The 71,775-nt window shown below is 33.2% G+C and overlaps 5 protein-coding genes and 2 pseudogenes across 8 annotated transcripts; 5 read left to right on the forward strand and 2 right to left on the reverse strand.

Moving 5' to 3' along the window:
* The first annotated feature begins 5,838 nt into the window (after window positions 1-5,838).
* Window positions 5,839-12,590, forward strand: LOC115979998 (sodium/hydrogen exchanger 1-like). 2 transcript variants are annotated; one of them, XM_031102161.1, is made up of 14 exons: window positions 5,842-6,138; window positions 6,241-6,359; window positions 6,855-6,952; window positions 7,134-7,193; window positions 7,285-7,331; window positions 7,416-7,610; window positions 7,971-8,017; window positions 8,701-8,767; window positions 9,423-9,523; window positions 10,398-10,499; window positions 11,047-11,185; window positions 11,266-11,328; window positions 11,421-11,504; window positions 12,036-12,590. In XM_031102161.1, the coding sequence occupies exons 1-14, from the start codon at window positions 5,959-5,961 to the stop codon at window positions 12,363-12,365; spliced, it is 1,632 nt and encodes a 543-aa protein (XP_030958021.1). In that variant the 5' UTR covers window positions 5,842-5,958; the 3' UTR covers window positions 12,366-12,590. The 2 variants fall into 2 exon arrangements, with proteins under 2 accessions (XP_030958022.1, XP_030958021.1); XM_031102162.1 differs by lacking the exon at window positions 12,036-12,590 and having other exon boundaries at window positions 5,839-6,138; window positions 11,285-11,328; window positions 11,421-11,469.
* A 12,244-nt stretch (window positions 12,591-24,834) lies between these two features.
* LOC115980142 (sodium/hydrogen exchanger 2-like) lies at window positions 24,835-30,482 on the forward strand. Its single transcript, XM_031102425.1, has 12 exons — window positions 24,835-24,955; window positions 25,137-25,196; window positions 25,288-25,334; window positions 25,419-25,613; window positions 25,974-26,020; window positions 26,771-26,837; window positions 27,471-27,571; window positions 28,443-28,544; window positions 29,100-29,238; window positions 29,319-29,381; window positions 29,466-29,540; window positions 30,125-30,482. Exons 1-12 carry the CDS (start codon window positions 24,835-24,837, stop codon window positions 30,443-30,445), a joined length of 1,338 nt encoding a protein of 445 aa, XP_030958285.1. The 3' UTR covers window positions 30,446-30,482.
* Window positions 30,483-32,237: 1,755 nt separating this feature from the next.
* Window positions 32,238-35,391, reverse strand: LOC115980143 (annotated as a pseudogene).
* A 3,240-nt stretch (window positions 35,392-38,631) lies between these two features.
* Window positions 38,632-45,652, reverse strand: LOC115979997. Of its 2 annotated transcripts, none has more exons than XM_031102160.1 (5): window positions 45,580-45,652; window positions 45,360-45,398; window positions 44,998-45,103; window positions 41,344-41,500; window positions 38,632-40,342 (listed from the first exon to the last, which is right to left on the reverse strand). In XM_031102160.1, exons 4-5 carry the CDS (start codon window positions 41,491-41,493, stop codon window positions 38,822-38,824), a joined length of 1,671 nt encoding a protein of 556 aa, XP_030958020.1. In that variant the 5' UTR covers window positions 41,494-41,500; window positions 44,998-45,103; window positions 45,360-45,398; window positions 45,580-45,652; the 3' UTR covers window positions 38,632-38,821. The 2 variants fall into 2 exon arrangements, with proteins under 2 accessions (XP_030958020.1, XP_030958019.1); XM_031102159.1 differs by having other exon boundaries at window positions 44,998-45,139.
* A 2,447-nt stretch (window positions 45,653-48,099) lies between these two features.
* Window positions 48,100-51,215, forward strand: LOC115980000. Its single transcript, XM_031102165.1, has 3 exons — window positions 48,100-48,512; window positions 49,587-49,691; window positions 50,644-51,215. Exons 1-3 carry the CDS (start codon window positions 48,298-48,300, stop codon window positions 50,666-50,668), a joined length of 345 nt encoding a protein of 114 aa, XP_030958025.1. The 5' UTR covers window positions 48,100-48,297; the 3' UTR covers window positions 50,669-51,215.
* Window positions 51,216-53,185: 1,970 nt separating this feature from the next.
* LOC115980001 lies at window positions 53,186-59,731 on the forward strand. Of its 2 annotated transcripts, XR_004089268.1 has the most exons (6): window positions 53,186-53,643; window positions 55,261-55,315; window positions 56,943-57,044; window positions 57,655-58,534; window positions 58,662-58,793; window positions 59,275-59,731. XR_004089268.1 is itself a non-coding variant. In XM_031102166.1 (4 exons), the coding sequence occupies exons 1-4, from the start codon at window positions 55,067-55,069 to the stop codon at window positions 57,728-57,730; spliced, it is 312 nt and encodes a 103-aa protein (XP_030958026.1). In that variant the 5' UTR covers window positions 53,938-55,066; the 3' UTR covers window positions 57,731-58,125. The 2 variants fall into 2 exon arrangements, 1 of the variants encoding a protein (XP_030958026.1); XM_031102166.1 differs by lacking the exons at window positions 53,186-53,643; window positions 58,662-58,793; window positions 59,275-59,731 and adding an exon at window positions 53,938-55,145 and having other exon boundaries at window positions 57,655-58,125.
* A 3,237-nt stretch (window positions 59,732-62,968) lies between these two features.
* Window positions 62,969-71,775, forward strand: part of LOC115980144 — a 21,167-nt pseudogene continuing 12,360 nt past the window's right edge.

The following is a 71,775-nucleotide window of genomic DNA, read 5'->3' on the forward strand; positions in this document are numbered from 1 at the left end:
TTTATTTTGCATTGACAAAATTAAGTGAATAACTTTGAGTCTCTATTTTGAAACACTATTATATGGTAATGTTAGTAGACTGATAATGTGCCCTAAATCATTATCTAAATATTTTATTATAAAAGGAAGTAGAGGATTTAAAGAATGTATGGTTCCTTAAAAATTCTACAGTATCTTTTTTTCTTTTTTCTTTTTGGAGAACGAAATTCTAAAATATCTCAATCGTTTTTGTTGTGTGGATGAGAATTAAAATACTAAGTTTTATCTAGTGTGGATTTAATTTAATTTAATTTATTTTATTTTTTACAAAATACTTTTTCACTATTCATTCTCCACACCCGGGCTTGCAGCCATGGTTTGTGATAGATCATAGATTGATAGACCCATGTTTCCTACTAAAGCGACCCGGTGCCATTCACATCACAGGTGATGACTTTTTTTCTTTTTCTTTTTTTTGGATCAATTGTTCACACCTCAGAGCACAGGTGAGAATCTAGTTAGGTGAAGTCAAGTTTGGTCATGGTGCTGTCCAATTCTCTCAAAACAATAAAAGTTTTGTCACGGAATGGTCATATGGGACAAAAAAATTTTTATAATTTCTCCTCAATTTTTAATGTAATAAGTTGTAATTAAAATTGTTAAAAAAAAAAGTTGTAATTAAAATAATATCATTTTTATATAAACTTAGTATTAATACTATTTTTATTAATATCAATCACAGTATGCTATTTATTATTGTAGTTGTTATTGTTAAAAAATGCATGATTTGGAATGATGTCAGTCGTTACGCTCCAAATAACAAAACAAATGAGATTATGACTCTCTGCATTAGTGATTTATCCCGTTATGGACCCATCTGTCGTGAATAGTGACTAGTCTTTAATTGAAAGATTTGAGAAAATATTGTGGAAAACCAAAAAAAAAAAGAAAAAATGTTTTCGCACGTACTTTTATTTTTACAATTTAGAAAGAAAAAAAAATCGTACTTTTATTGTCACTGAGGGCCATTATCTCAAACATGGTTGCACGTTAATTTATTTGATTTTATTATTATTCTATAATATTGCTTTAATAAATAAATAAATATCTTTCGTTACAAATGGATCAGAACATGGTCTTCTTGTATCGAGTTGGGTATCCTTCATTATTATTATTATTATTATTTTATTTTTTTTTTTTGTGGTGGGTGGGAAGCCAAATTAGACAGATAGATATCGTTATAAATTTTTTTAGAGGAATTGGTTTGACAATACAGTATACCCTAGCTAATTAGATATGTCCAATTCATCCTAAAGAATATAAAACATTTCAAAATCAACTACTTTACTTTTATAATATCCCACATATCTCTCGTGTCCATAACGGAGTTGACCCAAAGCCTTCTTAATTTTTTTTTTTTTTGCTAAACAGACCTTCTTCTTAAAAATATTAGTGAAAGAACATTATACTATAATATATAAAAATATTAGTGATTAGATTTAAGTAATTAATTACTAGATATCTAAGTTCGAATAGTTTATTATAAGTTTGAATAGTTTATTAAATGTTCTAGATAATTTAATTGATAAAGATTTTTATTCTCCTACAAAGAGTTTGAATTTGAATCCCACCAATACCAAAAAAATCAATTGATTTATTGATGATGTAATTATAATCTCTCTCTCTCTCTATATATATATATATATATATATATATCATTTGGATTTAAAACTTTTTGTTTTTGTTTTTTTTTTTTTTTTTTTTAGAAAAGGATTTAAAACTATTCAACTTATGTTGAAGACACTTTACTGATTGGACTAACTGAAAGTCTAAAACCCACCATAGTTTAGTGAAACCATTTAATAGTAAAATAGGGCTTTTTGTTATGGTGAAAATAGATTAAAACATAATTGGACACATTTAACTTTTTTACTATAATTTTGTGGTCGTAAGTAGTAACTTTTTAAAATAAAAAGCTTATACTTTATTGTATTCTTGTTTGATTTCTTATTTGGTTTGATTTTTTAAAAACTTATTTAGTTAATTTAACTATGTTCAAAACTGTACCTTTTTAAATTTATTATAGACAAATAAGAAGAAGAAGAAAAAAAGTGTAATGTTAATGACACAAAAATTTTCACTTTTTTTTTTATAACTAAATGATGTCCCGTGCGATACGCAGATTACATTACAATTTTATTTAAAATCATATTTATGTATATTTAGATCAACATATAATACTTATTTTGTTGTAAAATATTTATATTTGCCCACAATATTGTTAAATACTTTGAAACTTGATTTTCTTAATTCATATTTTATTGAAAAAATTTGTATAACACTATAAGACTATAACATATTAAAATATTTGTAGTTAAAGGTAGATTTTATTTTTTAAAGTAATTAAATGATTTTGAAATCTTTCAATAAAAATATAAAATACTTTTATATTCTAAAATTACATAAATTTAAGGAACCTCCCAAACACTTCCTCAACCACTCTATTCTCATAACTAAATATGGATCTCAATCACAAATACCTAATTCATTATATCATTGAAATTAAGGAAATCATTTAGAAGTATCAACATAAAGAGAATGTGATTAAACAAAGAGAAATTGACTAAAAACACATCCATTTATCAAAAAAAATAAAAATAAATAATTAGTCGGGCTTTTGTATCCTTTTAAAAAACGGAAAATACTTTGAAATCATCATTGATTTTTTGTTTTTATCACTATGGCTCATACCACACAAAATAGCAATAAAAAACCTACAAAGGAACCTATAAATTATGAGTTCTAACACACACAAAATAAAAATAAAAAGCTAACTTCATAAATGATCAATTAAAATGCTTTTTTTTTTTTTTTAAGTTCTAAAACAAAATACATTTATGACTTTCTCAAACCAAAATCTCAAACAAGCAAAGGCTCAAAGCGAAACACAACCTTTACAAAATCCACAATATCTGACTTCAACATCAAAACCATAAACTATCATCATTGAATAAAAAAATGCAAGCCCTCTTCCTTGGTCATTGAGTACTCATAAAAATCAGAATCAAATGGTACCATAATGTTGGAATTATGTAGGTTTCGTTGAAAGGCTAAAGGTAAATGACACTTTGAGTGTATTTGAGATGAGATGACATGAAGAGTTGTGGACATGTATATATAAATGAATAAAAGTGAAAAGGGTGAATAGAAATACAAAGAGTTACTTGTAAGTGAAAGAGAGGAAAAATCTTGAAAAAATGAACCAAATAAAACAAATAATAGTCTAAAACATTGAATAAAAAATTTAACAAAAAATTAGTCTTGAAATATAGAACTAAAGGAAATAAAGAGTCCATATTTTTAAATTTGTTATTATCTTCATAAAGTGCACCACATGATAGAGTTTCATACTTTTTCACATGAGATCTCTGTTTATATATATATATATATATATATAGATTGATTGATTATTAAGGTGGAAAGTTAGTTAAAAGCATCATTATTGTCACACAAGCCCACTGCCTCTTTTTTTTTTTTTTTAATTTTTTTAATAATAATTTCTGAATAAGCCCACTACACCTCTGATACTACTTTTTCAATCCCAATCACAATATAATATCACCACAATCATTATTAAAAAATATATTATTTATAAATAAACGGTTATGTTCTTAGATTTATTAATCAAAATATAAGTCATATATACCAAAGCAAGCATTTACCTTTTGGCGTGAGGATACTAGTTGGTAGCACAATCTACCAAGTTTGATACATTGTGCTAGAAACGTCTCCAACTCTGAGGGGCCCTCAAAATTTCCACACCTGAATGTGATTGCCCACCTAATCAATGTGCGATGCAGCATTAAATTATATATTAAATATGCCACGTGTATAGTTTTTTTTTTTTTTTTTTTCTGTCTATATTTGGGCATGAGAACCATATTTGTGAAGGTTTGGCAAGGACTTTTAGGGAAGACTAATAAGAAGAGATCATATGCAAGCAAATCATCATGTTGTCTCAAGATGATGATGCCACGAGCCCATGACTCACCTTACTAGGAAACAAACAGACAAAAGAAAATGATGCCAAGGTGTCTCTATATATAGATTTCTATAACATTATTAAAAAATGTGCACCGTCCCAACTAACAGCCCAACCTATTCAACTCATGTGATTCAAGTCCTACACAATTTGGTTGTTTCAACCAATGGAAGATCTTGAACACAGTGAGCTGAAGGGTGATTTTGTCAAGGTATCAAAGTAATGGAATATATTAGAATAGTGTTTGTTACCTTTATAAGATACCACAGAATTACTAATCTTTGCAACAATAATTGGATTGTGGACTTTGCATGAGGTTTCCCAAATATTACCTTTTGCAAATAATATTGATGTTGCACTTTATGACTTTGTGTCCTTTGTAAGTAGTACTAATTCATAAATAATGTTGACTCATGAATTAGTAGTTAGTAATTTAGTGATATAATAACTCCTAGCCATTGGGTCGCAGCTTTGAATTTTACTGCTTGGAACTATTTGTGTTTTAAATAGGATTGAATTTGAGGTCACTCATACCATGATTCAACTCACTTAAGCAGTGCTTGCCATTCCTTTATCATTTACCACTTTACACCTCTTAGAAACTGGTTTTTAATTTATAATTATTATTGCACATGCTGAGTTACACACTACCATAAACACTACAATTGAAATCATGTTTTCAAAACAATTGTGAAATGCTGAAATTTTTTCGTGTTTTTAAAACACAATTTCAATTATGTGTCTCTTACATATAATGTGTACCTATCATTACTCATTTTTTATACAAATAAATTATTATAGTCATGTTAAAATAGAGTTGTCAAAGTTAGGTGCTTATTGTCACCCTTTTCATTAAAAAGAACTGATGTATTCAAATGGTTTTTGTAAACTTTTTTAAAGTAACCTGGTGATATATGGCTTTAAATCCTGGGAAGATTGCATGTGCAAATATAAATGGTACATTTATACTTGCCATATGATGAATTGGGTTTAAGGTAGTTCAATCTTCCACGTACAGCCAAATGCAGGACAGCGCCAATCAGTCAAAGCTGGGCCTTGATAGCCTTTTTGTGGATTGAAGAAACACCCAGCCTGGATATCTAATTCCAAACGCAATAAATTATCTGAATTCTGAAATGACGTCTGAACAAAATTTTGACAATTCATGCAAGTGGGCTTTTATTCTATTAGAATTTCATCCCACAATAAATAAAATGACTTCTCATAAAATTTGGAGAATTATGTATTTTTTTTTTTTTTTTTGAAATGAATAAAGATAAGTTGGTCCTTGACTGACAATTTTATTTAAACATAATAATAGTAATGTCTACAGTTAATTACAGTTTAATTAATTAGTAAAATCTCTTATTATTAGGAAAATGACATAATCAAATCTCATTATAGTATTATAACATAAAAAAGAAGAAGAAAAAAAAATTGTCAGCACCTAGGTTTGTTAGTATAAGAGTAATTATCATTGGAATAGATCTCATAAATTCAATCTTATGGGGAAAAAAAAATTACACTGTTAAACAAATCAATGCTTGACACTAGGATAGACCCACAAGTAGGGGATGCAAGTGGGTTTTTAGTTTTTACTAGTTCCCACAATCCGGACAGCCCAAAATTACACACAATTTGAAAATAGAAACATTTCTGGTCCAAAAGTTGACTTGGAAGACTTTCATAGCGACACGTGTGTGGATTGCACCAAACTGCAACTCAATCTCAAAACACAGAATCCAACCTCACAACTACCATTCTTCCCTCCATTTTAAACGGTCTTCAAAAAAAAAAAAAAAAAAAACCTTAATATAAACACAGACATGGTTTCTTGGTCCAAAACTTAGAATAGCTTGATCTTTAGTCCAAGGTTATATCCAAACTCTCCAAAACCCCATATTGTGAATGCCAAATTCTTCAACAGAATCCCAGAAATGGCTGTGCTCGAAACCATTCCAGTTCTGCTCTCTTCTTCATCATCATCATCGTTTCTTGACACTAGCACTGTCATTGCACTCACTGTTTTCTTTGCACTCCTCTGTGCTTGCATCATTATTGGACACCTCCTGGAAGAGAACCGCTGGGCTAACGAGTCCATCACCGCGCTTCTTCTGGTACTTAATTAGAACTGTGATTATTTTTTGTGTGGAACAAAGTGGTGGTCAGTTTTTGGGGTGTTTAAACTTATTGGTTTGAATGTGTGTGGTTGGCTATAGGGGTTGTGCTGTGGAGTGGTGGTGTTGCTGATAACTAAATTCCATAGTTCACGCATACTAGTGTTTAGTGAGGACTTGTTCTTCCTCTATTTGCTTCCCCCAATCATTTTCAATGCCGGGTATGTTCTATCTCTCTCTCTCTGTGAATTGCAAGTAGTTGCTCAGAATTGGATTAGATTTGAATTGGGTTTCTAGTGGTGTGGAATTTGGAAAAAGGATTTCTATACTTTGTAAATATCATTTTGGATTGGATTTGGGGCCTGAAATTGGATTTTGCCTTTCCAATTTCTGTATAGGAGAGATCAAACAGTATCCAATGCTGAGTTGAATGTAAACCCTCCAATTCCTATTTAAATGTTGATTCCAAGCTAAAGTAATGCAGCAAGAGAGGTGTTATATGATGATGTGGGCATGAAAATAATTATGAACAGTTGATTGAATCTTATTGAATTTAGATTTATCAGTCTTGATACTTGTGAGATTCATTACCTGGTTAATTTTGATGCTTCTTATATGCTATGTTTATGAAAATTCCAAGCTAAAGTAATGTCCTCTAACTGAAGTATGTACTGAATTTTGCATCATACTGATATGGGTTCTTCCTTTGTTTCCAGTTTTCAGGTCAAGAAAAAGCAATTTTTCAAGAATTTCACCACAATATTGTTGTTTGGGGTAGTTGGTACTGTAATTTCATTTTGCCTTATATCATTAGGTAAGATCCACAATCACTCATCCACTTCTACCATTTTCTAGTTTCAAGCTTGATACTGGTATTTTCTGAAAATAATACAGTGATAATTACCTTATCTAATAGAACTAATGCACTCATTCCTGTGGATCTTACATTTCACCCAAACAAAGTCTAACTATTCCATTTGTGTTGTCTATACCAGGGGCCTATTTGTTATTTAAAAGAATTGGTGTGACAAGCCTGGATATTAAAGACTACCTAGGTGACTAACAACTATTGTTGAATCATTTTGTTCATAGAGTCATTGATAGTAATCCTTTAATACTGATCATTTGTGCATCCTTTTTGTGCAGCTGTTGGTGCCATATTGTCAGCAACTGATTCAGTTTGCACGCTGCAGGTACACGATTTTCATCCTTACATGAATGTTATACATGGAAATTGACATGCTCCATTAATGCATGATATTTTTCTCATGTTAAAGGTTCTCAATCAAGATGAAACGCCCTTACTTTACAGTATTGTATTCGGTGAGGGAGTGGTGAATGATGCCACCTCTATTGTGCTTTTCAATGCAGTCCAATCACTTGATGTCAGCAACATCGATCTGCTTACAGCATTAAAATTGTTGGGGACCTTCCTGTACCTCCTCTTCACCAGTACTGCTCTTGGTATAGCAGTAAGTTGTTTTAGTGGTCGTTTTTTTCTTCTTATTATTATTGTTTCTTTTCTTTCCCCATTTTATTGGGCATCTCTCTTCAATTTCGCTTGTTTTAGATACTGTATGTAAAGTACACAGTAAACCAGAAAACATGACAATCTTTTTGACATAATTGTTTTGCACTGGATTGTAAAGCATCAAGCTCAAAGGCTTGCTAGTTAGTGTTATATTTCTATGATCATATGTTGGACTTTCCATTTTCATTTCACATAAAAATTGTTTTTGAAAAATTTTTTAGTTGCTTGCTAAATTTTAATGCACTTTTTGTGGGGAATTTGGTAGACATCATTGTCTAACTTCCTACATGGTAACTCTCAGGCGGGTCTTATAAGTGCGTATATCATAAAGACACTTTACTTTGGAAGGTAAAATCAAATTCACTCTGTTTTTAGCCTGAATTTGTTTGCTCTATGCATCTGTTGCATTCACTTTTAGTACTGATGTCTTTCAGATGGTTCATTGGTGATAATGTTGCCCTTCTATAATCATACATGCTTATCCCCCCCTCACATATAGTTGTTGAATTTATAGCCATATGTTCAGAGTTTGATGCAATTGCATCACTTTGAAGTATGTATGTCATTCATGACCGGTATATCCTAGGAACTTATTTGCACCACTATCCTTGCATAGTTCTGAAGACTACATGATTGTGCACATTTGAAAGGTATTAAGAATCTGGAACTAAACAAAAGAAGAGAACTAAATGAGAAAAGAACAGATGGAATTCAAGTAATGAGAAAATTAGCGAAGGTGATACAAGGAAAAGATGAAGGGGGGAAAATGTTGCTTGAGTAGGTGGTAAATGAGAATATGGAAAAAGATTTAGCAGGATTCATGTCTCAAGATTGAGATAAATGTGAAGGAATCCCATAGCCAACACAATCTTGAAATCACCTAGTTGCAATTGTGGAAGAACATATTATTAATCAATGAGTCTTGTATGATCACATTTTTGATTTACCAGCTTTTGCATACCTAAATGATTAATTGTGACTTATATGTAAGTCTTGTTATATAACTTGACATTATCATTTTTCTACAACAGGCACTCCACAGACCGTGAAGTTGCACTCATGATGCTTATGGCCTATTTGTCATACATGTTGGCTGAGGTACCAAAGAAAATATTTTATATCATTTTAGAAAACTTTTTATATCATTTTTATTATTTATTTCTCTTGTCTTTCTTTGAGTTTTAATTTTTGTTTTATCACTTTTATTTAATTTGGAAAAATCATGATGCATTGAACCTCCAGAAAGTATGTTCAAAAGTATTAGTATTCATATAAAGTAAAATCCTATAGTTTGTCACATTGAAATATTGAAGGTTTATAGCAAGGAATGGAACAGGAAAAAGAAATTGAAGATGAATGCCTTATATTTCATCATTCTATCTCCTTTGGGTGCCTCTTCAGTGAATTACTTATATCTCGTAATACATGTACATTAGTTTAAGCAGGCATTTTGGACTTCCATTGGAATAGATTGCACCATACTTGTTTAATGTTTGAGTCATCTGCAGTTCAAAAACAGTATGACTAAAATGAATTGAGTTACCATCCAATAAAAAAGAAGAGATATAATCTCATTGCAGAAAACATTTGTCTACAAATACAAACAGAAGAATTTAGGGAAATGACATCAGTAGCTTAAACTAATTTTCCAAACAAATGACACCCTCTGACTGATACAAGATATGCAATGAATATGAAAATATTGCCCTGTCGTTTTTTCTAAAAAATTAATAAATTCCCATTTTTCCTGCAGCTTTTAAATCTAAGTGGGATTTTGACAATATTCTTTTGTGGCATTGTCATGTCTCACTACACTTGGCATAATGTTACAGAAAGCTCACGAGTTACAACCAAGTAAGAACATATCCTTTCCCTCTTAATGGTGATAATATTGAACAGCTCCAATTAGAACTAAACTTATTAATTTGTGTATATGAAGTATCATGATGCCTACAATTTGTTGATATTTCTTGTTGTTGGAGTGGAAACACAGTGTAATGTTCGCAAATCCATGCCAGCATACAAGTACCATGGTTTTTTTTTTTTTTTTTTTAACTGCTAGTAATATGGGGGCATCATTCCCTTCCCCCCCCCCCCCCCCCCAAAAAAAAAAAAAAAAAAAAAGGAGATGGACAGGAAATTTGTTCAAATTGTTGTCACGTCAAATTGTAGCATTTGTAAAATCTAAGAATTTACTCAATAGGCCCTTTAGGAACTTAGAAAGGGTGTCTTAATCAATAAATGCTTGTAAAACCCTTAGCAGAAAATAAGTATTTGACAAGAAAAGAGGGCAATTATTAACACTTTAGATTGAAATTCTGGCAATCAAGGAATGTAGAAGTCATGATTTTTTCTTTCACAATTAAGTTTTTGTCAAGCTGGATCCTTAATCAATATTCTTACATAAAAAAATATCCCTCACTCTGCAATAATCATTGGTGGATTTCATTTGAAAAGGTGTCAGGATTCAAATGTTTACCTATTTACTTTGTTCTCTTTCCCTTTTTACTTCAAATCTCCAATGTACTTTAACTTTGTTTCTATCCTCTCATTTGCGGCTCTATTGAATAAACTCTTATCAGTCTGCAATTTACATGTTTTAACAGAAATAAGGGCCTCTGACCTATGTACATTACTAGGCAAGAGAAGTGTTAACATTTTAAGAATACAAATGAAGATTAAGTTCCAATGACCTATTCTAATCTTCAAAATTGTTTGATGATCTCAGGCATGCATTTGCAACAATATCTTTCATTGCAGAGACTTTTATATTCCTATATGTTGGCATGGATGCCTTAGACATTGATAAATGGAAAAGCAGCAAAGCAAGGTAATTTTACTACTTTCTTATTTCACATATCAGAGCTCATTGTTAACTGATAGCTAGCATATTGTTTCAGATAATATGAAAAAACAATTACCGAATTCAAATATTAAATGTCATGTCATGCATGTTGCTATAAAAATGGTCACAATAAATGCATCGTAACCTGTAGCTGTTGTAACTATTATCTCTATTTTTTTTTTTTTTTTTTTAATTTAAGGAGAAGAAAAGAAAAGAGAAGGTCATATGTACTGCAGAAGGCTCCTGCTTCTAAGGGGTCTAGGCTAGGTGGTACTAACCATGCTCTCTAATATCCTAGATAGAAAATCACTGCATCAAGATTCAAGCCCTCAACCGAACAAAAAATGGCAGTTAGGCAAATACTATATATAATAGTGCGAGACATAAGAATATGCTATCTTTATTTTCGTTTTGTTCTCACCAAAGTAAAACCACAATTATCGCATTTAGAAGACAAGTGATATATTTCATTTCCCATTTCTTTTCCTGTGGATTTGATACCATTTAATTGGTTTCATGCTATATGTTTCAGCCCAGGAACTTCCATTGCTGTCAGTTCAACATTATTTGCATTAGTGTTGGTTGGAAGAGCAGCATTTGTGTTCCCTATTGCCAATATTACAAATTGCATAAAGAAAAGACCAAGTACGAAAATTGAGCTACGGAAACAGGTGATAATTTCAGATATCTTCAGCACTTAGCTATTGCCATTGATTCTAGCTCAAGCTTTGCTAACCATCTGAAATCTCAGTTTATAATATGGTGGGCAGGCCTTATGAGAGGTGCAGTAACTATTGCCTTGTCTTATAACGAGGTAAGTAGACAAAATCTCAAGTCAATGTCAAATTATCAATCGAATATGTTGATTCTTGAGCAATCATTAACTTCTGCAATCTCCAATTGCAGTTTGCAAATTCTAACACGACGTTAACAGAAGATAGTGCACTAATGATCACCTCAACTATAATTGTTGTTTTGTTTAGTACCGTGGTATGTTAATTAGCTTCTTGATCTTTAATTTTCATTGCTATAAGGTCTATTATAGTTAAAGTGTTGTCATTGCACTATGCATCCAACCTATGAGCCCTTCCTTTCATGTTGCAGGAACCCAAAAAATGATGTCATTAAACCAAAAATAACCTAAATCTTGCAAGATATTAAAATGATTGGTTGGGTATACACACTTAAGTATAAAAAGAAAAAAGAGAAAATTCTTTGAAAGGTCTACTTTAGTTAAACATAACAATACTTCTTCTCATCAAATCTATTTTCACACTTCTCTTTTTTTATTTTATACTTCATATGTTAATCAAAACAAAGCCTTTATTACTTCTCATTTTTACATAATGATGTCTAGCCTCTAGTTTATTTCTGGCCTATATATAGAAGAAGATAATCATCAATAAGACTCGTACGAGCTTTTAGGTTTTAATACAAATGCATATATAAACTGCACATTATTGTACTAGTTATTGAACTTATGACACTCTTGAACATCATTATGTGTTCTTCTCCAAACAGGTGTTTGGTTCCATAACAAAGCCCCTTATTGAAGCAGTGTTGTTACGGAATGCAAAACCAGTACATTCAGATGCAACTGACATACCAAGTCTAGATGACTTGCAAATATTATTCCTTGAAAATTGTGATCCGAGTGATCAAGGTGGTAGCAATGAACCTACCCGCCGGAAGGGTAGCTTAAGCTTGCTAATAAGTAACCCCACTTCAACTGTTCACTATTTTTGGAGAAAGTTTGACGACAAGTTCATGAGACCAGTATTTGGCGGACGGGGTTTTGTCCCATTTGTTCCCAGTTCTCCAACTGGTGCAGCAGATCCTCAAACTTCTTAATGCTATTTTCTGGTGCAACAAACTTGTAATGGAGCTGCAAGATTTCATTTTTGATTTTTGATTTTTTTAATAATGCAGAAAAAGAAAAGCATTCACATAATTAATTGTATCATAGGAGGTAAATTATTTATAGACTTCAGTGACAACAGTTGGAGTATATCTATATGTTGATTTTTATTTGTCAGCATTATAAGCATGAATGTGTAATTTTTAAATTCTAGTGAATTGAGCAATGGAGATTTAGTTATTTATTTCAGAAATTTATTGTTCATTCACTTTGAAATGATAATGCAGTTGTTACAAAAATTCCTTAATCAAACATAAAATCGAACCTAGTTACTCATCCAAAAAAATATAGGTGGAATCACTGCCATCAAGCATGATCTAAGTTAAAAAAGTTCAATATAAGCTCAATAAACCCTAAGGGTTGACTTAGTGTTTCTTAAGAGTTGACTTAGTGATTTCTAAAGCCACATAATGTCCATGAAATTTTGGGTTTGAAACCTTTAGCCTACTTCTTAAGGACAACGACATGGGTTTTTCCTCATAATAAGTTGTTGTTTGTGCAATGAGTGAATTACACACACTCAAGGGAATAGATGAAGTGATTGATGAACTCTAGAAACCATATTTCTTACTCTTAACTTCTTTTACTATGGATTTGAAAATCTCGTTTTAAGCAAAAAAATGATGCTTGCTTTAAAGACAGGATAATTCATTGGATAAGTTCAATAAGTACCACAAAATTGTGGCCTAAATGTCAAATTGTACATTTGTGATGAAAACTAAAACTGAAGGACTCATCAAATAAGCAAACTCTTCTCTTGCTTCTTCCAAATCATAACAAGCTGGTTGTTCCATCATTGTTGCATTAGGATAAAAGGATCTTTCCTTTCTCAGGCTCTAATCAATAAAAAATGTTGGTTTGGACCAAAATGACTATTTATTTGCCAAACTTAGAGGATACATTTCACGAGTGTCAACATCATAAATTGACATTTCAACAGAAATCCATGCTTCTAGAGATCTATGGCTAATGGCTATCCTTATTCATGTTACCAAAATGTGTACTTCAAACTCCTTGAAGGTGAAATCTTGAGGCCATCCCAAAGAATACGATCTATTGTAAGTCTAATCCTAAATGGCCAAGAGACCAAACCGAGACTTTGGAACACATTCTTGTTAAATGCCCTGTTGGCTGTTGCACTTATAATTTGGTCCTCCCACAAAATGGTCCTTTAATTTCCTAAAATTATAGTCCAGGCCCATCCACAAGTGGATTAAATTGTTTAATGGCTAGGGATTGATTCGGAAGAAGATATTTGTTTCCAAATCTTTTCTCTCCGATGTGACAAGATTTAGCAAGCAAGCAATTGCTAGAGTAATCGTCATGGAAACCGCATCCTCCAGGTTGGTCCAAAGTTAATTTCGACGATTTTATTAGAGACACGAAGATTGCAACTGCTGCCTTGATCAGAGACAACTACAGACTTCCATTTTTAGTTTGGAACCAGATATCAAGCCAATTAAATATCCTGAGTGAACGGTTGATGAGAATTCGTAGCTGACTTCAGTTTAATTGAAATGGAGTTGAGTTAAAATATTATGAGATTTGACAGTTAAGATTTTTATAATTTTTATTTTTCAGACTAGTTGAACAATTCCAAGGAATATAGAAGTGAATTAATTAATTCTTCTGCCATGTTTTCTTCTTTGGACTGAATGTACTAGATGAGTCAATATTTCTAACAGATATTCCATGGGCTTGATGTCAGATTTACATTTGTCACAAAGAGAGAGATTGATTCTTCAACCTTAATAGAGAACAGAGGAATTGTGTGCACCTTGTGCAGATAAAACCTTGAATCTCCAACTTGGATGAGAAGATCATTTGCAACTTTTCTCTGGACAATCCTGCCAGGAATAGATGGGATTCATTGCCATAAAAAATAAAAATAAAAAAACTTGTGTATGTAACTATCACTACAAGTACATCATCAACATCCCAAATAAATATATGCATAGGGAGGAAAATGTCTTCAAAGAGAGGTGGGTTTTGGGGGCCCTGTTTACCAGTCCTGGTTTCTTTTTTCTAGAACTTGGGCAGCCAAACTAACATTTGCTGGAAAAATGACACATCCCAGAAATGGAATTTGTGAAAATGTTTAATCTTTTCACTCATAACAAACCTTAAAGATAATTGACCAGGTAAAAGATTATCAAAAATTAAGCCACAAAGAATTTGTATCAGTAATTCCTAAACATGATAAATGAAGTTTTTGTCACTACACCTAGACACAAATGTGAAGTCATCATTAACAGCTTCTGTCATCATTAGGTAGTCGAAATTCTAGCATATGAAACAACCACTATGTAACATTGAAAAATTCCACAATCCATCATGAAATGCTCAGTAACTTTTTGAGACCACCTTTCAATGTATGTGCCCCACTTCAGAGAACCCAAAAATCATCTCTCACGTGCTCATAGTTAATCAATTATCATATATCTCAGCTACTATAGCTAAGGACAGGTGAATGTCTCACAGTGTCAACCTCAAAACAGATTAGCATGCACCATCTTCTATTTAATATTTGACAGAAAAGTAACATCCATATGATCCCACCTAATTCAAGTAAAAATTTAGAAAAAGTTTACCAACGCAAACACTTCCATCATACTAATCTTTTATACTGTGATATCTCTTTGCTTGACATTGAATTCCATGAATAAACACTACAATTGCTTGCTCTTTTTGTTAGAAAAATGCAAACCATGCTGAGTTGAAACAATTACATTGGCTAATGATCATGACATTAGTTATTGAAAATGTAATCCCCTTAGTAGGCCTATTGATTTTTGTGCAAAATTTAAGCCTGGAGACATCAAGTACACAGGTAATTTTCAACCAAATTGAATTTCCTATTGTGTGCATTTGAAATTGTATGATTAAAGGTAGTAACAACCACCAAATTGAAGTGCCTAGTGAGTAAATTTGGAACTGTATAATTAAAACTTAAAAGTTACGCTGACAACACCAATCCGGATGAGGAATGGTGTTATTCCTCAGACCTTTCCACATTCCCCTTTGTGCTCAAATCATGTTCAGTATGTGCTATCCCAACAATTGAGAACTATGGTTGTGGGATTGATTTTTTTATTCAAGCAAACCTCTATGTGCTCTTTTAAATGGTACTAAGATTCATGAAAATATGAATCCAGCTTATTGAGTGAGAAGCAGCATAATAGAGTTGGAATCTCAGTCTAGCAGAGTTTAAGTTCTTCTTTCTAATATATATGGGGCTGTTAGCTCATAATTATATCATAATTAATTTTGTAATTTCATTGAATTATTCTTGTTAAAATATTTTCAGAATATATCAGTAACCATATTCAGAACATAGCTTTATGCTTTTGATTTGTTCGATGTCTTAAAGTTTGGAAAATATCAATAATCACCATTTTCCTATTATTATTGTTGACCTTTTGGGGTGTAATAACCACTTCCTTTTTTTCACTAGTAGCTTCAGTGAAGGTTTATATATTTTTTAGCCTTGATATCAGTCCTTTGATAAGCATTTTGACCATCTAGTTCTGTAATTTAATACAAGCATTAGTACTCCTACGAATGCACAAACCTGGTGGATTGCCAAGAGGATTCCTTGTCCCAAACAAGTGAAGCTTTGAAATGACTTGTTAGGAGTTCTACAAGCAAGTAAAACGTATTCTCTCCAAAGATGAATGACTTCCATATAGTTCCTGGTAGTTAAACAAAATCAGGGGTTCTTATATATGTTTTTCCAAAAGATGAATGACTTTCATATAATTCCTTTGATAAGCATTTGACTTTGATGATAAGTACAAACAAAGAGAACATGTTCCACTTTTGGGGTAATAACTTGAATAATTTCTTTTTGAATAAATTATCATTTCAAAACCATTTTTTTTCAACACGTAAATTGTTTAAACTGCTTGTAGCCCTGAAATCCAAGTTTAATAAAGGTGACAACATCAAAATTGTTTTGGGAGCTACGGAACAACAGTTACAACAAGCTTCGTCTCAAAAGGAAAAAAACAAAAAAAAGAAAATCCCAAAAATACACTCATTGGCTAGCACATCAACAAGGAAGAACCAAGGCTTGATTCTGCCGGAGAGTAAAAGATCATCGTCTATAAAGATATATGAGATCAAACTACAATGAACCTCTGAGATAAAAGTAGCATGCCTAACAATTGTAGACATTGCAAAACTGGCAGCATGAATGACACCAAAACAACTTATCCCTATAATGTTGAAGTGGGTGTCAACTTTTATTGGGTAATTCAACGCAAGATTCATCAAGAAATAAGCTACACTTCACACAATTGTCGAAAGCACGGGTCACAATTTTCGTTATTAAGTGCAACCAGAAAGAGCAATTTCTCATCAAACACCAAGTGAGCAAGACCCAATCCAATCCCCCATATACAAAATGACAGACAATATAGCATTTCCAACATCACAACTGAATACATAATTTTTTTAGTTAAGAACTAAAAAAGAAAAACAAGCAGCCAAGGCTAACGTAAATCAGCTTTACTAGTACTATGAAGGTGTCATCTGGGTCTTACACTTGTTGTAGAACTATGAAGAGAATAATTAAATAATTAAAATAAATTCTCTAAAATCTAAAAAATACATCATTTTAAAAAGAAAAGAAAAGTTTTTTTTTTTTTTTTTTTGGAGTAGTGGGCAGTTTTGTACCTTTTGGTCTCCAGTAAACTTTGAATCTTTGATCCTTGATGGACTAGCCCAATACAAAACTCTCTCTGGCATATTTTCCCATCTTTTGGGAGAAGTGTGGCCTTAAAAATAGGCGGGCTCAAACTGTCAATGTGGTCTTAAAGGAAGTGCACCTTAAGATAATTGTAAAAAATAAAAAAAGGAGCTTGGGATACAAATAAATTTATTTTACCATTGAAATTTGAAAAATACTATATTCACAGTATTTTTACGAAAAAAAAAATAGATGGTAAATTATTAATAATAGGTAAAAAATTGATGTTAGTTATGAGTCCAAATAAAAACTAGTAGCAAATTACCATTTAAGATTAATTGTGAAAATGTTTAATCTTATCACTCACAACAAACCTTAAAAGGCAATTGAGCAGGCAAAAAGATTATCAACAATTAAAGCTACAAAGTGTTTGAATCAGTAATTCTTAAACTTGATAAAAGAAGTTTTTGCCAGTAGACCTAGACACAATTGTGAAGTTATCTTTAACAGCTTCTTTCATCATTAGGTAGTCGAAATTCTAGCAGATGAAACAATCACTTTTTTTTTCCTTTCTTTTTTTTTTTAAAGGGGAAATATGAAGCCTACCAGATCCTTGCTTTGTTTCAAAGATAAAAAGAGAAGTTTTAAAACAATATATTAGAAGAAATTCTGTAAAAAAAGACTAAGATATGGAAGGTGTCACGATCAAGAGAAATGCTGGCTACACTTGACATTTGTGCTTATAACCCCAAAATGACTACACAAATTGTGATTAGGGCTTCTAGAAAAAAAATATATTGTAATTAGGCTCTTTATAGTCACTTATATAGCCAATCTATCTATATATATTTATTTATATCTAAAAGTTGAAGCGTAGCATTTATTATTGTTACGCTATTGTTGCACCACCTCATTCGCCACGTCATTGACCACATAATCTTTATTTTTCTTATTTATTTTTTATTCCTAATTTCTTTTACAATATATATATAAATAAATTATTGATTTTACACATTCATTTTAGGTAGTTTTAACTTTACATATAACTTTGTCTTTACATATTATCTACTTTAATTTAAAAATTTAATATTCCATTATCATTAAGTTGATGGGCTGGTAAGATTACATAAACCACTATATTAATAATCAAATACAAAATGGCCTCCTCAAATCTCCTACGTTAAATCTATCTTCCTAGAGTAACATTATTTTTCTTTTTCTTTTTTCCGTTCAACGGGTACTATGCCACAAACTAATCCTTAAATTGCCCTAATTATTATACTCTTTACCCATCTTTTCTGTTACAAAGGTTTATATCTTAAAATTTATGAGGAGGACCCCAATGATGTATGATCCATATATCTAAAGATAAATTACTATTACCACCGCATATCTTTGGTGCGATGGTCACTATACAAGTATAAATGCTTGTGGGGTGTGGGGGCAAGGGCCGGAGTTCAAGTTTCCAAAAGGGAGCTTTACACACATATACACTTAGATTAGGTTATAGTAGAAATTCTATATCATATCAAAAAAAAAAAAAAAAGATAAATTACTATAAAATTATAGCTTTTATGATGATGATTGATGAGTTGCCAATATAACTAGAGCAACTCCCTAATAAAAATAGAGCATTTTTATATGCAAATAGATTTCAAGAACTGCATGAACCATTTTTGAAGAATTATAATAGTACACAGGTATGACACCCTAAATGAAGTGTATGTGCTTTTCTAGAGAACAAGGCTAGATAAAAGACATTGTTTACAAAGAAACCTATATCAATCTTTCTAAGGTAAAATTCCTTCAATTACAATACTTTTGAATTATTCTTAACTAAATTCCACCAAAATTTTCACATTATTGAGGGTGAACTATCCACCATACCTTCATGCATGTTAATGCATGTTATGGGTATCTTTTATTTAATCAAATATAATTTCATGGTTTAAATTAATTTATTTTTGGTAGTTTCCATAGTATCTCTTTTGCTTCCTTCTACTTTTTTTTAACCCATTTATTCTCCTATTTTTCATTGCTTATGATGGAATGTAGAAAAAATGTCTAATTACATATATATTATTTTAATTTAGTTTTATCAATATAGTTGGCTATTGTAGATTGTAATTTTGTCTCTAATTTGTTTTGTTTGTTGTTTCATTTTTCTTAATTAGCATGTTGTGTGAATAATAAATATGAATATAAAAAATATTGTCATGTGGAAGAGATAATTTTGTATTTGTTTTTTTGTTGATGTTTTAGTGATACTATTGCAAAGATAGATAATTGACTTTCTCTTGTATTTTAAGATTTACTTTGTTGAAAAATTGGTTATATTTATATTTGGTGAGTGAAATTAATTATGATCTATTATATTCTTAAAGATATGTTCCCATTTTTCAACTCCTAATATAACAAGTAGCCTTTCTATTTTTATTTTTTGAGGCATGTAAAGAATCCTCTATTCCTTCCAAGTTGTCCACAACAAAAGAGGTCAATACTCTCTCTCTCTCTCCAATTTTGTTTCTCTTTCGGTAGATTTTCTATTGTTTCAACCACTTATTTTTTCCACTAATTGTTCTTTTTGTTATTGTTGATTTAATTGTCACATGACATTTGTTTCTCTTTTTGATAAATTTGTATAGACTTTTATGTATATTTTGGTATTCTAATTCTTGATCAAAAGTTCTTTTTCTTTATCTCATTGGTTTACTTTGCAACGATACATATATAGAAACTTAATTCTAAGATTTTGTTAATAATTGTTTATTTGATAATCTTTGTTGGTGGACAAATTTTGTAATTTATGCAAAGATAATAACCTCAATAGATTATCAACAACAATTTTTTCCTAATTGATCTAGTTAATCATTGTTAAGTTTTAATAAATTTTTAAATATGTTTTCTAGTGTTTTGGATTAAAGGGTAGAAAAAATAGGGTTTGAGAAAGTTTGTTTAAAACTAAAAGAATAATTTCCAAATTTTATATAGAACTTTTTAATGATACAAAAAAAAATTATAAATGGATTTTTTTTTTTTTTTGAGAAAGAAATAAATTTTATTAAAAATGAATATTTTCACTAACTTGCCTTCTTCTTTTTTTTTTTTGGTGAAAAGGAATTCATTCAAAAGACTAAGAGGAAAACAAAGGAGCAGGATAAAACCTATTCAGGTAGAGACCATGAAAATCAAAATCTAACAACTGAACTAAGTCCATAGGCGGACTAGCCAGAAAAACAAAATCTGAGGCTTGAGATCCTCCCATACGAGCAAGGGCACTAGCGCATCTATTAGCTTCGCGATAACAATGTCTAATGCAAATCTGAGGAATCTGAGACACCAGCATTCTGCAATCATCCATTAGGGAAGAAACAAAAACATTGGTGTAATTCAGGTTAGTAATAGCATCAACTATGGCTTTGGCGTCTAACTTGTCTAACTCCACTTCCATGGCAGTAAAGTTATGGCTAATACACACATTAAGACCATCACGAAGGGCCCAAAGTTCAGCAATGAAGCTGGTAGTTTTTCCAATCTTGCGAGCAAATCTGGCAATCCAATTCCCTTCCTCATCTCGGATAAGGCCCCCTCCCCCTGCTAGACCCGGGTTGCCAAGGGAGGAACCATTTGTGTTCAATTTAACCCATCCACTAGAAGGCTTACACCAACGGACAGGCTTGCAAAATCTTATGGCAGCTTCCTTCAAAGGACTAGCATAGAATTGGAATTCTAACGCTCTGCGAGTAATGTCTTTGGCTAAGTAAGGATTCGGCCTTTGTTCCTTAAAAACAGCATGATTCCTTTGCTTCCAAATGAGCCATATGGCAAAGAGAAAAACCACACTCCAGGACATAGCATGCCGAACAACCCTTCGCTAATTTGTACCATTCAGCTCTAGCCAATCCCCTACAGATTGCTGTTAAAGAAGGGGCTGTTACTCCGATTCTCACCCAGCTGGTACCACACCTGTTTAACCACTTCACAATCGCAAAGAGCATGCAAAATGGACTCATTGGAAGCATGACAAAGAGGGCATTAAGTATCAGCCAACATGCCCCTTCTATTGAGACATTCCTTCACCCCAATACTCTCATGACAGCAAAGCCACACAAAAGATTGAATTCTAGGCAAAATCCTAACCTTCCAAATCCATGTACCCCTGAATGAATCTTCATTACACTGCTTTGTTGCTAGATTGTAAGCAGATCCAAGGTTAAATAGGCCATGATCGGACTCCTTCCAGGTTAGTTTATCCTCTCCACAGGATGCCAAAGCAAAAGGCATAGCTTGAAGCTCCTGCTTGACAGAGTCAGGAAATTCAAAGGAAGTTAAAGACCAATTCCACCCGGAAGTGGACACCACATCTTTTACCCTCAAAGTTGCAATATCCTTGGACATAGGGCCGCATATGGTTTGCCTTAAGGCTCCGAGATTAGACCAATTGTCAGTCCAAAAGTTGAGACCGCTATCTCGACCACAAGTCCACCTCAGTCCCTTTTGAAAATATCAGCCCCTTTTTTCATTGCTGCCCAGACCCTTGAGCAAGGTAGCTTATCTCTATTACTAGACCTCAATCTCCGAGGGTTGCAATATTTTCCTTTAAGAACTTTAGCCCATAGAGACTCCCATTCTGTATGAAACCAGGATAGCAGGGATGAGTTGTGTGATATATTAGGATTTCACTCCACTCCTAATCTTGGTAAGTACCTTGGGATTCCCATCAAACATACTGGGTCCTCCTCTCAAGATTTTAATTTTGTGCTTGATCGAGTTAAGCAAAAGTTAGCGGGTTAGAAGGCAAATCTCTTGTCTTTGGCAGGTCGAGCTGTCCTTGTGAAGCATGTTTCCTCTACCATTCCTAACTATGTGATGCAATGTGCTCACTTACCTAATAAAATTATTGAAGGCATTGACCGAGTCAATAGGAATTTCCTATGGGGCTCTACGGATTCGGTGAAGAAAATGCATTGGGTTGGTTGGGACAAAATCACTAAGCCGAAGAGTGAAGGGGGTTTGAGCATTCAAGCAGCCAAGGGTAGGAATTTGGCGCTCCTTACTAACTTGCCTTTTGAATTCCTACAAAACTTCTATTGTTTTTGTAAGGACCCGAACTTGAGTTCCTAGCCCAATATGTGGACAGACTTTGGCCCAAGAGGCCCACAACAATGAATTTGTAGAGCAATGGGTTAAAACACTGGATTTTAGTTAATCAAACAACGTTATAGATAGGCTTGATGACAAAAAGATAAACATGGACTATTATGAAATGAAGAAAGAACGTCCTCGGCGAAATCCGAGGACAATAGTTCTAATATATTGTTCTAAGGAAGTGTTACAAATTTGATTGTGGATTGCTACCGTCTTTTTTCTCTCTAATTTCCAATTCCCCCCTTTTATTGTTCTTTTCTCTCTTCTTTTATACTCTTCTCTCCTTTCACCTCAACCGTCCACCTGTATGCTAGATGGTTAGGGTTGATACTTGTTCCATCAATCCTTCTCATAAGTCTTCAAGTAGTAGCTGTAAGGCTGAAATACACTGTTCAGGTATCACTTCTACATTAATGCGGCTAGGGGATTAGCAGCAGTGCATTTAATACGGAGGCAGCAGCTTTCTCCCCAAATATTATGGGGTTCATCCTTATCTCAAATCTCTGCAGTGCTTGTCCACCCCAAACAAATTTCAGGGATTGCCATCTTTGTTGTAAATCCATTTCCCAGGACCTCAGCCAAGCTCGGCCGAGGAATTTTTCGTCCTTGGCACACTTTCCGGAGCCTTTAGGACCAAACCCCACAATTTATTCATCAGTGTAATTTCCTTTGATGAAGACATCTCATCCTGGGGCGGATCTTTGTCCTTGGCTTGGGTCATAGGCCCAACATATGAATAAATAATGCACTTTTGGGACCAAGGACCCAACAGTTTTCATTTTGGTACAAAATAAATTATATATATATATATATATATATTACATTTTTTATTTTCCTATAATAAATGAAAATATGATTATGAAATACATTACTCTTTATTAAATTAGTCCAAATTGCAACCAAAAAAATAAATAAATAAATAATGAGTTTCCCATAAAATAAAATAAATAAATAAATAATGAGATCACCATAAAAAATTTAAAAAAAAAAAAAAAATCATGCATAACGCACGGGTTTGCGACTAGTTCAAATTAATAAAGAAATAGCATTGATCCCAATTTCAATCAATGCACACACTTCAATCACAAAGCCTTATTTTTGCTATAGTGACTGTAAGACAAATTTAAATGATAGATTACAAAATTTCATAATGATCCTCAACCATTAGCAATATAGTGAATTAGTGATTGTAATACTAAGAATCATCTCCTCATAGACACTGGAAAAAAAAAATACAAAGATTGACCTATTAGGTATACTAAAAAAGTCATGAGAGAATCATGTGATTAAATGACATGTCTTACTTTAGAAAGTGCCACCTATCAATCTTCATATTTGTGATATTAAATTAATACTATAACGATGGTAATTACCATTTGGCCTTCCACTCTTTGCTTGTTGTCAAGCTTGACACTAGTAATTTTTCAAAATATTACACTGATAATTACCTTATCTAATAGAACTAATTCACTCATTCCTATGGATCTTACATTTCACCCAAACAAAGTTTTAACCATATTATTTGTGTTGTGTTGTGTTGTCTAACTATACCATTGGTGCCGATTTGCCTTATAAAAGAATTGGTGTGACAAGCCTGGATAGTCAAGATTACCTAGCTGACTAATAAATATTGTCGAGTCATTTTGTTCAATAAATGGTCATTCTCATTCATAGTCATCCTTTTATACCGATGCTAAAACTCAGGCAGAGAATGAGAGTCAATCCAGCAATGAAGTGATATCGTTTTTATAGCAAGGATCTAAACTTAAAACGAGACGACATCGTTACACATAAAACACGCTGAGAAAGAGAGCACAGATTCGTGAAGAAACGGTGACGTTTCTATTCAAGTAGTAGACTAGGTCCTCTTTTAAAATGAAACACGTGCCTCTAATTTCAGTCTGTTAAGTTCGTTACTAATGAAATCCACGTGTCTTAATCTTATTGGTAATTTTATTTGTAGCCGTTACTCGAAATTTTTCTTACTTCAAGCTCTGTTTCCTTAAGAGTAGCTTGATTTTTATTGTGAATGCCAAATTCACCAACAGAATCCCAGAAATGGCGTTCACGCATACTAGTGTTTAGTGAGGACTTGTTCTCTCTCTCTCTCTCTCCGTGAATTGCAAGTAGTTGCTCAGAATTGGATTAGATTTGAATTGGGTATCTAGTGGTGTGGAATTTGGAAAAAGGATTTCTATACTTTGTAATTATCTTTTTGGATTGGATTTGGGGCCTGAAATTGGATTTCCCTTTTCCAATTTCTGTATAGGAGAGATCAAACAGTACCCAATGTTGAGTTGAAATTAAACCCACCAATTCCTATTTCAATGTTGATTCCAAGCTAAAGTAATGCAGCAAGAGAGGTGTTATATGATGATGTGGGCTTGAAAATAATTATGAACAGATGATTGAATATTATTGAATTTAGATTTATCAGTCTCGATACTTGTGAGATTCATTACCTGGTTAATTTTGATGCTTCTTATATGCTATTTTTATGAAAATTCCAAGCTAAAGTAATGTCCTCTAACTGAAGTCTGTATTGAATTTTGCATCATACTGATATGGGTTCTTCCTTTGTTTCCAGTTTTCAGGTCAAGAAAAAGCAATTTTTCAAGAATTTCACCACAATATTGTTGTTTGGGGTAGTTGGTACTGTAATTTCATTTTGCCTTATATCATTAGGTAAGATCCACAATCACTCATCCACTTCTACCATTTGCTTGTTTCAAGCTTGGTACTGGTATTTTCTGAAAATAATACAGTGATAATTACCTTATCTAATAGAACTAATGCACTCATTCCTATGGATCTTACATTTCACCCAAACAAAGTCTAACTATTCCATTTGTGTTGTCTATACGAGGGGCCAATTTGTTATTTAAAAGAATTGGTGTGACAAGCCTTGATATTCAAGATTACCTAGGTGACTAACAACTATTGTTAAATCATTTTGTTCATACAGTCATTGATAGTCATCCTTTAATACTGATCATTTGTGCATCCTTTTTGTGCAGCTGTTGGTGCCATATTGTCAGCAACTGATTCAGTTTGCACGCTGCAGGTACACGATTTTCATCCTTACATGAATGTTATACATGGAAATTGACATGCTCCATTAATGCATGATATTTTTCTCATGTTAAAGGTTCTCAATCAAGATGAAACGCCCTTACTTTACAGTATTGTATTCGGTGAGGGAGTGGTGAATGATGCCACCTCTATTGTGCTTTTCAATGCAGTCCAATCACTTGATGTCAGCAACATCGATCTGCTTACAGCATTAAAATTGTTGGGGACCTTCCTTTACCTCTTCTTCACCAGTACTGCTCTTGGTATAGCAGTAAGTTGTTTCAGTGGTTGTTTTTTTCTTCTTATTATTATTGTTTCTTTTCTTTCCTCCTTTTTATTGGGCATCTCTCTTCAATTTTGGTTGTTTTAGATACTATATGTAAAGTACACAGTAAACCAGAAAACATGACAATCTTTTGACATAATTGTGTTGCACTGGATTGTAAAGCATCAAGCTCAAAGGCATGCTAGTTAGTGTTATATTTCTATGATCATATGTTGGACTTTCCATTTTCATTTCACATAAAAGTTGTTTTTGAAAAAATTATTATTTGCTTGCTAAATTTTAATGCACTTTTTGTGGGGAATTTGGTAGACATCACTGTCTAACTTCCTACATGGTAACTTTCAGGCGGGTCTTATAAGTGCGTATATCATAAAGACACTTTACTTTGGAAGGTAAAATCAAATTCCCTTTGTTTTTAGCCTGAATTTGTTTGTTCTATGTATCTGTTGCATTCACTTTTAGTACTGATGTCTTTCAGATGGTTCATTGGTGATAATGTTGATGGATCTATGCCCTTCTATAATCATACATGCTTATCCCCCCCTCACATATAGTTGTTGAATTTATAGCCATATGCTCAGAGTCTGATGCAATTGCATCACTTTGAAGTATGTATGTCATTCATGACTAGTATATCCTAGGAAATTATTTGCACCTCTATCCTTGCATAGTTCTGAAGCTTATGTATATATATTTACTTGAATCCAAGTTTGCAATTACATTCATCTTCTGAAGACTACATGATTGTGCACATTTAAAAGGTATTAAGAATCTGGAACTAAACAAAAGAAGAGGGCTTAATGGGAAAAGAACAGATGGAATTCAAGTAATGAGAAAATTAACGAAGGTGATACAAGGAAAAGATGAAGGGGGTAAAATGTGGCTTGAGTAGGTGGTCAATGAGAATATGGAAAAAGATTTGGCAGGATTCATGTCTCAAGATTGAGATAAATGTGAAGGAATCCCATAGCCAACACAATCTTGAAATCACCTAGTTGCAATTGTGGAAGGACATCTTATTAACCAATAAGTCTTGTATGATCACATTTTTTATTTACCAGCTTGTGCATACCTAAATGATTAATTGTGACTTATATGTAAGTCTTGTTATGTAATTTGACATTGTCATTTTTCTACAACAGGCACTCCACAGACCGTGAAGTTGCACTCATGATGCTTATGGCCTATTTGTCATACATGTTGGCTGAGGTACCAAAGACAAATTTTTATGTCATTTTAATTATTTATTTCTCTTGTCTTTCTTTGAGTTTTAATTTTTGTTTTATCACTTTTATTTAATTTGGAAAAATCATGATGCATTGAACCTCTAGAAAGTATGTTCAAAAGTATTAGTATTCATATAAAGTAAAATTCTATAGTTTGTCACATTGAAATATTGAAGGTTTATAGCAAGGAATGGAACAGGAAAAAGAAATTGAAGATGAATGCCTTACATTTCATCATTCTATCTCCTTTGGGCGCCTCTTCAGTGAATTACTTATATCTTGTAATACATGTACATTAGTTTAAGCAGGCATTTTGGACTTCCATTGGAATAGATTGCACCATACTCGTTTAATGTTTGAGTCATCTGCAGTTCAAAAACAATATGACTAAAATGAATTGAGTTACCACCCAATAAAAAAGAAGAGATATAATCTCATTGCAAAAAACATTTGTCTACAAATACAACCAAAAGAATTTAGGGAAATGACATCAGTAGCTTAAACAAATTTTCCAAACAAATGACACCATCTGACTGATACAAGATATGTGATGAATATGAAAATATCACCCTGTCGTTTTTTCTTTAAAATTAATAAATTCCCATTTTTCCTGCAGCTTTTAAATCTACGTGGGATTTTGACAATATTCTTCTGTGGCATTGTCATGCCTCACTACACTTGGCATAATGTTACAGAAAGCTCACGAGTTACAACCAAGTAAGAACATATCCTTTCCCTCTTAATGGTGATAATATTGAACAGCCCCAATCAGAATTAAACTTATTAATTTGTGTATATGAAGTATCTAATTTGTGTATATGAAGTATCATAATGCCTACAATTTGTTGATATTTCTTGTTGTTGGAGTAGAAAGACAGTGTAATGTTCACAAATCCATGGCAGCATACAAGTACCATAGGTTTTTTTTTTTTTTTTGAACTGCCAGTAATATGGAGGCATCAATACCCCCCCTCCCCCCCAAAAAAAATGGAGATGGACAGAAAATTTGTTCAAATTGTTATCACGTCAAATTGTAGTATTTGTAAAATCTACGAATTTACTCAATAGGCCCTTTAGGAACTTAGAAAGGGTGTCTTAATCAATAAGTGCTTGTAAAACTCTTAGCAGAAAATAAGTATTTGACAGGAAAAGAGGGTAGTTAGTAACTTTAGATTGAAATGCTGGCAAGAAAGGGATGCAGAAGTCATGATTTTTTCTTTCACAATTAAGGTTCTCTCAAGCTGGATCCTCAATCAACATTCTTATGTGAAAAAATATATCTCAGTCAGCAATAACCATTGGTGGATTTCATTTGAAAAGGTGTCTGGATTCAAATGTTTACCTATTTACTTTGTTCTCTTTCCCTTTTTACTTCAAATCTCCAATTTACTTTGACTTTGTTTCTATCTCTTTTGCGGCTCTATTGAATAAATTCTTATCAGTCTGCAATTTACATGTTTTAACAGAAATAAGGGACTCTGATCTTTATACATTACTAGGCAAGACAAGTGTAAACATTTTAAGTATACAAATGAAGATTAAGCTCAAATGACAGATTCTAATCTTCAAAATGGTTTGATGATCTTAGGCATGCATTTGCAACAATATCCTTCATTGCAGAGACTTTTATATTCCTATATGTTGGCATGGATGCCTTAGACATTGATAAATGGAAAAGCAGCAAAGCAAGGTAATTTTACTACTTTCTATTTCACATTTCAAAGCTCATTGTTAAGTGTTAACTGACGGCTAGTATATTGTTTCAGATAATATGAAACAACAATTACCAAATTCAGATATTAAATGTCATGTCATGCATGTTGCTATAAAAATGGTCACAATAAATGCATCGTAACTTGAAGCTATTGTAACTATTGTCTCTAATATATATATATATATATATATATATATTTTAAAAGGAGAAGAAAAGAAAAGAAAATGTTGTACTTAGTGCACAAGGCTCCTGCTTCTAAGGGGTCTAGGCTAGGTGGTACTTACCATCCTATCTAAGATCCTAGAGAGAAAATCATTGCCTCAAGCCCTCATTGAACAAAAAATGGCAGGTAGGCAAATACTATATATAATAGTGCAACACTTAAGAATATTGTATTCTTATTTTCTTTTTGTTCTCACCAAAGTAAAATCACAATTACCACATTTAGAAGACAAGTGATATATTGCTTTGTCCATTTTATTTTCCTATGGATTTGATACCATTTAATTGGTTTCATGCTATTTGCATCAGCCCAGGAACTTCCATTGCTGTGAGTTCAACATTGTTTGCATTAGTGTTGGTTGGAAGAGCAGCATTTGTGTTCCCTATTGCCAATATTACAAATTGCATAAAGAAAAGACCAAGTACGAAAATTGAGTTACGGAAACAGGTGATAATTTCAGACATCTTCAACACTTAGCTATCGCCATTGATTCTAGCTCAAGCTTTGCTAATTATCTGAAATATCAGTTTATAATATGGTGGGCAGGACTTATGAGAGGTGCAGTAACTATCGCCTTGTCTTATAACCAGGTAAGTAGACAGCATCTCAAGTCAATAACAATTGAATATTTTGATTCTTGAGCAGTTATTAAGTTCTGCAATCTACAATTGCAGTTTGCAAATTCTGACAAGACGTTAACAGAAGATAGTGCACTAATGATCACCTCAACTATAATTGTTGTTTTGTTAGTACTGTGGTATGTTAATTAGCTTCTTCATCTTCAATTTTCATTGCTTTAAGGTCCATTATAGTGTTTCTAAAAAAAATAAAAAATAAAAAAATAAAAAAAAGATCCATTATAGTTTGAATGTTGTTATTGCACTATGGATCCAACCCATGAGCCCTTCCTCCCATATAGTAGGAACCCAAAAAATGATGTCATTAAAGCAAAAATATCCTAAATCTTGCAAGATATTAAGATAATTGGTTGGGTATACAAACTCTAGTGAAAAAAGAAAAAAGAGAAAACTCTTTGAAAGGTTGGCTTTAGTCAAACATATCAATACTTATTCTCATGAAATCTATTTTCACACGCATTTCTTTTTTATTTTATACTTCATATTTTAATCCAAACAAATCCTTTATGACTTTTAGCTTTTTCATAATGATCTTTAGCTTCTAATTTATTTCTGGCCTATATATATATATATATATATATAGAAGAAGATAATCATCAATAAGACTCATACCAGCTTTTAGTTTTCAACACAAATGTACGTCATGACATTTATGAACATCATGATGTGATCTTCTTTTCTTATTCTCCAAATAGGTGTTTGGTTCCATAACAAAGCCACTTATTAAAGCAATGCTGTTAAGGAATGCAAAACCAGCACATTCAGATGCAACTGACATACCAAGTCTAGATGACTTACAAATATTATTCCTTAAAAATGGTGATCCAAGTGATCAAGGTGGTAGCAATGAACCTGCCCACCGGAAGGGTAGCTTAAGCTTGCTAATAAGTAACCCCACTTCAACTGTTCACTATTTTTGGAGAAAGTTTGACGACAAGTTCATGAGACCAGTATTTGGTGGACAGGGTTTTGTCCCATTTGTTCCTAGTTCTCCAACTGGTGCAGCAGATCCTTAGACTTCTTAATACTATATTTTGGTGCAATAAACTTGAAATGGAGCTGCAAAATTTCATTTTTTCTTTTTGACTTTTTTTAATAATGTGGAAAAAGTAAAGCATTCACAGAATTAATTGTATCATAGCAGGTAAATTATTTATAGACCTCAGTGACAACAGTTGGAGTATATCTATATGTTGATTTTTATTTTTCAGCATTATAAGCATGAATGTGTAATTTTTAAATTCTAGTGAATTGAGCAATGAAATTTAGTTTTTTTTTTTTTTTTTTGAAAATTTATTGCTTATCCACTTGGAAATGACATTGCAGTTGTAACAAAAATTCCTTAATCAAACATAAAATCGAACCTAGTTATTCATCCAAATAAATACAAATGGAACCATTGCCATCAAGCATGACCTAAGCAATAAAAGTTTAATATAAGCTCAAGTAATCCTAAGCGGTTGACTTAGTGGTTCCTAAGGCCTTATGATATTCATGAAATCATGGCTTTGAAACATCTAGCTAAAATTTTGAGGGCAACTCCATGGGTTCTACCTTGTAATAAGTTGGCGTTTATGCAATAAGGGAATTACACACATTCAAGGGAATAGATTAGGTGCTCTATGAATTCTAGAAACCATATTTCTAACTTCTTTTATTACAGATTTGAAAATCTGGTTTTAAGCAAAAAATGACACTTGTTTTCAAGACAAAATAATTCTTTGGATAAGTTCAATAAGTACCACAAAATTGTGTGGACTAATCACAAATGTACAATTACACAGTAAATGCCAAATTGTACATTTGTGATGAAAACTAAAACTAAAGGACTCATCAAATAAGGAAACTCTTTTCTTGCATCTTCCAAATCATAACAAGCTGGTTGCTCCATCATTGTTGAATTAGGATAAAAAGATCTTTCCTTTCTCGGGCTCTAATCAATAAAAGGTGTTGGTTTGGACCAAAATGACTATTTCTTTGACAAATTTAGAGGATACATTTCATGAGTTTCAACATCATAAATTAATATTTCTACAAAAATTCATGCCTCTAAAGTTCTATGACTATCCTTATTCATCTTACCTAAAATGTGTACTTCAAACTCCTTAAAAGTGAAATCTTGAGGCTATCCTGCAAACATGTTTTGTTGTAAGTCTAGTCCTAAATAGCCAAGAGTTACTACTTTCTGACGAACCGCTACAAACTTCCTTACCATTGATGCTACCATTATTTTCTCCTATGCCACTTCCAAGTTCCAACCCTCAACATTTTCTTTATGGTGGAAATGAAATAGAATTGAAGCAGAAGAAAGAAAGGGTGTGGAACGAATTGAAAAAAAACTTTCTTTATATTGGGAGAATGATTCATATCAATTTTTTTCAATACAATGCATTTCTGTTATCTATGATTTATCATTTTTCTTAATATGGTTCAAGTCCTATGAGGCAAGTCTATTCTGCTAATAGTGCACATGAAACTGGCTGAGTTCATGTATGAGCGCTAATATAATGATCTAGTTTGGTTAAAAACTATGAAGCACTGTCTAATGTAGAAAATATTACAAAAATTCTGGTCAATATTATAGGATGCTTCTAATATATTCTCCAACAAGAAACAAGGTTGTCTCAAATGGGTGATCATAACTATATCGGCCATGGTAGTGAAAAGTTCCTCTTTTACACTGAAAAATATTAAGATACAAATATATAGTTCAAATTCCTAAAAACATAATAAGGCACGCTTCACTTTCAAGATAGCAGGTTCAGAGATCCAACCAGAATTTTTTCTTACAAAGCAGAGTTTTCCCTTCTAATTGGTCCATGTCTTCATTTGTCTTTGCAACTTTAGCTTACGCATTTGTAATTCATTGAGTTGCACCTTCATTGTTTCAACAATTTGCAGTATCTCTCTTTCTGCAAAATCATCCGGCCATTTTTGAAACCTTTAGATACTCTAATAATTGTCTGAGTCTTTGCTCTTTAGTGATTTGATCCAAAAGCTCTCATTGACCTTGTCACGTTTACTTGCTCTAAGTCTAAGAGGATGAAACGTGTTGTGATTTTCCAGGGCAGCCGGTAGTTCCTCATCATGTTCTCTTATGTTTCTTGTGAATATTTATGGTATTCCAGTGCTTTTACATCCACTTACTCTTTCTTCTTTTATCAACCTAGGGTGTACCTGCATAAATGGTCTCAAAAGAATGGTCAATTGGAACTTAAATTTAAGTACTTCTGTGACTGATTAAGATTTGAGTCTACAAGTTTTGAAGTCCATCAATAAAATGCAATATAATTCAACAACACTGGTTGTATAGGGTTAAGATTTGAAATTTAAGAGATTTTATAGCCCATTGAAGATTGAAATATCCAATAAAATACCCAAAAGAAAAGTTGTACTTCTTTTAAATAAAGCAAATCTCTATTTTATGATTGTAGGTCATAGAAACTCAATTTTCAAATAATGTAATAATCACTAAGAATGAAAAAAATTCTGTACAATCGGATACATGTCAATGGTTCTATAGAGGTTGTCATCTTATTACTGAGAATCTTTTGGCAATGTTTCTGCAAGTGACTGAAAACTTTTGCACTAAGTTCTCATCCCTTGCAACCAGGGTAAGATAACAATCTATCAATCTTCCAACAAAAAATATTTTTGGTGCAGGTTTGCTTGAAACAAAAGGAGCATAAGATTCTACCACACTAATAACAATGCCCACATCATAATTATTATTATTGTCTTCATAATTCTTTACCAGAGATCTAGAACATGACACTGCACCAACATTGAAGCAATTCTTCTAACATATATAATTCGGAATTTATTTTTATGGTTAAACCAACCTTGAGAAGGTGTGGCAGAGAACTGCAGGAAACTGAATTTTCTCCATAGGGAGCACATTAATTAATCGTTTCAGTTTTAAATCTTTGTAAGTGATGGTGTAGATGTCTGGGAGCCAAATTGTGAATCCAAAAGTATTTTGGGAAAGCCATTTTGTAGTCCAATGGACCATGCATGATCCTGAAAGCTCTGATCTCACCTCTTTTACTTTTGATAGTTTGAATCTCTATGAAAAAATTATCTACTTGAAGGAATGAAAAATCCTCAAACCACCAATTATCATATCTTTTTTTTTTTCTTTTTTCTTTTTTTAAGTTTTGAGTTCTCAACATTATTTGAAAGAACATACAAGCACTGTACATTGTCATTTCCAAAACTAAGTCCCATGGATGGTTGAAGGCCTTCCAAGCAATGGCTTCTGACAATCTTTTCATAAGTTGTAACTTTTTGGTTCCAACTTTTTGGCACAAGCAGAAATGGGTTTACTGCTTCTGAAAATATAAAAATTTCCCTCCCACGATGTAAGTATTAAGAAGCTTGTAAAAGCATCTGTTTTGGATATTAGATTTCCTTTTCCAAGATTGTCACTCTTTTTTCAAAAGAATGAGCAGAAAATATAATGGAGCAACATTGGCTGCTGTTAACCATCCATCCATCCAAAACAAAATTTAACTACTAATTCAAAAGATTTTGATCCACCTGGAAGATTGTTTGGTTGGATATTGGGGCCAGTGTCTCTCTGGCCAATACTATGGAATCCACTATTCAAATATACACTTCTTGTAACCATATGGAGCTGACATAGCAAAAAGTTATTTAGTTAAAATTTAATGAATTTGAACTTGTTATCATGAATGTTTATAAAGATATTATTTTCAGTATATTAGTAAAATATTAAGCAGATTGAATATCTTGAATATTAAATTGATAATAACTCATAGCTGACTCCATTTTAATTGGGATTAAGGCTTAGTTGAGTTGAGTTAAAATATGAAGGAAGGGAAATCAAAATGTAAGAATTAAGGTTTTTAAAATTTTTATTATTTAGACTAGCTGATAAATTTCAAGGATTTTGGGATACAACAACATAGCATGGTTTCAAACCCAACAAGAAAGGAGAATGAATTCATTTGACTGCTATTTTTTTCTTCTTTGGATTGAATACAAGACACCATATTGAAGCAAATTATCTGGATGAGTCAATATTTTTCATGAAGATTCTAAGGGTTTGATGTCAGCTTTACATTTGTCAGACGCAGAAAGATTGATTCATCTTTTATTAAGAACAGAGTAATTGACTGCACCTTGTGCAAACAAAAGCTTGAATAGCCAACCCTTATGATAAGATCACTTGCAACTTTTATCTAGACAACCCTGCAAAGAATAAGTGGGAGTTGTTTCCATAAAATGATCATATGTATGTAATATTACTTGTAAATCATCAACATTCCTTATAAATGTATGCATAGAGAGCAGGGTGTCTTGAAAGAGAGAGGTGGGGGGGGGGGGGGGGGGGGGGGGGGTGGGGTGGGCCTCCAACAGAGGACCATAATAGATATCATGCCCTGAGAATAAAATGGTCCACGTAATAGTCCACATACTTTTTTTAAAGATGAGGAAAAAAAAGGTCCCAATATCTAGCATCTTATAGTATGTGTGCTTGATTACTAACTTTGAGTAACAAGGGAAAAATGATTGCATTTTTTAGAAATTCAAGGTAATGTGATCTTTGTTTTAATTTTAACTGAAGGCCTAAAGGTTGGATGTGAAAAACAGTTGTACAACAAAGTGTGCAAATAGCATTCTTGTGCTAACATAAGCCAATAGCATAAAAGTGATTACTAATAAATAAAATGCATACCCACTTTGTTCAGCTTGTCATCTTTACAAGATACCAAACCAATCAACACTAACAAGCTCAGTAACTTCATTTTTTATGTCCTATGACCATTGAAACCAGAAAAGGAATATACCTCTGATCAAGCTCAGGATCTTCATCTTCAAAATGATTCACCATTTTCAGGCCTTCTTTGTTACTGTTACAAACTTGAGTCAAAGCTTCATTCTTAAGTTTTCTCTGTAATTTATGATCTCCAGCTGAGTCTTCATTTTTAGCAGACATTATTATTTACAAAGCCCATGTAAGATTGATTTTGGCATTCTGGGTAATCCACAAGGCAACCACCATCAAAGAGGAAATCAAGTGAAAAAAAAAAAAAAAAAAAGCAAGTGATTAAAAACTAAGAGGAAAACCAGCTTTCTCTTTTTGGTTGTTTGGCTCTGTTTTTCTGGATTCATATCTTCTCTATGACTGCATGGTTGCACTTCATTTTAACATGTTTCCCCCATAGTTGGAAGGGAACAAACATCTAAGAAAATATCTAGTAAATGTCTAAGAAATTTCAAGTACCTTCAAAGAATTTGTAATTTACCCAAAATAAGAAAGGTTGCATTATTAAAGTTATAAGTTTTATTTCCTTCTATATTATGTACTTGACGGAAATTAAAACTTGAGTTCACTAAGACCTTTTGTCAAACACAAAACACCACCCACAGCCCCAAAAAGGTCACATCATCAACAACCAACACCCAAACGCACATGCAAAGCCACAACCAGCCCAAATTTTGTTCAAAACACCCAAACACACCTACCACAAATGTAGATCAGCTGCAAACTATCACAAATCCACCAAGAAAACAAAAAAGAATTAAAATACAATTAGCCAAACCATCAAAAAATCAGAAAAAAGGCCCAGCTCAAGGTTGTTACTTGACCACCATTGGTAGGTACAATGAAGAATTTAGTAAGTTGATTGTAGAATTAAAATCCTACTTTAATAAATGTGACAACGCATTAATTGATTTGAGAGGTACAAAAGAACAATCCAAATAGGCTTCATCTCAAAAGGGGAAAAAAATGAAAGTTCTCCCCTAACTACACACGAAAAAATGATTGCAGATTAGAAATTCAAGGAAATGTATGATCTTCGTTTTAATTTTAAATAAAGGTCTAAAGGTCGGGTGTGAAAAACAAGTGTATAACAAAGTGTGCAAATAGCATTCTTATGCTAACATTAGCGAATAACATCAAATGTCAACTATTATATGTTTCAAACAACCAAAGTATTGCTTCAAAATAACGTATATATATATATATATATATACATACCCTCTTTGTTTGGCTTTTCATTTTTACTAGATACCAAGCCAATCAATTCTAATAAGCTTAGTAACTTCATTTTTCATGTCCAACAACCCATATAACCAGATAGAAACATACCTCTAAACAACTCATCTTCAAAATGGTTCTCCATTTTCAAGCCTTCTTTACAAACTTGAGTTGAGCCTCCATTCTTAATCTCTCTCTCTTATAGTATTATATACAATCTCAAGCTGAGTCTTCATTTTTGGCTATCATTGTTACTTACAAAGCCCTTGGTTTCTAATGGCATCTGAGGACCATTCCAATCAATTTATTGACTGCCATTGTGAAATTTTGTCCCTGCAATTGATTTCAACATTGTGGGCATTCCAAAAGGTGATGACCAAGTTATTATCAAAATATGATCCACTAACTCCTTACTACATCTGCATATACAACACCAACCCTCAATGGTATAACCCCAATTGATAAGGTCCTTACAAGTAAGAATCTTCCCCCATGCCATGATGCAAACAAAAAAAGGAGACCCTCTGTGGAGCCCTTAACCCTGCAAATGCCTTTCCAAGGAAAGATATCAATGTTTGAGCCCCATAGAACTGAATAGAATGAGCGGACACTGAATTCCCCATTTCTCTTCAACCTCCATCTCACTTAGTCACCACCCTTTCTACTGGGGATATGAGCATCTAAAAGATGGAGGAATGATGCCACCAGCTCTAAGTCACAGTCATTATTGTCCCGAAGGACCTTACATCCCAACTTCTTCGTCCCCCCTCACCCTATCTCACCAGCTAATATTCCACTAAAGAATCTCTATCATAGAACTAGCCTACAAGAAAGAAAAAGCCACCCTCAAAGGTTGATCTCCACGCCAATGGTCATGTCAGAATCGTATCTGACTATCATAGCCAACATCAAAATTAATGTGCTGTAGAAATCTATCTCATTTTATTCTAATGCTTTTCCACATACTACATCCATGTCTGGGGAGGGGTGGGGGATAATATTAATGATATCTTGAGGTTACCTAGCTTTGCTGCTTTTCTTGATTTAACGAAGCAACCTTATCACATAGATGACAACCCTGACCATTAACTCTAGATGTCACTAACAGTTACCAACATTTTATTTAAAGTAATGGATTAATTACTGATAACAATGACAGAGTAATATACCATAACTTTCTAATGCTTATCCTTATTGGAATCAGCTTTTTTCTAAGAATGGATAGGTTCCTTGCTTGAATATATTAAGCCAGTTGTTGATCTAAAACCATACTGTCCTAAGGCAATAACAAGAAAATTATTCTTCTTCTTCTTTTCCGTATTTCAATACCTTTGATTTAAGAATATGAGTAAATAATATGACTGCTACTAAAATCTTAGACACCATAGCCTATAGTACATTCTCTTGTAGTTTCAGTCCATTTACAATTTATCAGTGTCTTATAGTTCTAATTATTTATTTATTACAAATTTTTTTCTTTCTTTAAAAATATAGTAAATCTCTACACAAACACAAATATCTGTTTGACATGTGAAATTCTAGATAATAATACAAAATGGATAACTCATTAATAAATTCTAAAACCTTTTATGAGTATGCAAAACTTTACTTGAAATATCCAAGCTATTATCATCCACATTTAAAGGATTGTGCCAAATAGAAATAATTAAGAAGTCAAATATAGCTCTTGTTCTCTATTATTCTTGTGCTAATCAGCCACATTAAAAAGATCCAGGATAGCATTTTCTATTCCCTCTACAAAGCATTTCACTTCAAGTGATACCAGTCATTTTCTATCCCCTGCTTCTTCCATTGTTCATCTAACTCCTCTATCTTAGACCTTTCCATCAAAGACAAACCCTCAATCTCATTAGTGCTAACATCCTAAGCCAGATGATGGATAGTGTACAACCCAGTATTGTTATCTACAAAGATTTGACTAGAAAAAACAGAATTGCCACCTGAAGCACTCTCTAATTTCAGCCTTGATTGTTGTGATAAAATAGGGTTATAAAATAAATCCATGAGTTGCACTACTATTTCAATTTTAATCCAGGGGAAGCAAATGATTGAATTGATTAATAAATTTGACAGCATAAAAAAGTTTTTCTCAAAAGGGGGAAAAAATAAAATGAAAATTCCCCCTAAACTACACAAATAGATAGCCATAATAACACATTAGATTCAACAACAAAGAAGTAAGGCTCAACACAAAAGGAAAATATACAAATAAAAATAAAAATAACATTGGTCTTTCTATAAACAATTATCATGAATGCTGAAAATTACACAGGGCACACTGATATAGTTCATTTATGTCATTGAAGGTTGTCTTTACAATCAAATTGTTGTGTAGCATCTCCAAACATGTGGCTATTATATGTTATTTTCTATTTGGGTGATCTCCAATAATACATTTGGAATGAGTAGGAAAACTGCACTCTACACAGTAGTAGAACCATTGCTTGGAATCTCGTTCTTCTTCACAAATGTCACAGTAATATTCACCGGAGTCATCTTCGGGAGTATAACATAGAGTGAAGGGATGCTCATGTTGGTAGCACCATGCAGTTTGTGGTAGTGTAGCACATTTGAAGTCTAGAACAAATTCACATGTGGTACAACGGAATACTTGGTATTTTTCAGATCCACAAATACTACACTTCTGTCTATTGTTTGTGATGGAGAGGTAAAGAGGATGCTTATGACAGGCATGAGTAAGGGTCTTTGAGGCCAAACTACATTGAACATCAAGTTCAAAGTAGCATCTTTGACAAAAGTACCTTAGGCCATTGCAGCTCTGGCCACAGACATCACATCCAAAACCATATCTTGGATAAGTGAGGGTGAGTGGGTGTTGATGAAGTGGATGTTGTTTTATTTTGGGTAATTTAGTACAAGATATATGAAGAAAGAAGCTACAATTGGATTCGACACAACTGTAAAAAGATGGAGTGAGAATAGCTCGTACACACCCGTCGCAAATTTTGTTTTTTGGAACCTCATCAGTAAGCTTTAAGTGATGCTCATGGCTGAAGTGTTTGATTTCTGTGGCAATTTCAGTTCCGTCCTCCCCCACAGTGGTTTTTATGACTCTGCAAATCTCTGAGTCAACGGATTGATCGAGCTTTGAATCTACATTTTCCAGCATAGCTTTTAACTCGGCGGACTCCTCCTCTTTAAGTTCCAGCAAATTTATGTCCTCCATGTTTCTCCAGTCAATAGCACAATCGAGGTGGGCAGTGAAATGGCATGTGGAGCAATAGTAAAGGGCATAGTTTGTGTCCAGTTTTAGAAAACAGAGTTGACATAATTGGGAGTTGGATTGATGGAGTTCAAGAGAATGGATGAGGTTGAGGGGGTGATTGTGCCGTACGACTTTCAGTCTGCGCGGGAAACGAGCACATTGCCTATGAATCCCGAAACCACATGGGGTACACACATAGGGCATACCTTTGTCTTCTTTGCCACAAAGGTCGCAAGTGAAAGTCATCCACTTCCAATAGGGGGTCAATGGGTGGTGGTGGACTTCAGGTGCTTCCGTGGTGGGTGCTAAAGAACCACATCTAATGTGAAGCTTAAAATTGCAATGGAAACAACCATAACAATATTCCTCACGATTTTCTTTGCAAACTTGGCAATTGCTCAATTCTCCCGTAGGATAACTTGTCACATCGTCAACGAGAAGAAGAGGATGTAATGGGTGCAAGGGATGGTGCAGCAACCCAAGGGGTAGTTCCGCACATGATTTATGATGAAACCACCTCATATCGCATTCTTTACAACTGTAGCTAGGACCCAATATTTCTTCACTGCACCCCAAACACTCTTCGTCGCAAATTCTGTCTTCATTGAAGACCAATGGATGCTGCGGATGGATAAAATGTTGAAGCTGCTTCATCTCCTAACGACATACACAGACACAGTAAAACAAACGGAGAGAGAGAGAGAGAGAAGTGCACATTAGATATTTGATTGATTTAAGTCATGTGTGGGAGCATTTGTTTTGTTTTGTTTTGCTCTCTCGTGTTTTTGTAAATGGCAACAGATGCAAACATAAATGGTGAGGTGATGATGTTAGCATTTTGGGCTGGGTCAGCATTTGGGCTTATTGTTGAACCTTCTAATCTGGATAACCCATAAGACATGATGGTGGGCTTGGTTTTGCTGATGTTTATTTTTGGGTTTTGGGAATACTATGTCCATGTGTTGTTTTCTGGGCTTGTTACTAAATGGTTCACACCGGATTGTGGGCTTGTTATTTTGGGCTTTCATGAATTAAATGAATTGCTGTGTCAAAACTTTTTTTTTATTTATTTAATTCTGGTTGTAGGCTAGCATTTTGTTATTATACATTAAATTTTTACTATATATTATCTTCTTCCCTAAAACATCATTCACATCTTTTCTTGCTATTATCCCCTAAATTATATTAATATTTATTTAATTCTAGTTGTCATATAAAAATATATTGTTGCTTTTTTTTTTTTTTTTTTGGCAATGTAAAAAATGGAAGGCAATGTTAGAGAGTTAAAAATATTTAGATATATATATAAGTTTTTTTTTTAATAATTTTTTAAAAAACTTGTAGTGTCAAGTAAGGATGTAGTTATATTTGAACAAAGTGTAGATTTTTTAGCAAAATATTATTATGGAAAAAAGTTATCAAGTAATATAATTTTGTATAAGTTAACCGAAATGTCTAATGAAGTGACTAGGTGGATTACATGACTCACATCACGTGTTTCATTTTGGGTCTATTGTCAAATGGTGTTGGAGTTTGTACAAAATAATTCACATTTTCTCTCACAATTATACATAAATGATAATGTTTATTTAATTTATTTATCATAGAAAGATATATATATATATATATATATATAACTCTTTTGAGGTGTTTGTTACCTTGGGAATGCTTTTGGGATAATCAGTAGCCTCTACCTCAGTTTGTTGTTCTTTTTGTACCTCTTTCGCTTTTTGGGTCAAATCCTCTTCACTTGAATTCCCTGCCATTAAGCCACCACTTTTGCCTTTTGACTCGAGTAGTTGATTCATCGTACAGCTAGTTGAGTAGTTAATCAAATTAGTTTTTTTTTTTGGGGTTTAATTTCTCAAGTAGTTTTTTTCTTTAAATATTTGAAAATAATAATATTTTTATTTTTTTAGTTTTAGTTTTAGTTTTTAGAAAAAATATTTTCTTTGTTAATTTTTTAATTTTTTAATCAAGCTAATCTATTCTATCGTGCTTTTCAAATTTAATGTGATTAGGCATTATAAACTCAGTAATATTCAAAAGAGCTTAAAATTATAGGGCTTTTGTGTGTGTGTGTGTGTGTGTGTGTGTGTGTGTGTGTGTGTGTGTTGGAATTCCTAAATATACTAAACAAATATCTTGATAGTGAATTGCATCTGATTGTTGTGAGTGATATACCTTTTATCAAAGCTACATTAGACGTAACATGAACTAAACCCATTTGACAATAAATATCGTTAATTCAAGTGCAACTTAACAAGTAAATAGGCCCAATTGCATCTATAACATTTATAAGAAAAATTAAGCAAGTAAAGCGTCCTTATGAACATTAGTAGAAAAACACATACATACAAACAAACTTGAAGAATCAGCCATTGAAACTATAAGGAAAAGCTTCTAAGTTAGCCTTAATTTCAATTTTGTTAATACGAAATTCATATGGAGCTTGTCTATAACTTTTACTATATATAGACTAGATGGTGTTACTTTCAAAAGATAAAAGTTATTAAAGTTATTCCATTGTGCCAAACTAAAAAGCATCTCCAACACAAAAGACAACAAATTAGAGAAAGAAAAAGAATAACTTATACATAGAGGCTCATACTCGCACCCTCCCAACAAGGTTTCATTCTCACACCATCCTAACTAAATAACTCTCTCCCCCTTGGCCCACAAAAAAGGAAAAAAAAAAAACAAAATTGTAGGGTGCTCCACTTAAAAGTCTCATACTTGATACTTGCAGTTGAAGGTAAAAATTTTATAAAAAAAAAAAAAAAAGGAAATTTCATTAGCTCCACGTAAAGGTTCATTAGCTCCACATAAAGGCTCATACTTGCACTTGAAAGTATTAAGAGTAATTCTAGGACCACAAAATATTCTACAACTTGTTGTCACAACTTTGACGTGACAAGCTGCAAGTGATTGTCTATTAATTACACATGAACCTACCATTTGTAGTACTAGATTTTTTATTTTTTCAATATTACGGATGTCTCGTGGATGAATAATGTACAATAGCAAAAGTATATGTCAACATCTTTATGTGAAAATTTACGGGTAGGAGGGAATCTAACTTAAGCAAACTAAATTCATATGTTTTTCTCTCTCTCCTTTTCTCTTTACATATTCTTATTACCTAAAGAACTTAAAATATTATAAGATGTTAATTTTACATATTTACTTTCAAAATCACCCACATTATTCAATTTAAAAATATATAAATATACAATGTTGTTACAATAACTATGTAAAAGAAAATCATTGTTCTCAATTGAACTAAAAAAACTATACTTTTTTTTTCTTTGATAACACACAAAAGTTGTGCTTAGGTGTATGGGAGCAATAAATGGAGATAATAACATAGGAACAGTGAAACACTAATTGGACATTTTCGATAAGCTTGTCCCCCTCACTTATGTTTGCCCAACTTTAATTTGTTTCTAGTCGATAAGGAATTAAGCACATTTCCTAAGACTGTAAGCTAAACCTTTGAATTCAGATGCTTTCTCAGGAGTCAAGTAATCCCAAATCCTTTCCAATGCCTTCCTAATATTGCAAGTAAGGATATATCCTAACAAGTTTTTAACACAAGGCAAGATGAATATTTTAATAGGCATTGCCTTCAAGTTACACTTAAGGTAACTTTTACAAATTATACTACTTTGTAACTTTTTTCCATAATAATATTTTGCTAAACAAATTATTTGTTCAAATGTCATTTTTGTATCTATCACACTTCAAAAATATCAAGATGATTGGATACTACAAATTCACTAATCTATGTATCAAGAACTCAAATTATAGTTTTTTTTTTTTTTAATTTGAACAAATGGTAGGTGTTTTATCAAAATATTATTAAGGAAAAAACTTATTATATAGTATAATTTTGTAAAAGTTGTCTTTAAGGTTAACTTGAACGTAATTTCTATCAAATTTCAAACCAAAAATATAAATATAAATAGTTATTATATATCAACGTCTAATATTTCTAGTAATATGAATTTCTATTCCTAACATAATTTCCATCCAATGTACTAAACGTGGCCTCAAATTTTTTATTTTTTGGATAAGTGTTAATCATTTATAGTAAGAATATGAATTTTTTCTTCACATTTTGGACCCTACTTATCAAGGGGAAATCTAGGCACATGTGAGAGGGTGTTAAAATATTGGTAAAATAATTAAAATCTTCAATTTTCTTTTTCTCATAACACTTCCAAACAAACATTTTATTATTTTGTCACTCACTTACGAGATATTTTTTGCCCATCTCTCTTCAACTTATCAATATATGAGATTCAATCTCTTAGGGTTGTCATATATTTTTTAGTCTTCTTTCTTATGGCTTCTTTTGACATGTTGCTTTGAAATAATTTCTTATCCTAAAAACAAAGCAAGCTTCATTCCAGTGACCTACTAGGTGCAGACAACACCCCCCCCCCCCCCACCCCTTTTTCCCACCCCAACGCACACAAAGAAGAAAAAAAGATTCAATCGTTAGCATCAAGCATGGCCTTATAAGAAGTATATAACACCACCATCATTTGAAAATTCTAAAACTGGAGAAAAAAGTAAAATAAAAGCAATAAGCTTTCTTAACAACATACGACTATGCGAGTCAAATGCTTCTCTCTCTTATTTGTTAGGTATTCCTTTCCTATATTTTTTTTATTTTAACATTTCCTTTCATGACAAGGAATAAAAAAAATAATAATAAAAATAAAAGGAAGGAGAAGAAGAAGAAGAAGAAGAACAAGAAGAAGTAGAAGAAAAAAAGATAAAGATAGTGAAAGAAAGGTAATGGGCCTTGCTAATTAATCTTAAATCAAGTGCTACTTTCCCCTTCTTACCATTTCTTTTTCTATATTTCTATTACTTTTCATATTTCCATTTGTTTAAAATATTTTTGACATCTTTTGTGATTTTTTTCATGATGAATGACATTTAGAAACCAATAGATTTTGAGGAACTATATAACTTTTATGTTTGCTCAAAATACATTCAATTAATTCTTAAAATCAATCATTCCAAAAATGAAAGTTATATTGCATGTACCTAATCCTGTTAGAGCATTATTCACCTTGTTTACTATAAGGAAAATGGTAAATCATGATATTTTCAAACTTCATTAGTAAATTCTAATTCCTTTTATATGTTTACAATTTTTTAGATCATATATATAGGTTTTCCTTTTATATGTTCTAATTTATTTAGAAAATGAATTTATAGAATAGGGCTGGGAGTTATATACCTTAAATTAAAACTAGAACATAGGAAAAAAAAAATTATTGGAAACCAATAGATACCTTTATAAATTTGTGTATAGTTAATAGGGCACTAGAACTCAAACTATGCTCACAAAGTCCTTAGTCCTCAGCTCCTCTATTGCTACGATGTGTCCAATCTCATGTGCTACTCAATTTGATGTGCAAAAGTAAGGATTATACACTATAAGAAAGAAAGTGTAAAAAAGAGTTTAAGAAGGGGAATAAATGTGTGGACATAAAAAAAAATTGAAAATTGAAATGATGGTGGGGATTAGTGTGGTTTACTCTCACCTTATGGTGGGGAAACTTAAAAAGACTCACTAATATATGACAAGCTTAATTTTTTGTGTGTATTTTTGTATTCCTAAATATACTAAACAAATAAAAATAATATCATGTACCTTTTATCAAAGTTGCATTAGATGTCTCATGAACCAAACCTATTAGCAACAAATATCATTAATTCAAGTGAAAATTAAGAAGTAAATAAACCCAAAATTCATTGCATTTTTAACATTTATAAGAAAAATTAAGAAATTAAAGCAACCTATTGTTTATGAGTAGTATCAAAAAACCCATAGATATACAACAAAATTTGGAGAAATAACCATCAATACTTACAGGAACAAAAATCAAACTTTGGCTTTAAAACACCCTTAGGGAAGTTTCCCAATTGGCCCTAATTTGAATTTTGTTAATGTGAAGTTTATATGGAGTTCATCCGAGCTTCTACTATATATAGATTTGATGGTGTTGCTTTAAAAGGATAAATTTATCAAATTCCATCATGCCAAAACAAAAAAGCATAGACAAAGAATTGGAGAAAGAAAAAGAAAAGTAGATGCTTGCCTTCCATATGCAAGAAAGCAAAGAACTTGTGCTTCCCAACCTCAATGTATATACTAACCTTCTCTTTTCTCTAATCTTTTTCTTTTTTTAAAGGAAAAAAAAAAAAATTTTGTTCATGCCTAGTTGTCATAATAATATTTATTTTTCCCTTCCCCCCCCCCCCCAAAAAAAACATGTCAACACACATTTTGTAGTTATTCATTTTATGAAATTTATTTGCTCATTTTTATTTATGTTATACATTGTTGGAACATTTTAATATTAAATAATTAAAATGAGTAAATGTTATAACATAAATGTAAAGATGTGGGAGTGAATATGGAAGATGAAGAGTTGTGAAAATGTTTAATCCCACATTGAAAAGGAGAGAGACTATTTTATTCTTTTTAATTGTGGTGATTAATGGGGTAACATGAATTGTCTTAGATATTGGGCTAGATACGTGCGCAAGGGGGAGGTGAAGAGTGGAGGTGAAGAATGAATCAGCCCCTTGGATCCTCCTACTTGACAGCCCATTCAGAATAATTACCATATCCGTTGGTGAGTAAATGGCCCGAAATAATACTCCATTTTTATTATGCTTTGGGCTTGAACACTTTGTGCAGAGGTTGTTCTAGCCATACGACACTTGTTGGGCTGTTGTATCCTGGGAAAGACAAGTCAGAGAAGGTCTGCACCGGTTACAAGAATTAGCCAACCAAGGGCTTGAATCTCCTTAAAGAGAGCGAGTGTCGCGCCTCAGTCTAAATAGTGTTGTGTATTTCCTTTCTTTACATTAATAATATTCAAAAGTATTATTCAGTTTCTCTTTGTGTGTTATTTCCATTATTATTGTGTTTGCACTAACATACATCATCACTATCAATGCTATTGTCACGGTCACCACCCCATCCCCCCCCCCCCAATTTTTCTCATCTCATTGTTGTCACCATCGCCTCCACCATCATTCACTGCTATTGTTGTTACCACCACTACCACCAATAACATCATGATACCATACCATCACCATAATCAAGTTATCATCATTATTATAAAAGCCTTAATTCTTTACCCTTTTTTTTATGTTTTTAAATAGCATAACACTCTAATTAAAAAAGAAAAGAAAAAAAGAAGACCTTTTGAATACCAAATTCTAAATTTTTAGATATACTCATTTAATCAATGAAAAATTAATTGGTGTGTTTAAAATTTCCATCATTTAGTAAATTCTAAGAATTTTTGGAACTTGGAAGTCTTTTTTTTTTTTTTTTGTTGCAATTTCCTTTAATATGTTGTTTTAAAAATATTTATTATGTGTAAAACAAACCAGACATTGGTTTAAGCTTAAACACCCTTTTTTTCATGAACACCACCCCAATTTCACCACACACACACATTATTTTATATATATATAAATATATATATATATTGTCATTCCACTCTCATAGTCACATCAAAGTTGTACTCACACCATCCTAACAAAACAACCCCTCCCCCCCCCCCCAAAACCCAAAAAAAAAAAAAAAGGAAAAAAACATTTTGCTGTATGTTCCCCTCAAAAGTCTCATACTTGCAATTGAAGGCAATTAAAAAAGCAAGATTTTGTCATTAGCACCACATAAAGGCTATACGTGGAGATTTTGTGGGTGAAGGTGAGCAATCTCTCTCTCTCTCTCTCTCTCTCTCTCTCTCTCTCTCTCTCTCTCTCTCTCTCTCTCTCTCTCTCTCTCTCTCTCTCTCTATATATATATATATATATATATAGCTCCACAAAAACGGGGTTCAAATGTTGAACCCCCCCTGACTTCAAGAAAAAAAAATTTATATGTAATTTTTTTTATTAGTTTATTTTATAATTAAAAATGTTTTTGTATACATTGGCTAAAATCTTGCACACCCTGATCATAGATCAGTACAACCTAAAACTAAACAATAATTAGGCATTTAGTGTAATATTTATGTTAGTACTGAATAAAAAAAATAGTAAAGTTAGCAATTGTTCAAATATTTATGTTTAGGAACTAATATTTTCTTTTTCTTTCTTTCCCTCATTTTTTTTTCTTTATTACATTTATGACTAATAATATAATAGTTAAGAGAAAATAAATCCAAAAAAATATTTGTGCCACAAAAAATATCACAAATTTTACTACAACTTACCATATAACAGTTGTGAGTAAAGAATAATAGTGAGTACATAGAAGTTCACACCTCCATAACTTACAACTTGTGAGATAATCAATTGCAGCAAAAATTATAACATATATTTTTTTTATAACTGGCATTAGCTTTTCTCAATTAAAGTGTAGGCCCATTTTTATCTATTTTTTCTACTGAGTGGTAATTTTGTAAATAAAGTGATCCTAGTTCGAAACCCAATAGCCCTAATTCGGTCCTTTTTTTTTCCCTCCTCCGTGCACCACCGCTGCAAAAAACCAGTGAAGGAAAACGAAAACAATAGAAGAGGGAGAAGAACCTTCAATTTCGAAGCTATTTACCACCAAACGCCCAATGAATAAGAAGGAGAAGAAGGATGTTCCAGTTGCGGAGAAACCATCGGATTGCAATGGTGATAGGGTTACGGTTTCGAAGTTCGATAATTGTGTGGGCAATTACTTCAGAGCAAACGAAACCATATCTAAGCTCCGTGGAGAAGATGATGAAGATTATTATGCTCTTCAACAAACTGAAATTCAGCGTTTGTCTTCCTCGCTCACTTTCTTAAGGCAAATACTAAACAATGCTCCTCCTACTACTTTTATATATGTATGTATGTATGTATGTGTTAGAGATATGAGTCCAGTTTTACTATTGTGCTCTGTCTTACTATTTGTATTTGTATTGCACATTCTAATTTTTGCATGCATTTTATGTTTTAGTCACTGAACTTTGAAAACTTTTTTTTTTTTTTTTTGGTCCCTCAAACTTTGTAAAGAGCTTTTTTCAATAGTTTAGAAACAAAAATAAGGATGAATAAACAAACTTTTTTCAATAGTTTAAGGATGATTTTTATTTATTTATAATTTTAAGAGACAAAAAGCGAAATATTTTCAATAGTTTAGGGATGAAAAATGATGTTTTAAAGCTTCGGGATGATGAAATTTGTGCAAATTTTAGGGACGAAAACAATATTTTAGCCTAGTAATTTTCTCAACATCCACTTGTATGTGTATTTCATGTCATATCAAACAATTTCATGCACAAAAACATTAGAAATACATAAAAGGATCAATGTATCGCTGTATGCACACATGTATGTATATTCAATGTTGAAATCTGTACTAGGCATTGCTGGTCATGGTTTTTGTACTTGTTATTATAATTGACCTTGGTTTAAGATTTGGAAAAAACATAGGCAGTATATTAAGTGAAGGAGGGTGTGTGATGAGTTAACCAAAGCTTATATTGTGCTCTTCAATCTTGGACCTTTCTGTTTTAAACTTACTTAGTATTTCCCCATAATCTTGGACCTGCCTGCTCAATTGTAATTGTAGATTTTCAGGTTGGTTCCTTTTCTTGTAGACAGAAATTTTTGGTTGTGGTTTCTTGTAGCAAGTTGAAAGAGTAATTTTTTTTTTTTAATACTTATTTTATTTCAAAACATATAAAAGTAAGACGGAAATTCTAGATTTTCTTATGTTTTAACTTTTAACAGATGATGTTATTGCTGAATTTCAGACTGTTTGGCAATTTCTATGAATAAAATGACTTTAAACTTGTTGGTGCATTGTAAAATTGCTATCTACAGAAACTAAATAATTGATGATTGTTATGCACATTTGCTAAATGCCTCTCATCAGACCTTGCTGCACAAGGACTTTGTTATGTATGTTGGAGGGCATGTTTGGGCTTTGGATTGGTGTCCTAGAATCCATGAAATGCCTGACTATCATATTAAATGTGAGGTACTTGTATACTTTTTCCTTCTATTCCTTGTGTGTGTGTGTGCGCAAATGTTACTTTGTTGGAATTCTTTTGGGGCATTTGTGTAAGCTTTACTTTTAATTGATACTTGTCAAAAAAAACATCTCTGCTATGATGTTTAGATAGCTTATCCTTCTTTTTTTGGGTAAGTAAGAATTATTTTATTAAAGAGAAGATTTCTAATCCTAAAATTATGGTAAGAAATTTGATGTTGGAACTTGGAATTCATCTTCATCAGGGAAGCCTTGCCTATGAATATTTGGAAGACAGTTTAATGTATATTTTATAATTGCTTTTAAATATTATTAGATATTCAATTTGACTTTGGGAATTGTTAGGGAGGATTTGGAAAAGTTTATAATTCTTACCTAATTGATACTTGAACATTTTGGAAAAGTTTATCCATCTTTAATATTAACCACAAAAACAGCATTCTGTGTTTTTTTTTTTTTTTTTCTAATCTTCGTCAGTCTGTATTATTCCCAGTTGCTTTAATGGAGCCCCACACGCACATGTATGTATGAATGTGTATGTTCTAAATGTCATTTGCAAATGGCCATATTTTTTATTATTTATTATTATTATTATTATTATTATTTTTTTTTTTGTGTTAGGCAGTGTACCGTTTTAAGAAATTTGATGTAGTTTCATTTAGGCAATTGTTTAACAACAAAAGTGGTTAATTGAGAATTTGGGATAGTTAGAGGACATTGTCCTCATTAGTCTTGTTGAGCATTGTTCCACATTTATCGCTTTGTAGCAAAATTTTGTTTGCAAGAAATAAAAATTAGATATACTGCTTTATAAGACTTTTAGATGTTGTGTCATTTGTAGTTTGATTATATTTATATGTAGAGAATTTGTGACAATTTATTTTGATTATTCACATTAAATTATTTTTATGTGACATCTTTCTGGTTTTTTACTTTCCAGTTTATTGTGGTTGTTGCCCCAATAATATCATGTTACCATACCATCACTGTCATCAAGCTTCTCTCTACCGAAATCTGTGTGCTCAAAGCTTCACTCTTCCTTATTAGAAAGTTCTTTGATTGTAATGAAAAAGTGACCACCATTGTTCTTTCCTTCTTTGGCCAAAAATTCCATTGAAAAAGTAAAGGTGGTCTAGGCATAAGGGGTATGACGAATTTCAACAATGCTTTGATTGCAAAATTGGGAAGGAATGTCTTAACAAAAACTTATTCTCAATCCCAAAAGCAAATTCTATCTTCTGCCTGTGGAAAAGCATGTGTGACAGCTTCTCATAGACGAGCAGGAAATACCATGGCCCATCAGTTAGCAGGGCACCCCAAGAATGTAAACCATGAAATTGTTTGGATACAAGATGAACCTAAGTTGTTTGGATACAACTTTTTTTTTTCTTTTCATAAAAAAGTTGTACATTGGGAGTCATATTTCAAAAACAAGACATTGATCCAATACCTACTCATAGGCTTCACTCACTTGGTTCTCTATTAGTACTGTAAAGCAATAAGCAAATTCGATGGCCCACTCGCTAAGGGTTTGTTTGTTAATTGTTTTTTTTCCTCTGATTTCTATTCTTAAGAATAGTTTTCTATTTTCTTACCCAAAAAACTTGTTTAGTAACTGAAAACAAAAATAATTCTCAATTCTCAAAATACAAAGGAAATAAAAACATGCATTTACCTGCTTTCCGTTTCAAGCTCTTTAAAAACACGGAGAAAACAGTTTAAAACCCACAATTAATGAATCAACGCCTCAATTCGAACCCCATTAGAAGCAAAACCAGGAATTTTAGCATTTTTTCCCCTCTCTCACACGGGGACTGGTTATTTTTGCACACCACTCTGTTTAACTAAGCAATCTTAAAGAAGAGGACCACCTTTGCTCATTGGTGACTTGAATAGGTTATAGGGGCCTCAATTTACTTTTTGGTGGCATAAATTAGTCAAATTGAGGTGCGATTTGTTTGCTTTTTGGCACCAAGAATTTGCTATTGATATATGTTTGCCTTGCTAGAAGCTCACATTGTTGCTAATGTTTTATCTAATGTGGCAGTAGCTTTTGGAAGTGGCGGCCTTAAGGTTTAATGTGTGGGTTCGCCAATTCTACGTGCTAATGGGAGAACCACTTCTTTTGACATTTGCTAATAGATTTTTTTATTTAGACAAGCGATTAACATATTTTCAAAGAACAAAAGAAAAGAGGTACTCCACTAATTTAAATATTGGTCTGATCATGGTTTATGTTATAAATTAATACATTAGTGAGTACATTATCTCTAGACCAACTCAGATGAACCCATATATTAATCTCGTTGGAAGGGAATTAAACCCATCAATACCAGAACTTCGGATTTTCCCTCATCTTCCATTTATTTATTTTTTTCTTCTGTGCTTATGTTATAATGGATGCCAAAAATATTGAAATGGGAACTTCTTTTGTATGTTTTTTTTCCTTTTCAACTAAACAAATAGGTTTTTTACTTTGAAAACATAAGAAAGTTATTTTTTGATTTTATTCTTAAAAACAAGTTTTGGAAAACAAAAAACAAAAATGATAACCAAACATAACCTAAGTCGCTAGCCCGTTTTCACTAAACATATTGCTGAGAATGTTATTGGTTTAGAGGATACTCCTCCCCCAGCCCTAGCGACTTTGTATCTAGATTCAATCAATTTTCACAATGAATGAAATCTTGGTTTTGGCTAAAAAAAAAAAGGGACAATGAGTATCCAAACCTACTCATGTGAGTTGGGTTGATGTCTACACATGACAGGTTAAATTAAAAAAACATTTTATCCAACCCATGCAAACCTTTAAGTATCTCATGAGACCAACTTTTCATAAATCATAATAAATGGAACCCAAACATACTCTTATAAAAAAGTCTCAAAAGACCTTCTCATAAGATTTTTTTTTTTTTTGGGCCACACGCATACACAAATTATTTTTTGGCCTAACAAGTCTCTCATTTTGGTCTATTTTATTGACTTTCATTTTCTAATAAAATTTTTACTTATTGAAAAAGAATAAAAAGACTTGCACATGTTTTTTTTTCAATTAAAAATTCTGAAATTTTAAAAAATTTATTTCATTTTGAAACCCATTGATTAAATTCTATTTTCATCTAAAACTTAATAAAAAATCAATTTGACATCCATTAAATAGCGGAGGTACATAGAGAAAGTTTCATTTAAAATAAGAAAGAATTAAAATGATACACAAAATTTTATCAACAATTTTACTCATTATCTCGAATAATGGAAATTAATAAAAAAAAAATGGACGGGAATTTCAAATCGAAACAATTTCATAAGTTTGTAATTAACAAAAAAATTTAAAATTTAAAACCTAATATATATTTTTAAATTTTTATTATTGCATTTAGTACCTAATATAATATCTAAGAGGAAACAAATCCAATTCCTTTTTACCTATTTTTCTTTTTTACTGAAAAATATTGGTTGCTTCCGTGGACGCCGAGAATCCAATCGGGTGTTTTTTTAAGAATAACTTTAGATATTATTATCAGAGTCCAAGGTTGTATCAAACTCTCCAAACCCATATTGTGAATATGCCAAATTCATTCATCATCAGAAAAATGGGTGTGCTCCAAATCTTCATCATCTTCATTTCTCAGCACTATCACTATCATTATTATTTGCACTCACTGTTTTCTTTGCACACTCATCTCTGTGCTTTTGCTTCATTATTGGACACCTCCTGCAACACAAGTCACAGAACCAGTGGGCTAACGAAACTATGTGTGTTGTTCAATTATGGGGTCTTGTACTTCTTGGTTGAATATGCGTGTGGTTGGATATAGGGGGTTGTGCTCTGGAGTGTGGTGGTGTTGCTGGTCAGTAAATTCCAGAGTTCGCGCTTACTAGTGTTTAGTGAGGACTTGTTCTTCCTCTATTTGCTTTCTCCATTCATTTTCAATGCTGGGTATGCTTTCTCTCTCTTTCTGTGTGTGTGTGTGTGTGAAATGTAAGTAGTTGCTCAGAATTGGATTATATTTGAATTTGGGTTCTAGTGGTGTGGAATTTGGAAAAAGAGGATTTCTTTACTTTGGAACTATATTTTGTGGATTGGATTTGGGGAGTTTAATTGGAATTTCCTTTTCCAATTTCTATATAGGAGAGATCAAACAGTATCCAATGTTGAGTTGAATGTTAACCCTCCAATTCCGAACTCAATGTTGATTCCAAGCTAAAGTGATGCAGCAAGAGAGGTGTTATATGATGATGTCGGCTTGAAAGAAATTATGAATAGATTATTGAATCTTATTGAATTTAGACATAGCATGCCTGTTTATTAATGATTTTTCGGGCATGCTATGTCTGTTTAGGTTTTTGTCTGGGGCAAATATACATATGTGAATACTCTTGTTTCCTCTTAAGTTGTGAGGAATTTTTTCATTTCCCTATATCTAAAAATTCATGGTTGTTCACCAATATTGCAGCACATATAAATCATTTCTCCTGCATAGATCTTTGAGCTCATTTGTTGACATTTGACTGCAAAGTCAGTGTCATAATTGGTGGCTTATTGGCTTGCTAAATATTAATGTACTTTGTGGGGATTTTGGTAGACATCATCTTCTAACTCCCTATATGGTAACTTTCAGGCAGGTCTAATAAGTGCTATATCATAAACAATTTACTTCGGAAGATACAATCAAATGCATTCTGTTTTACTTTTTGTTTTTGTTTTTGGATGTTATTTGTTCAAATCTTTTGTTGCATTGTCTCTTTATCAATGTTCAGATTTCTGCATGTCAAAATTTGTCACTGTGAGATCTTTTAGATGGTTCCATCGTAATAATGATAAAAGATCTCTGCTTTTCTGTAATCATACATGCTTATCATCCCCTCACAAATAGCTGTTGAATTCATAGCCTTACACATTCAGAGTCTGATGCAATCTTCAAAATTGCACCACTTTGAAGTATTCATGCCATTCATGATCAATTGACATTATTCTATAACCTATGAAATCCATGCACCTCTGTCCTTACATACTTCTAGTGCTTAAATATATATATATATATATATACACACTTAAAAGATCTGAGTTTGTAATTAATTCATCTACTGAAAAATACATTTTTTTTTCTTTTTTCTTTTTTTTGATAAAGTACTGAAAAACTACATGATTGCATGAATTTGAGAAGTTTTATGAATTGGGATTTGGGAATTAAACAGAAGCAGAGAGCTAAGTGAGAAATAGCAGTAGGGAGTGCAACTATTGAGAAAATCAGATGCAGGTGATACAAGGAAAAGATGGAGGGGAAAAAGAATGTAGCTTGAGTCAGTGGTAAACGAGAACGTGGAAAAATATTAAGCAGGAACCATATCTCAAAATTGAGATGAATGTGAAGGAATCCCCTAATCAACACAATCTTGAAATTGTCTATTTGTTTTTGTGGAAGAATATCTTATTAGTCAGTGAGTCCAGTATGATCACATTTTGGTTTACTGGCTTTTGCTTACCTAAATGATTAATTGTGACCTGTACATAAGCCTTGTTATATAACTTGACATTGTCATTTTTCCACTACAGACCATGGAGTTGCACTCATGATGTTTATGGCTATTTGTCATACATGTTGGCTGAGGTACCAAAATCAACTTTTTATATCATTTTACTCATCTCTCTCTTTTTATTTATTTTTTAATTTTTTTAATTTTTATTTTTTTTACTGTTATTTGATTTGGAATAACCACGATGCCTTCAAGTTCAACCTCCAAAAAGTATGCTCAAAATTAGAAGTATTCATGTAAAGAAAATTATATAGTTTATGTCACATTGGAATATTGAAGGTTTATAGCAAACAATGGAATAGTAAAAAAAAAAAAATTGAAGATGAATGTCTTACTTTTCATTATACTATCTCCTTTGGGAGCCTCATCAGTGAATCAATATTAAATCACTTTATATCTTGTCAGGCATGTACATAGTTTAAGCTTGCATTTTGGACTTCCATCGGAATACATGGTACCATACTTGTTCAATGTTTGAGTAATCTTTAGTTCAACAATGGTATGACTCAAATGAATTGAGTTACCACCCAATAAAAAAGAAGTGATATAATCTCGTTTCAGAAACAGTTTGTTTGTATACACAAACAGAAGAATTTAGTGAAATGACATATCAGTAGCTCAAACTGCTTTTCCAAACAAATAACACTGTCTGACTGGAACAAGACAGGTAATGACTGTGAAATCATTGCCCTGCTGTATATTTCTTAAAAATTAATAAATTTCCCTTTTTTCTGCAGCATTATAAATCTAAGTGGGATTTTGACATAATTCTTCTGCAGCATTGTCATGTCTCACTACATGTGGCATATTGTCGAAGAAAGCTCATGGGTTAATGGTGATAGTATAGAACAACCCCAAGCCCCCAATCTGAGTTGTTAAATTTATTAATTTATGTATACGAATATCATAATGCCTACAAGAACAATGGCCTTCTAATGCACCTTCACTTGAATTTGTTGACATTTCTCTCTGTTGGTGTGAAAAGACTGTGTCATGTTCACAAGCCCATGGCTGCATACAAGTAAAATGTAAATTTTGTTTGAACTGCCAATAATATGGGAGCATCAACACCCCCCTTTGCCTCACCAAAAAAAGGAGAACAAAAGAAAAAGGGAGATGGATAGAAAATTTGTTCAAATTATTGTTATGTCAACTACAAGCACCCTGTTGTCTGTCAAAACAAAAAGTTTCTCTATAGGGCCTTTAGAAACTGAGAGAGGACGCCTTGGTTAAAAAATGCTTGCAAAATTCAGCAGCTAAAATTGAATAGGAATTCCAAAGAAGAAGGTTTAGAATGCACTTGCAAAGAAGTAGTTCATATAAAAAGAGGGCAATTAGTAACTTTAGATTGAAATTCTGACCAAAAGGGATGCAGTGGTCATGATTTTTGCTTAAATATATTAAGGATCTCTCAAGCCGGATCCTCAATCAACATTCTAATGTAAAAAAATATCTCACAAAGCAATAAGCCAATACCCCATTGGTGAATTTCATTTGAAAAGGTGTCAAATTCAAAAGTTTGCCTATCTACTTTGTTCTCTTTCCTTTTTTACTTCAAATCTCCAATTTACCTTATGTTTGTTTCTATCTTATTGTTTGTTGTTCTATTGAATTCATCAATATCTGTCAGCAATTTACATGTTTTGACAGAAGAAGTTTCAATGACAGGTTCTAATCTTCAAAATGGTTTGATTATCTCAGGTATGCATTTGCAGCAATATCATTCATTGCAGAGACTTTTATATTCCTTTATGTTGGTATGGATGCCTTAGACACTGATAAATGGAAAAGCAGCAATGCAAGGTAATTTTTACCACTTTCCAATTTCACATTTCAGATCTCATTGTTAACTAACAGTTGGTATATTTTTCCAGATGATGTGAAACAACAATTACTCTAAATTCAAACATTAGGTGTCATGTCATGCATGTTAATATAAAAATATGGTAACAATAAATGCATTATAACTTGTAACTATTGTTACTATCCTCTCTAAGATTTTTCATTTTAACAAAAAAAAAAAAAAAGGGGAAAAAGAAATGCAAGTGCCGTACCTAGTGCACAATACTCCTGCTTCTATTTTCTTTTTGTTTTCACCAAAGCAAAATCACAATTACCACATTCAGAAGACAAGTGATATACTGTTCTTTCCATTAGATTTTCCTATAGATTTGATACTGTTTAATTAGTTTCATACTAATTACTTCAACCCAGCAACTTGTGTCCTCATTAGTTTTGTTGAGCATTGTTGCACATTTATTGCTTTGTAGCCAAATTTTGTTTGCAAGAAATATAAGACTTTTAGATATTGTGTAGTTTGATTTTATGTAGAGAATTTGGGACAATTTATTTAGATTATTCATGTTAAATCATTTTTGTGTGACTGCCTTCATTCTGTTTTCTTTCTTTCCAGTTTGTTGCTGTTGCTGCTCATCCTCCTGGGTCTTCATATCACAGGATTGGTAACCCACTTACTGGTAGAGGTGTAATTCAGATATGGTGTATTCTAAATGCCAGTGTAGATGAGGAAGAGGTGCCACCTTCAATAGAAAAGTCAAAACAGGGAAATATAAACAATGGGGCCATGAAGGACAAATCAACCTTATCAAAGTGGACAAGAGGAAGGCCTAGAAAAAAACCAATAGAAGACAATGAGGCCATAACATCTTAATCAAAGAGGCCTAGAGGAAGACCTAGAAAAACTCCGATAGAAAAATCTCTTGATAATTTTGACTGCAATGACCAGTATGTTCAAGGTCTTGCTGTTCAACTTTCAGAAAATTCATCAGAAGCACATGCTGTGGATGGGGTTCCTAGGGATGCCCAAGAACATTCTGTACAAGAAGAAAGTGGTAAAAAAAAAAAAAAAAAAAAAAAAAAAAAACGTTACCAGTGAGCAGCATCTGTATGTAATCCAAAACCTGAAAGTCCTTTGTAGGGCAGAATATTGAAACAAAAGAAATGAGCAGGGAGTCACAGTGATGACACAAGTCCACTGTTATTGACATGAAACGAAGACGCGGGATCTTCTGTTTTGAATCATCAAATACAACATAACTCTGGACAGGAACCTGCTGCAAGTGAGAATATGTCACCCAACGGTTCCTTGGGAATCAGCTCAGGCAGTTTCTTGATTTCAAAGGATGTTGCTTTGCCAAGAGTTGTATTATGCCTAGATCATAATGGGAAGGTTGCATGGGATGTCAAAAGGCGGCCCTCTAATGCATCTGAATCCAAATGTAAGCTTCGTATGGGCTATCTTGCTGGGGAAATGGGAATGGATCTCTGGAAGTGTAAGAAGTCTGCTTCGGTTGTCCAGTTTCCATGTTCCTTAAATATTGTCTCGGCTTCTCTTGTTCATATATATTAAGTCTTCTTTAGATGGTTTTGTAATTTCTTCTTTTCCTTTCTACAATGTAGGTGGGAAGTTCCTCTTCCTTGTACAATGAAAGTTATCTATTCTTCTGTGCATCAGGAGGGTACTGATCCCTGCTTTGTAAAATTGGAGCCTGTATTCAGATGCTCAATGTTGAAATGTGGTGGCATACAGAGGTAGCAGTCTCTACCTTTTAGATAAGTACTTTGGAATTTTACTGGAATAGAACAAAAAGTTAGCTTGCCAATGAGCTCTAGCTCAACAGGCATTTCCTCCCTCCATAAAGAATGGGGTAGAGGATTTGTAGAACATGTAAATCCCCATCCCTTTTTGCTACAGCCTATGGGGAACTGGACATATTTAATTAATACTGAATTGAAACAAGTTCCTACACCTATTTGCTACAGGAAACTGTCTTTGTTTTCCTTGTTAGAGCATTTGCAGCAGTATAGCTATATTATTATATTGCTATATTTTAGCTACACTGCTGCTAAAATGATGCTCCAGCAATGGAGCTAAATCTAAAAATTTTAGCTCCACTGCTACAGTGCACATCTAAAAATAGATGTGCACTGTTCATGAGGAGCAAAAAAAAAAAAAAAAAACCTATTTTAATCATCCGGTAGATTAAAATAATGCCACCGCTGCAAAAACCAGTGAAGGAAAACGAAAACAATAGAAGAGGGAGAAGAACCTCAAATTTCGAAGCTATTTACCGTCAAATGCCCAATGAATAAGAAGGAGAAGAAGGATGGTCCAGTTGCGGAGAAACCATCGGATTGCAATGGTGATAGGGTTACAATTTTGAAGTTCGATTATTGTGTGGACAATTACTTCAGAGCCATCGAAACCATATCTAAGCTCTGTGGAGAAGATGATGAAGATTATTATGCTCTTCAACAAACTGAAATTCAGCGTTTGTCTTCCTCGCTCGCTTTCTTAAGGCAAATACTAAACAATGCTCGTCCTACTACTTTTATATATGTATGTATGTATGTATGTGTTAGAGATATTAGTCCAGTTTTACCATTGTGCTCTGTCTTACTATTTGTATTTGTATTGCACATTCTAATTTTTGCATGCATTTTATGTTTTAGTCACTGAACTTTGAAAACTTTTTTTTTTTTCGTCCCTCAAACTTTATAAAGAGCTTTTTTCAATAGTTTAGAAGCAAAAATAAGGATGAATAAACAAAATTTTTTCAATAGTTTAAGGATGATTTTTATTTATTTATAATTTTAAGAGACAAAAAGCAAAACATTTTCAATAGTTTAGGGATGAAAAATGATTTTTTAAAGCTTCGGGACGATGAAATTCATGCAAATTTTAGGGACGAAACCTATATTTTAGCCTAGTAATTTTCTCAACATCCGCTTGTATGTGTATTTCATGTCATATCAAACAATTTAATGCACAAAAACATTAGAAATACATAAAAGGATCCATGTATTGCTGTATGCACACATGTATGTATATTCAACGTTGAAATCTGTACTAGGCATTGCTGGTCATGGTTTTCGTACTTGTTATTATAATTGACCTTGGTTTAAGATTTGGAAAAAACACAGGCGGTATATTAAGTAAAGGAGGGTGTGTGATGAGATAACCAAAGCGTATATTGTGCACTTCAAGCTTGGAACTTTCTGTTTTAAACTTAGTTAGTATTGCCACAAATTATAGTTGTAGCTGTTTATGAATAGCTCAAGGGGTGACTCTTTGAATTACTAAATTGTCCTTAATGACATATATGTCTTGATGGGTGAAAGGGTAGTTGAATACATATGGTCACTAGTTGTATACTCCCTGTCTACTTGGGTAACTCTTTTATTTTTATTTTTAATATCAATAAATTTTTAATTACCTATCAAAAAAAAAAAAAAACAATTCAAACGATGCCACCCTATTCACGAGCCCATTATCTACTAAGGTTTATTTTATTCTTATTATGGATGTGTGAATGGATAAATTCAAGTTGTAAATTAACTGATAGAAGGAATAAATAATGAGCAGAACATGCATAGCATGAGTAAAATCATGTTTCAACTTGGTGGTGCATTGTAATAGTCTATTGACAGCAACTATATTATTTATGATTGATATGCACATTTGCTAAATGTCTCTCATTAGATCTTGCTGCAGCAAAGACTTTGTTTTGTATGTTGGAGGGCATGTTTCGACTTTGGATTGGTGTCCTAGATGTCATGAAATGCCTGACTATCATATTAACATGAGGTACATGTATCCTTTTTCCTTCTATACCTTTTGTGTGTAAATGTGACTTTGTTGGAAGTCTGTTGGGGTTGCATCCCTGCATTTGTGTATGCTTTTAATTGATACTTGTGAAAAGGATCTCTGGTATGATGTTCAGATAGCTTATCCTTTTTATTTATTTATTTTTTTTTGTATATAAGTAAGAGTTATTTTATTAAAGAGAAGATTCCTTATCCTTGTTTGTAAGATTATGTTAAGAAGTTAGATGTTGGAATTCATCATCATCAGGGAAGCCTTGCAGCCCTTGCCTATTGAATCTTTATGAGACAGTTCTAATGAATATTTTATAATAGCTTATAAATATTATTAGATAGTCAATTTGACTTTGGGAATTTTTGGGAAGAATTTGGGGAAATTTATAATTCTTACCTCATTGATACTTGAACATTTAGGAAAAGTTTATCCAACTTCAACATTGACCACAAAAACGGCATTTTTTTTTTTTTAAATCTTCATCATGCTGTATTATTCCCAGTTGCTTTAAAAGAGCCTTACATACACAAACATGTGTTTTTTTGTTTTTTTTTTTTTGTTTGTATGTATGAATGTATGTGTTCTTTATGTTATTTGTAAAAGGCCAAATCCTTTAATTTTTGGTTAGGCAGTGTTCCATTTGATAAATTTGATGTAGTTTCATTTAGGCAATTGTTTGTGATATTATTGGTAACAACTAAACTGGTTGTTTGGGATAGTTAGAGGACATTGTTAGGGAGCACCATGATTGATAATCTGGTGTGTTCTAAATGTCAGCGTAAATGAGGAAGAGGTGCCACTAGTGGGGCTACTGACTCTCTTGCCATTACTTCTTTGGAAACCTGGTCTTTTCAAATGAAAACCTCTTAATACCATAGGGTGCTGACATTTAAAAAAGTAATATTTAATTGATGTTAATTTAATGAATTTGAACCTATTATATTTTATGATTATCAAAGATATTTACTTTGGTTGATTTGTTGATGAGAATTCATAACCAACCCCAATTTACTTGGGATTAAGGCTTAGGTGAGTTGAGTCAAAATATCATGCAAGGGCAAGTGGCAATTAATTAAAATTTTATATTTTAGACTAGATAAACAATTCCCAGGAGCTTTTTTTTTTTTTTTTTTTTTTTGGGGATTGAACAATGTCAAGCTTCTCTCTACCAAAATCTGTGTGCTCAAAGCTTCACTCTTCTTTAGAAAGTTCTTTTGGAGTGATGGATCTAATTGGCTGAAAATTCCAATGAAAGAGTAAAGGTGATCTAGGCATAGGAGGATGACGAATTTCAACAATGCTTTGATTGTAAAATTGGGAAGGAATGTCTTGACAGAAACTTATTCTCAATCCCAAAAGCAAATTCTTGCTTATGCCTGTGGAAGCACATTTGTGACAGTAGGAATCTCATCAAGAGAGCAAGCTGTGATCTCATTGAGGAATGGTCTTTAGTAAATATGTGGTTGGATTACTCATATTGAAGGTTTTATCCCTTTCCCTAAAGAAAATCAACCCCAACAAGCTTTTTGGGTCTCAGAATTATTTTGAAGGATAATCATAAAATGGCTGTAACTGTGAGAAACCACAACTTTTTGATGTAGACGCTATTACAATATTTAACAAGGCCACCCCAAAAAAATGGTATGAGTCATTCTCTTCTAATAGATAGCACATGCCTTGAGCGAAGATTGGCATGTCATTTGGTGTGGAATCAAAGCAAAATATCGGCATATCATCTAGAATAATGACATGTTCCTTCACAGTCTTCATAGATAGAGTAGGGTAGAAAGAAATGGGACTAAGAATTTGGGTTCTTATTAGTTATTACTTAGTTCCTGTCTGATCATAGAGATGACATGTCGTTTAGTTGACATGATTGAAATTTGATAATTGGGGAGAGAGGTGATTTGAAGCTTGGATGTCGAAGACATCAAGAGGTGCCAACAAGTTGATTTATAAGACTCTTATTTTAGTATAAAAATAAAATAAAAATAAAAACCCCAAATTTATACAATATTTTATGTTAAATAACACGTTTTTTAATTTTTTTTTTCAATTAAAATCTGAAATTTATAAAATTATTTTAATTTGAAGCTCATTGCTTAAATTCTATTTTCATCTAAAACTTAATCATAAATCAATTTAATATCCATTAAATAGAGGTGTAGAGAGAGAAAGCTTCATTTAGAATGAGAAGGACTTAAATCAATGAAACACAAAATTTTGTCAAAACTTTTGCACTTATTGTCTAGAATATTGTAAATGAATAAAAAAGATGGAGCAACCAAATGAGGAGGAAGCTATTTAGCATCTAACGCTGGAAGAAGAAGAATAAAAATAAGAAGAAGGAGGGTCCAGTAGTTGCTTCCGTGGATGCTGAAAATCCATTGGGTTTTAAGAATGACTTAGATATCAGTCCAAGGTTGTATCAAACTCTCCAAACACATGTTGTGAATATGCCAAATTTATCAACATAAAAATCCCAGAAAATGGCTGTGCTCCAAATCTTCATCTTCATTTCTTAGCACTAGCACAATCATTTGCACTCACTGTTTTCTTTGCACACTCCTCTGTGCTTTGCTTCATTATTGGACACCTTCTGCAACACAAGTTACCGAACCAGTGGGCTAACAAATCGATCACCATGCTTCTTCTTGTACTTCACTTATTAATCTGAATTGTGATTATTTTGTGGAACTTAGTGTTGTTCAATTATGGGGTCTTTTGTACTTGTTGGTTGAATATTGGTGTGGTTGCATTTAGGGGTTGTGCTCTGGAGTGGTGGTGTTGCTGGTCAGTAAATTCCAGAGTTCATGCTTATTAGTGTTTAGTGAGGACTTGTTCTTCCTCCAATCATTTTCAATGCCGGGTATTCTCTCTCTTTCTATGTGCGTGCGTGTGTGTGTGTGTGAATTGTATGTAGTTGCTCAGAAGTGGATTATACTTGAATTGGGTTTCTAGTAGTGTGTTATTTGGAAAAAAAAAAAAAAGATTTATTTACTTTGGAACTGCATTTTGTGGATTGGATTTGGGGTCTGTAATTGGAATTTCCTTTTCCAATTTCTATATAGGAGAGATCAAACAGTATCCAATGTTAAGTTGAATGTAAAACCTCCAATTCCAATTTCAATGTTGATTCCAAGCTAAAGTAATACAGCAAGAGAGGTGTTATATGATGATGTGGGCTTGAAAGTTATTATGAACAGATTATTGAATCTTATTGAATTTAGATTTATCAGTCTTGATATTTTTGAGATTCATTACCCGGTTAATTTTGATGCCTCGTATATGCTATTTCTATGAAAATTCCAAGCTATAGTAATGTCCTCTAACTGAAGTATGTACTGAATCTTGCATCATACTAATATGGGTTCTTCATTTGTTTCCAGTTTTCAGTTCAAGAAAAAAGCAAAATTTCAAGAATTGCACTACAATATTGTTGTTTGGGGTAGTTGATATTGTAATTACATTTTGCCTTATGTCACATGGTAAGATCTGCAATCTCTCATCCACTTTACTATTTGCTTGTTTCAAGCTTAGTATTGGAAATTTCTCAAAGTAGTACAATGAAAGTTAACTAATAGAACTGGAGCACTCGCTCCTATGGATCTTACACTTCACCCAAATGAAGTCTTAACTAAACCATTTGTGTTGTATATGTTCAGGTGCCTATTTGCTATATAAAAGAATTGGTGTGACAAGCCTGGATATTCAAGATTACCAAGGTGACTAATAACTATTTTTGAATCATTTTGTTTATATGATCATTGATATTCATCCTCTTACACTGATAATTTTTGCATTCTTTATTTGCAGTTGATAGTGCCATATTGTCAGCAACTGATTCAGTTTGCACGCTGCAGGTATGTCTGACTATTTCAGTTCTAATACAAATTTTATACATGGAAATCGACAAAGTGCCATTAATGCATGATATTTTTCTCCTGTTAAAGAGTCTCAATCAAGATGAAAAGCCCTTACTTTACAGCATTGTATTCGGTGAGGGAGTGGTGAATGATGCCACCTCTATATATTGTGCTTTATATCAGCAGTGAATCACTTTATATCTTGTAAGGCATGTACATTAGTTTAAGCTTGCACTTTGGACTTCCATCGGAATACATGGTACCTTACTTGTTAAATGTTTGAGTAATCTCTAGTTCAAAAACAGTATGACTGAAATGCATTGAGTTACCACCCATTAAAAAAGAAGTGATATAACATCATTTCAGAAACAGTTTGCAGATACAAACAGAAAAATTTAGTGAAATGACATCAGTAGCTCAAACTGCTTTTCCAAACAAATAACACTGTCTGACTGAAACAAGACATGTGATGACTATGAAATTATCAACCTGTTGTGTATTTCTTAAAAATTAATAAATTACCCCTTTTTTCTGCAGCCTTTAAATCTAAGTGGGATTTTGACAATATTCTCCTGTAGCGTTGTCATGACTCTGTCACATTGTCATGTCTCACTACACGTGGCATAATGTTACAGAAAGCTCACGGGTTAATGGTGATAATATTGAACAGCCCCAATCCGAGTTGTTAAATTTATTAATTTGTGTATACGAATATCATAATGCCTACAAGAAGAATGGCCTTCTGCACTTTCACTTGAATTTGTCGACATTTCTCTCTGTTGGTGTGGAAAGACAGTGTCATGCTCAGTTGTTCACAAATCCATGGCTGCATACAAGTAAAATGTAAATTTTGTTTGAACTGCCAATAATATGAGAGCATCAACACCACACCACAACCACCAACACCCCCCTGCGCGCGCGCGTGCGGAGGGTCCCCTCACCAAAAAAAGGATAACAAAAGCCTCCTATTGTAGTTTCTCTATAGGGCCTTTCTAAACTCTGAGAGTATGCCTTGGTTAAAAAATTCTTGCAAAAGTCAGCAGCTAAAATTGAATAGGAATTCAATAGAAGAAGGTTTAGAATGCACCTGCAAAGAAGTAGTTCACAGAAAAAGAGGGCAATTAGTAACTTTAGGTTGAAATTCTGACCAAAAGGGATGCAGAGTTCATGATTTTTGCTTGAATATATTAAGGTTCTCTCAAGCCAGGTCCTCAAACAACATTCTAGTGTAAAAAAATGTCTCAAAATCAAAGCAATAAGCCAATAACCATTGGTGAATTTCCTTTGAAAAGGTGTCTAATTCAAAAGTTTACCTATCTATTTTGTTCTCTTTCTTTTTCTACTTCAAATCACCAATTTAGTTTATCTTAGTTTCTATCTTCTTGTTTGTTGTTCTATTGAATTCATCATTATGTGTCAGCAATTTACATGTTTTGACAGAAGAAGTTCAATGACAGATTCTAATCTAAGGACCATTTTGAAAATGGAATCAAACTTAATAGATCAAAATGAAAAATATCAAACTTAAATGACCAAACTGCAAACAGTCCTATATTTTAAGGGGAAAAGGAAAATATATAATTTTGTCTAAATTTTAAGAAATTGATGGAGACAACCAGAGGCAACGAAGAAGGGAACGAGATTGGGCTCCTCATTAGGCAAAACCGAAAAATCAGAACATGACCAATTTACAAAAATGTGTGTTTTTTGTTTTTTTTGTTTTTTATTTTTGTTTTTATCATGTCCAGCGATGTCAAACTTGTACTTCATTCATCTTTCGAAGCTTCATTGGTTGTATCATTCTTGTTGCTCACACAGACCTGCACAGATATATAAACAGATGGGACTATTCCTGATATACTAGTATTATGTTCAGTGAAGGTTTATATATTTTTTAGCCTTGTTATTAGTCCTTTGATAAGCATTTTGACCATATAGTTCTGTAATTCAATACAAACATTAGCACTCCTACTAATACACAAACCTGGTGGATTGCCAAGAAGATTATTTGTCCCAAACAAGTGAAGCTTAGAAATGACTTGTTAGGAGTTCTACAAGCATGTAAAACGCTTTCTCTCCGCCTAAATTTAGTAAACGACTATCCTTTAGATTATGGCATCCCAAAGTTTGAATCACAAGAATCAATATGCATTCTTGTTCTGATAAAGCCAAGTTGAAAAACACTTTCGTTTCACTACAGAATCACTAAAGTACAGGAACGATATTTTTGTTAATTTATTGTGGTATAAAAGTTAAAGAAAACAGAGGACCATACTCCTTTGCAGGTGAACTTATATAGGTATTGTTTGCAGAATGATGAAAGTTAAAAGGGATTACACCCCAAATCGGATTACTTGCATTTAATAGTTAACAACTCTATCAAAAACAAAGTGATTGACATAGAATAAAAATTCATCCAAATGGATGCTTTATTTTACTTTACACAGAGTCCAGGTAATTAAACAAAATCAGGGGTTCTTATATATGTTTGTCCAAAGATGAATGACTTTCATATAATTCCTTTGATAAGCATTTGACTTTGATGATAAATACACACAAAGAGAACATGTTCCACTTTTGGGGTAATAACTCGAATAATTTCTTTTTGAATAAATTATCATTTCAAAACCATTTTTTTCAACACGTAAATTGTTTAAGCTGCTTTTAGCCCCTGAAATCCAAGTTTAATAAATGTGACAACATGTAAATTGTATTGGGAGCTTCGGAACAACAATTACAATAAGCTTTGTCTTAAAAGGTTAAAAAAAATAAAAAATAAAAAATCCCAAAAATACACTCATTGGCGAGCACATCAACAAGGAAGAACCAAGGTTTGATTCTGCTGGAGAGTAAAAGATCATCATGTGTAAGGATATTTGAGATCAAACTACATTGAACCTCTGAGATAAAAGTAGCATGTCTAAGAGCATTAGCATCAGGAAATGCTACTCTATCCTATTTTACTATCTCAAAAAACTACTTTATCAATTATATCATCCAATTTTACAATACTTCCAGCATCCCAAACTTTTATTTTCCTATTCTACCCATTAAAATAATATATCTACACAATAAAATAATATTTCTCCCAATCACCATCATTTATTCTTTCTTTCTCCCAAACACCATCACAATAAAATATTATTTTTTTTTTTTTTTGAATTGTGCTGCAGTGCAATTCTAAAGATAGAATTGCATTGTAGCATTATTGCAAAAAAATTTACAATACTTAGCAATAGCATTTCCTCATGCAATACATTTTGGGGTTTGAAATACCAACCATCCCTTACATTTGGCATTAGCATTCCCCAATGCTAATGCTCTAACAATTGTAGACATTGCAAAACTGGCAGCAAGAATGACACCAAAACAACTTATACCTATAATGTTGAAGTGGGTGTCAACTTTTATTGGGTAATTCAACACAAGATTCATCAAGAAATAAGCTACACTTTAAGCAATTGTCGAAAGCGCGGTCACAATTTTCGTTATCCTAAACAAAATAAGGTTTAATGCCTTACCATATTAAGTGCAACCGGAGCAGTGTTAAAGCAGAAGGAGCAATTTCTCATCAAACACCAAGTGAGCAAGACCCAATCCAATCCCTCATATACAAAATGACAGACAATATAGCAATTTCTCATCACAACTGAATACATAATTTTTAGTTAAGAAAATAGAAAAACAAGAAGCCAAGGCTAACGGGAATCAGCTTTACTAGGTAAGCCATAGGCGTCTCTCACTCATAGTACTATGCGTAGCACTATGAAGAGAATAATTAAATAATTAAAATAAATTCTCTAAAATCTAAAAAATACATAATTTTAAAAAGAAAAGAAAATAATTCTTTTTTATTTTTATTTTTTTGGAGTAGTGGGCAGTTTTGTACCTTTAAGTCTCCAGTAAACTCTGAATCTTTGATCCTTGATGGACTAGCCCAATACAAAACTCTCTCCGGCATATTTCCATCTTTTGGGAGAAGTATGGCCTTAAAAATAGGCGGGCTCAAACTGTCAATGTGGTCTTAAAGGAAGTACACCTTAACATGATTATAAAAAAATAAGAGTTTGGGATACAAATAAATTTATTTTACCATTGAAATTTGAGAAATACTATGGGCAGTTCAGTAATGTTATTTTACTAATGTTGTTTGTATTTTTAAAAAATATGTGTGGGTAAAAGAGTGTATGGAAATACGTATAATGTTGTTTAAAAATTAAAAACATGTGTTTAAACACATGTACCAAACAGGCCCATATCTACAATATTTTCACAACGAAATTTAAGTGGTAAATCTATATATATCTTAAAACTGAAATGTAGCATTTATTGTTACTATGCTCCTGTTACGCCACGTTATTGATCATATAATCTTTATATTACTTATTTATTTTTTATTTCTAATTTCTTTTATAAAAAATATATAAATAAATTATTGACTTTACACATTCATCTTAGTCAGTTTTAACCTTACATATAACTTTGTCTTTACATATGTGGGGTCAGGGAACTTATGATCCGACCCACGCTCTACTAGCGCCCAGGGCCCGTGCCGAGGAGGGTATTTGCCGAGGACAAATGGGGAAAGGCCGAAATGCCGGGGACATAGCCGAGGATGACCTTGTCCTCGGCACTCCAAGACTTCAAAGGGAAGAGCAACATCTCGTTGAAGGCTACCCCCAAAAAGCCCCCTGAAGGAGATGCAAGTAGAATGGGACCCACGTGGGGGTACAGTACGAAACTGGTTCAGGGTAAATACGTCCCCTCCGCATTAAATGCACCCGTCAACGTCCTAACTATGTTAATGAGAAAAGACGCCTGGACAGGGTGACTTCGATCATCGCAACTAACAAAAAGCAAGGAGGGACAACTGATGGGACGGGTACTGAAGTAGGCACCTATCTGATCAACAAGTGGAGGGCTAAGATCAACCAAGAAGGGTTATATAATGTGAAGGTTGATGCACCAAGAAGGGGGTTGGGAAAAAAAGCCAAGAACCAAAGCCTCCCAGACCGCCTCAAGGAGAAAGATTCCTCGAGCGAACACGACCTAATTCTGTACGAACAAGATGACTAACCCTCGCCTGGTGACCAAGACCTAGCCTTTCAAACCCACGCTCTATAAATGATATTGTTTGGGCCCTCTTTATGTACGAGCCCAGTATTATTTTGGAGTCGTTACAGATTGAGTCCTTACAATTGGTGTTGTTTGTGGGGAAGGCTTGTGTCTTGGCACAGGTGGTAGGTTGAGATAATCCCTCACATCATTTCCAGCAGCCGGATGTAGTGTTCTAGCGTAAAGTTCCACTAGGGGCTGCGTTTCTTCACTAAGGGCTGCGCTTCATAACGTCAGCAGCACGGATGGTTCTAGGGGCTTGGCCGAGGAGCTAATCCCCCTAAACCAAGGTCCTACGCCATAGCCGAGGGGTTAATTCCCCCAACTACTTAAAAATCAAGTTTTGGACAGAACCAAGTTATTGCATGGTCCTCGGACTCAAACCTATGGGGAAACCAACTACTTAAAAATCGAGTTTTGAATAGAACCAAGGTATTGCATGGTCCTCGGACTCAAACCTATGGCGAAACCAACTACTTAAAAATCGAGTTTTGGACAGAATCAAGGTATTGCATGGTCTTAGGACTCAAACCTATGGGGAAACCAACTGCTTAAAGGAAATTTGGACACCAAGTTGGTCCTAATGGCACATATGACATTTCAGGTGATGCCTATGTACCCGCTGAAATAGGTCCAGACACGAGTTCAATACCCTATGGGGGCGAGCGTGCTAGTATTCTGAAACAGGATCCTAAACATGTCATATGTGCGACCATGCATACATGTTACGATAATTAGTTCAGAAATCATAAACAGTAGTAAGTATCGACGAGGGCAACTGACAAGTAACCAAAAGGAAAAAGGGAGAAAAGAATTTCATATATGTGGTCAACAGGTTCAAACTACCAGCAGACTACAAATTTTTGTCAATAAAAAAAAAAAAAAAAGAGGGAAACTAGTTAATCATTAAACTAAAAACAAATACGGAGCCTGGCCGGGGTTTCTACTTCTTCAATTCTGCGTCGGCCACATCCTGGGAAGGCGGAACAGGATCAGCTTCGACGCCCTGGAGGACAGTCCCTTCTGGGGAAGACTGAGCAGGATCGGTGTTGGTGCTCTTGGGGGCCACAGCGAGGGGAATTGCCTGTAGGGGCTGCGCAAGTATGGCTGGCTCTTCGGCATTAGGCATCTGAGCGCCGACCACAGGCTCAGCAACCTCTTTGGGTACCTCGGGATCCATACACTCAGATGCTTCTATCACATCCTGAAGCTCTCCCCCTTTAAGCAGCTCGCCAGGAGAGGCGTCGACCTGTACAGCTTCCGACTGAGTGACCCCTCCCTCATGTTGGTCGCTCACAGCCTTGGAGCTGGTGGAGGTGGCCTCACAGATGGCTGTAGGGTAGAATATGTTCTCCGCTTTCCACAAATCAGACGAAGCATCCACCCCAGCTCGCTTCAAGGCCTCTTCCCAAACCTGGGAGTAGTAAAGCTTGCATACTCCGGGAATTTGGGCTTTAAGGGAGGCTTGGGTGTCAGCTACCCCCCCCCCCCGGTTGTAACCCTCATCCTCGACCGTTTCCTTGGCAGCCTCAGCCTCGTTTCTGGCAAACTCAACCTCTCGCTTGGCCCTCATGGCTTCGTCCCGGGCATACTCCGCCACACCTTTGTCATTCTCTGCCAAGATCAGTCTTTTCTTTAAATCACTGATCTGCTCCTTGGCTATTCGCAACTGATCCTTGGTTTCGAGCAGACGTTTTTTCTGTTTCTCGGCCTGTTTTTGGGCACCAGCTAAACCCACCGAGGCGCTATCCCTATCTCGGATAGCTTCTGTTAAGGCAACCTTGGCCTTGGCGAGGTCGTCCTCGGAAGCTTTGAGAGTCCGCGTGGCCTCTAAGCACTTGGAGCGTTCATTCTCGGCCGCCTTACTCTGCTTGTTCACTTCCTCCTCTATCCTATAGGTGACCTGGAAAGCCTGTCAAGGGAGATAAATACA

Source organism: Quercus lobata, chromosome 3 (assembly GCF_001633185.2).
Source record: "Quercus lobata isolate SW786 chromosome 3, ValleyOak3.0 Primary Assembly, whole genome shotgun sequence".
Taxonomy (NCBI): Eukaryota; Viridiplantae; Streptophyta; class Magnoliopsida; order Fagales; family Fagaceae; genus Quercus; species Quercus lobata.

Excerpts from the sequence above, each read along its gene's own strand:
- LOC115979997 (XM_031102160.1), bottom strand. The coding sequence starts at position 41,493 with ATGAATCAACTACTCGAGTCAAAAGGCAAAAGTGGTGGCTTAATGGCA. Across the intron at positions 40,343-41,343 it reads ATCCCAAAAGCATTCCCAAG|GAGATGAAGCAGCTTCAACA; the intron begins GTAACAAACACC and ends GTATGTCGTTAG.
- LOC115980001 (XM_031102166.1), top strand. The coding sequence starts at position 55,067 with ATGAATGTGAAGGAATCCCCTAATCAACACAATCTTGAAATTGTCTAT. Across the intron at positions 55,316-56,942 it reads TGTCATACATGTTGGCTGAG|GTATGCATTTGCAGCAATAT; the intron begins GTACCAAAATCA and ends TGATTATCTCAG. Across the intron at positions 57,045-57,654 it reads TGGAAAAGCAGCAATGCAAG|TTTGTTGCTGTTGCTGCTCA; the intron begins GTAATTTTTACC and ends CTTTCTTTCCAG.
- LOC115980000 (XM_031102165.1), top strand. The coding sequence starts at position 48,298 with ATGAATAAGAAGGAGAAGAAGGATGTTCCAGTTGCGGAGAAACCATCG. Across the intron at positions 48,513-49,586 it reads TCCTCGCTCACTTTCTTAAG|ACCTTGCTGCACAAGGACTT; the intron begins GCAAATACTAAA and ends GCCTCTCATCAG. Across the intron at positions 49,692-50,643 it reads ACTATCATATTAAATGTGAG|TTTATTGTGGTTGTTGCCCC; the intron begins GTACTTGTATAC and ends TTTACTTTCCAG.
- LOC115979998 (XM_031102161.1), top strand. The coding sequence starts at position 5,959 with ATGGCTGTGCTCGAAACCATTCCAGTTCTGCTCTCTTCTTCATCATCA. Across the intron at positions 6,953-7,133 it reads ATTTTGCCTTATATCATTAG|GGGCCTATTTGTTATTTAAA; the intron begins GTAAGATCCACA and ends TGTCTATACCAG. Across the intron at positions 9,524-10,397 it reads AGCTCACGAGTTACAACCAA|GCATGCATTTGCAACAATAT; the intron begins GTAAGAACATAT and ends TGATGATCTCAG.
- LOC115980142 (XM_031102425.1), top strand. The coding sequence starts at position 24,835 with ATGGGTTCTTCCTTTGTTTCCAGTTTTCAGGTCAAGAAAAAGCAATTT. Across the intron at positions 25,335-25,418 it reads ATTCAGTTTGCACGCTGCAG|GTTCTCAATCAAGATGAAAC; the intron begins GTACACGATTTT and ends CTCATGTTAAAG. Across the intron at positions 29,541-30,124 it reads CTATAATTGTTGTTTTGTTA|GTGTTTGGTTCCATAACAAA; the intron begins GTACTGTGGTAT and ends TTCTCCAAATAG.